The sequence below is a fragment of the Apis laboriosa genome, unplaced genomic scaffold, assembly GCF_014066325.1.
Source record: "Apis laboriosa isolate Shangri-la unplaced genomic scaffold, ASM1406632v1 scaffold64_cov150, whole genome shotgun sequence".
Taxonomy (NCBI): domain Eukaryota; kingdom Metazoa; phylum Arthropoda; class Insecta; order Hymenoptera; family Apidae; genus Apis; species Apis laboriosa.
The window spans coordinates 1,597,783-1,661,575 of record NW_025224011.1 but is presented as its reverse complement, the minus strand read 5'-3'; the positions used below and the strand labels follow the sequence as shown (position 1 = coordinate 1,661,575).

The 63,793-nt window shown below is 33.9% G+C and overlaps 3 protein-coding genes across 5 annotated transcripts; 2 read left to right on the top strand and 1 right to left on the bottom strand.

The window, feature by feature from the left end:
• The first annotated feature begins 10,868 nt into the window (after window positions 1–10,868).
• LOC122718564 lies at window positions 10,869–13,191 on the top strand. Its single transcript, XM_043943692.1, has 2 exons — window positions 10,869–11,796; window positions 12,860–13,191. Exons 1-2 carry the CDS (start codon window positions 10,869–10,871, stop codon window positions 13,189–13,191), a joined length of 1,260 nt encoding a protein of 419 aa, XP_043799627.1.
• A 723-nt stretch (window positions 13,192–13,914) lies between these two features.
• On the top strand, window positions 13,915–16,111 carry LOC122718566. The gene is made up of 5 exons (XM_043943695.1): window positions 13,915–14,042; window positions 14,374–14,672; window positions 14,821–15,037; window positions 15,290–15,618; window positions 15,825–16,111. Exons 1-5 carry the CDS (start codon window positions 13,915–13,917, stop codon window positions 16,109–16,111), a joined length of 1,260 nt encoding a protein of 419 aa, XP_043799630.1.
• A 10,836-nt stretch (window positions 16,112–26,947) lies between these two features.
• On the bottom strand, window positions 26,948–35,045 carry LOC122718611 (dedicator of cytokinesis protein 7). 3 transcript variants are annotated; one of them, XM_043943812.1, is made up of 20 exons: window positions 34,938–35,045; window positions 34,509–34,686; window positions 34,251–34,429; window positions 34,033–34,174; window positions 33,762–33,965; window positions 33,510–33,701; window positions 33,217–33,441; window positions 32,853–33,127; window positions 32,458–32,773; window positions 32,075–32,380; window positions 31,800–32,005; window positions 29,951–31,714; window positions 29,734–29,861; window positions 29,373–29,635; window positions 29,011–29,270; window positions 28,492–28,926; window positions 28,037–28,389; window positions 27,760–27,962; window positions 27,369–27,688; window positions 26,948–27,280 (listed from the first exon to the last, which is right to left on the bottom strand). In XM_043943812.1, exons 2-20 carry the CDS (start codon window positions 34,647–34,649, stop codon window positions 27,226–27,228), a joined length of 5,967 nt encoding a protein of 1,988 aa, XP_043799747.1. In that variant the 5' UTR covers window positions 34,650–34,686; window positions 34,938–35,045; the 3' UTR covers window positions 26,948–27,225. The 3 variants fall into 3 exon arrangements, with proteins under 3 accessions (XP_043799747.1, XP_043799746.1, XP_043799748.1); XM_043943811.1 differs by lacking the exon at window positions 34,938–35,045 and having other exon boundaries at window positions 34,509–34,808; XM_043943813.1 differs by lacking the exons at window positions 34,509–34,686; window positions 34,938–35,045 and having other exon boundaries at window positions 34,033–34,166; window positions 34,251–34,371.
• Window positions 35,046–63,793: the final 28,748 nt, after the last annotated feature.

The window sequence follows — 63,793 nt, the reverse complement described above, 5'->3', positions numbered from 1 at the left end:
TCAGACAGTTTATCGATCCAAGTTGTCATGGTTCATTCATAGAATTCCACGTGGAAATTTCAAGTATTATTATAGTCTATGTATTAATTTACAAAGATGTATTTATAATTATTATACAAGCAAAGAAAACAAAAGGAAAGATTGAAACATTAAAAAAAAAATTTGGAAGTTTAAATTTAAAATTTTATCAATTCAATCAATTGAAGTGCTAATTGTAAGTGCTTTTCAATTAAATCTATCAATTAAATCTATCAATTATTATTAAAGGCAAAGAAAACAAAAAGAAAGATTGAAACATTAAAAAAAAAAAATTTTGAAGTTTAAGTTTAAAGCTTCACCAATTCAATTAAGTTAATTGTAAGTGCTTCTCAATTCAATTCTGTCTCAATCTATCAATTATTATAAAGGCAAAGAAAACAAAAAGAAAGATTGAAACATTAAAAAAAATATTTTGAAATTTAAGTTTAAAGCTTCACCAATTCAATCAAGTTAATTGTAAGTGCTTCTCAATTAAATCTATCAATTATTCTAAAGGCAAAGAAAACAAAAGGAAAGATTGAAACATTAAAAAAAAATTTGGAAGTTTAAACTTAAAACTTCATCAATTCAATCAAGCTTATTGTAAGTGCTTCTCAATTAAATCTATCAATTAAAAATGCTTCTCAATTAAGTCATCGATTTCACATTCACATAAGAAAAACGAATCTTATTCGTTTCGTTACTCACCCCGTTACCACGGAAGGATAAATCTTGTTACGCAGATTTTTTAAAACGTATCGTTTGAATTGCGGGTACCAAGTGTGATTACACATCAGACTGCAATTCTTCAACGATTGTTCCGTACTCTTCACACTTTCTGAATCACTGTTATCACTCGCGTTCTTCTCGATCAGTGTCACAGGCATTTCCTCAGTACCCACGATCACATAATCGTCCATAATTTTTTCCGAAGTATCATTGCTCTTCACAAGTATCTCTTCAGCATTCATAATCACGTATTCGTTCAAATTCTTTCTCGTCCTGTCGCTTGGTCTCGTTCCAACGAAAGGTTTTGACACGTAAAAATCGGGCTCGTCATCTGTCATTATCGACATATTCTTGTTCCTCAGGTATTCTTCTTCGTTTCGTTGTGTATCACTTCTCCCCCCATATTTTTCTGAAATCTTTTCTTTAATTTCAATTGATTTGGAAGAAACTCGCTTCGACGATCTTCTACGACGACGTCTCAGTTTCACGAACGAAGTTAACATATTCATAGAGAATATTTTTATTTTCGAAAAATATATAGGTTTGCTAATACATCATAATATTCTTCTCTGCTTTCTTTTAATGAATTCGTTTGAAAGAAATAGAAAGTAGAAATTCATGATAGTGTCAAAGGAATAAATTATTTCATTTCACTCTTATCGATTCTTTTTTTTTTTTTTTTTATTGTTTATAATCGTTATTCGTGTGAATAGCACGCGCGAAACAGTGGAACTGAGCTCCCGGCACACAAAGTTTTCTCCTAATGGAAGCACTGTAGTCGATCACTAGGAGTAGTAGGGGCACTTATATTTTTTCCCCGTACATTTAATTCTGAATAATTTTAATAATCACGCGAATTTTTGCTTAAATATATATCCATCTTGTCTATGAATTATTCGATGAAAGTTCCTTTTTTGAGAAGTTTATTTTTTCTTTCTTTTTTTTTGTTTTTTTGAAAATTCTACTCAGTTATTATTATTATTTCGATTATAATTATTATACATTATCTCGAATTGAATTTTTATTTGTATTTCGAAATTTGAATAATTTAATCTCGTCAAAGTGATGATTTGCAGATTTTTTTTATTTTTGTATATAAGTGTTTTTTTGAGCTATAAGATCTCATTGAGATCAAATAATTAATAATTTGTTTGTTTATTCATATTATATACTTATATGCTTAAGATTTTTTAGAATTTGTGAGAAAATTAAGAACACGACGACTTATTTTTAAAATTGTTTTTAGTAATTTCAAATCATATCATTAATTTGATTTCTATTCGATTTTGTAATATTTGTTTATTATTTTCTGTTATCTGTTTTCTGCATCGTTAAATTATCTGATTTCGTAGAAATTTTTATTAAACAATGGAGAAATGATAGCGATAAATATAACTTTATGATCTGGGAAATCCTACACGATTCTGCATACATAGTAATACTCGTCAATGATACGATTATTAAATGTGATTCTCGAATTAGACTGATTTTTCCTTCTGATATTTTCCTTTTCCATGTCGTGAAAAAATAGTTTGCTTAATCATTGCTTCTATTAACGTACTTTTCTAGGCGAACTTCCTGTATTTTGCTCTAAATTTAACTATTTATATAATTGATAAACTTTAAAAAATTAATGTATCAATGCACGTTTATTTGATCATTTCATCGATCAATTGTTATTAAGTTTATTAAAAAAAAATTTTAAAACAAAATAATCGAAAAAAAATAACTTCTTATTTTTTTTAAAACGCGAATATTACGTGATGCATCCGCTCGTAATAATTACAAACCAGTTATTTCAAAGTTTCATCTTATTTAAAAGTCTTTTTATATTAATGTGTTTCGAAAACAAATAAGAAAAATAGTAGATTGAATTGTAAAATTTTCATTTGTAATTTTCATTTTCAGTTGCATAATATATATATATGTATAGCATTTTACATTCCTCGAATATCAAATCTAAGATATAATTTGTGGGAAAAATGTTATTATTACAATTGAAACAGAAGAAATAGAATCATATATTATTCCCATTCTTCGTTGCTATTTTTTCACTCTATGTCACATCTTATTTTTCCCATGATACATAATTGAGAGATTAGGCCCTACGTAATTAGACAACAAGCAAATAAACGTGATTTTCCCGAGCAGATATTACAGTTTCGAAATCCTATTTTATTCTTCTCTAACGTTGTTCATTATTAGGGAAAACACGTTGACAAATGGTAAATGTAATTTCACGCGTATTAAATGCGATAATGTGTTGTAATAATCGTGATATCGTTGAAATATTCACGTTAATAATAACGTAACGTACAATTTAAATAAAAATTATCAACGCCGATCATTTGCCTTTGAGGATCATTTTTCATTTGATAGGCAGAAATAAAATTTCCAAAGAAGGAATGGAGGACTATCATCACTTTCAATTATCACCTTTTGTTCCCTTGGGGGAGCGAAAAAAATTCAATCGAACGTTTTTCCATCATCGTTAAATGGATGAAATATTATACAGAATTTTGCAAGGTCACAGATTGAAGGGGTTTTATGGTGGAAAAAAAAAAAATATTTATATCTGTGGATTATATTTTTTACTCAAATTGGAAAAATTAATTAATGAAAAAAAATGTATTGTATAACTTCAAAGATAAAAAAAAAATATATAAAATAAAATATAAAATAAAAAAAAAACTACGTCGTAGTCATAAATTTTTAACTTTGTCATTCATTAAAATTTAATTATTTAATCACTTTTTTTTACAGAATTATTATTCTGTAATAAATAAAATAAATGAAAATATTTGTAAAACTTATAATAGAATTCTCTCGAGTATTTAATCATAATATAATCTAAAAGTAGATACTTGAATGTATGCAATTTCTTCAGAATTTTTATAAAATCTAAAACACATTATCATGTTGTTCGATGGATTAAAAGGATCACAGGATTAAGAAAAAACATTTTTCATTAGTTCTTTATCTCCATAACTGTTTAAAAAATTCTGTGATACTAATTAATTAATATAGATAGCTATTTTAAATTCATAAGTAATACTTACGTAGGAACAACCGATGCATGGAATATCTTTAAAATTGCCTTGATCCAACTATCCTTGTACGCGTCGTGCACCATTTTCGGTTGACAGTTGGTCTGTTTCTTGAAAAATTTCCAGCCGGACATCTTATAGATGAATTTTTCTCACAAATGCACTTCACAACGCGATCAGTTGACATCAAGAAACATCGAACGAATGTGACATCGTTCAAAAAGGCAGAAGCACCGAGCTATGTTCCATTGTGCAAAGGAAATAACGAGGAACTGGTAATAATACCTTAATTGCTGTGTGACACGTGTTCATCAACTGAAGAAAATTGACGGTTTATAAAAATGTCTTACAATATATCATAAAAGTACATGGATTTGTCATAGTGGTTTTTTTTTTTTTTAAGCAGTTGAATAAGCATCTTGGGATACTTTAGATTTTTGTGTATCACTGATTTTTACTTTAGATTGTAGAGAGAAAAATAATTTGAAAAAAAAGTTTCATTTGAAAAGACAAATAATTATATTATGAGTATTATGAAATATATTTTTATTTTTTAATCTTTTGATTATCTTTTGATTTGTGAATTTTTTCCTATAGTAGATTGATTAAAAAAAAAAAAAAATTGGATCGAACAAAATTATCTATATACAGTATTAAGATAAGAAAGTCCACTGTACACTCTTTTGATCTTTCGAACGAAAAATCCTCATCCTTTTCCTTGTTTTCCTGGATTCCATTTTCTTCCTCTCCCTTCATTTTCCTTTTCTCCCGGAGGATTTTTATTACGCACCTCTTATTAGACAAAGTATCCTCCCTTTCATCCACGAATTTTTATCCCGCTATCTTCAAAGGAATGTCGTGAACATTTTCTTTTTGTAGATTCTAATTAACAATGCATTGGCATTTGGAATTTAAATTAAAACTAACGTATTTAACTAATTATCAGAGAAAACGTTTTTGGAGTTAATTACTTCATTTTAATCGGTCTTTCAATGGTGATATTTTAATGAACGCTATTTTGTAATAAATTATTGCATTTTTTTTTCTATATGTATTTTTTCAAAATGTTTTTCTACGAAAATGAATTTTGAAAACGTACAAACGTTTTCATGCATGCGATTTTATTAGATATTTAGTATATTTTATATCAGATAATTTATCAAAGAAAAAATAATTCCAATGACATATTATTTTACTATTTATTATTTTATTATATATAAAATACTATAATATGTATTAATAAAAAAGATTCGAAATAGACAGGTGAATATTTTTATTATCAATCATATTTACATTTTTGGAAAAGTTTCTGGAAAAGTATTACGAGAGTCTTTTTTTCATATTTAAAATTATTGGTTTAATATTCAATTGTATTTTTAATGTTTCGTACTCGTAATGAAAATTTATGAATCTGATTAACCGGTTAATATCGAAAATTTCGTTGTTATCGAATCATGTTTTAATTTAAAATAATATAAATTATCGTATATATGAAAATCAAAATAAAATTAAATGTTTATCTGCATGAAAAATTTCTTTTAATTTAATTTAATTGTATATGAAGTTGCATTAATATCGCATTGACTTATAATTAGAAAAAATTTTTTTTTCGCATACATGCAATTGTTAGAAGCAACTTGTTTAGAACTGTTGAATGTATGAGTTAATCATTTAATTTAATCACCACGAGATTTCGATAACGTCCTTAAATTCTACAGCTGTATAACACGCTAATCAAACGTGAAATTCATTTTGAGGAGTGACTTAAAGTGCACGATACCTGAAATAGTTCCAGTTAATTTCCCCATTTTCAGCTTGGAATCAATGTTTGGATAAATTAACGAATGAACGTTAGAACGATGGAATTTATCGTTTAGATCGAAATAAACCTTTCGTAGAATTAATATTCTATTATGTTTTATGAAAAATTCTTTAAAAAACGAAAACAAGATATTCCCATAAACTCTGAAAGAATAATTTTCTTCTCCAAATTCCTACAATTTTAAAACGATTAAAAAAATAAAAAAAAAAATATCTTACAAACTCTAAACTGAACTACAACTTTCTCAACTTTTACTTTTTCCAATTAATTCCCAACATACTTTTTCCAATTCCTTAATCCCAAGGGAATAAAAGAAAGAAATACATCCGGAAATTCAATAAACGCGCATTAACCCTCTCCATCTCGCGATTCCACTTTTATTTTATCCATAATTTTTAAAACGATTAAAAAAAAAAAATCCTACTCTCAACTTGCAACCCCTCTCCTCGTAACTTCTACTTTTCCCAATTAATTCCTCTCGATCTCATCGCATGAAAAGAAAAGAAAAAAAACAATAGAAAGAACAAGCACGCGTCGATCCTTCTCTCCTCTCCTCTCCTCTCCTCCCTCCCAGCCAAAAAAATCCTCCCAATAATCGAGAATCCGTTACAAACGAGACACGAGACACTCCTCCACTTATCTCAACCCCTTCTTCATGCTTACGTTTCAGAGTTTCCATCCGTCCAGAGAGTCCATCAAGATTTCCATCCTCTCGCCTTTCCAGGTCGCCACGACCAAGATCTCAATCAATCCGCGCGCTCCCGGATTGTCTAGGAAGACGCGCACCCCCGCGGCCATCCGCTCGGGGCACCGCAGGGGATGGGTGAGGGGTGGATTGAGACGCGGCGGGGTGTGGCCGAGCCCTGGATTAACCCCTTCTGACAGCCAATCATATCCAAGACAGCCCCACCACCCCCGCAACTGTCGTCCCCGGCCGCCACCCTCTTCCGACAACCCCTCCCCCCTCCCCCACCGCTAATTGCCCTCGCTTTAATATCACGCGTGGAGGCCGCTGGAGGGACGAAGGGAGGACATGGTTGATAAGGCGGCAGCGGCAGCAGAATGTGCCGAAGAGGGCACTGGAAACTGCGCCCCCGTTTCGCGTGCATTCTGTGACATCTACATCGGGCGCAGGGGAGGGGGGTGGATGCTGTGGAGATGGGAGGGGAGGGGAGAGACGCGTATTCTCGCGGATTCTCGCGGAGATGCGTGATGGACGGGAGATACATCGGCGTGGAGGCTCGATTTTTGGTGTTTCCATCGATCCCATTTTGCTTTATTAATGATCCCCGGCATGATCGAGGAGAGTCGCAGTCGATGCGTTACCGGGAGAGATCGATCATTCTATAGTGCGCTCAGTCCATTTGTGCGTCATTGCTCAATGATGTCGCGCGTTTATTCGTGGGAGAGGGGAGGAAGGAAGGGTTGGAGGGGGGGTTGGTTGCGCGTGGTTCATCGTGGTTTGGAGAGATCGTCCTTGAGAATTGGAGAGAAATTGGGCTGTTTAAATTTTTACAAGTATCCAGTGACTTTTTTATCTTAGGATAGGATGAAATTGAAATTACTCAGGTTATTTAAGGCTGAAGCGACTATTATTAATAACAATTTGTTTATCAATTCAATCCACTTTTCACGATTGAAATCTCAATTTCCTTAAAATTCGAATGTAGAAAACTCGGAGGATCAAGACAAACAAAGAAAAAAAGGGGGGAAAAAATGTTTCCTACCTAAAACACCATAATCAGCTGCACAATCTCAAAGGATGAAATCGCTCGTTCATCCGAGCGTGTTCATTTTTAACTGTTCGCGGAACGGGGGACTAATTAAAGACGGAGGGAAATTTCGTAGGACGAGACACAAAGGGGGAGGGAGGGGGAGGGATCGTCGTCTTCGTCTTCTATATTGGCTCGTAAGGGTGGCTCTTATAAAGCGGAGCAATTATCCGGGTAAAATACTCTCCGAAATTTCCGTGATAAATTTCAGCCTGTAATAAGGGTGAGTCGCAAGTCATTTGGTCGGGCTTGCGGGGAGGGTGGGCATCGGGTGCTTCAATAGAAATTCTTTTCGACCCCCACCCCGTCCTCGTGGATGCTCGAGCGCGCGCGCGCGCGTATCGTCGTTTAATTTAAACATTTGTCGCTGATCCCATTCGATACTACGGCAAGTAGATTCCTCTAAGGGTGGAAAGCTAATGATTACCGGCGTCTGAATGTAGTGAAAAGTTGGGAACGGGGTGTGTGCGTTACTCGACGTCGTTCTTGCCTTCGTGGCAAATGGAAAAGTTAGGTTAGGGAATCGAAATTAAAATGTAGAGTAGTGAAAGTGTGGAATGTAAGTGTGAAAGTGTTTAAGATATAAAGGAGTAATTTTCTTATCCTTTCCGAGGAAAGGGTTGGGAATATCGTTCCAAAGGAATTTCGTATTTTATTTTATGTAGACTTCGCGTTTATTATTCGATGTAATATTGAATAAATATTTTGTCCATCATTTATGGATTAATTTATTTTTTTTCTTTTTTTTTTGGAAAATGTGAAGTATAGAGTGGATGGAATTCATATAAGATTTTCTATTCTCATTTTTTTATTCTGAAGATTTTGATTTATATAATTCATTGGAAATATTATTTATTCGATGGCGAGAAATAAATGAATGAAAGAAGGAAAATAAAGTTTTATAAAATATAAAGTAAGATAATGGGGGATATAATCTTTTAAAAATATGCAATTAATATTTGATTCTATGGCGATCCTCGAGCTTACTCGAATGAGGCTGAATGCAAACTTAGCGTCGTGTATGAAATATACGATGCAATTACGCGGATCTATTGTTCGGTTTCTAAAATACGCAAGACACGGCGAAGTAAATTTTGGATTTATAGCTCAATCTCAACTTCATAATGGCTTCGTATAACTTTTAGACGGGACTAAACACTTCGTCCATTAAAATAGAACTTTATTATTGCATATATATATATAATATAGCTTGAAAAATTATTAAATGGTATAATGGTATTTTTTATTTAAATTATTAACAACAAATGATATCTTTCATAATATATCTTATATGATATCACGATGAAATTCACAATTACATTAAAAAATTTTATTAGAAATCGTGATCCATTACTATTACAGTCTTCGTTATCATGTATGATAATTCGTTAATGTGAACAGAACGATTACTTTTCACCATTAAATCTGTTTATTATGTAACAATTGATGAATCGAGTGACGAGATAAAAACAGGGTGATAAAATAATAATGGGGGAGAGAAAATTCAAGACGACATAAAACCTGGCTTGTAATTAAGCTCTTGCCCTTGAACTTAAGCTCCTTAGAGGTTTTCTGAGGCAGTGAAATTCCCGCATACCCGTCAACGTCTAATGAGGGGATTGCGGATGAAGTTTCAGGCTAGAAAGGGGCAATTAGGCAAACTGTGTTTGCTCTAGCTCTCGAAGAAACCTGCGCACAATGGTAGCTAAGTGATCTTCAATTATTAGCAAATAATACCTTAAAATGCGATATTTCCAACTTCAAATACTATCTTGTTGAGAATGAAAAAAAAGAAAAAATAAAATATATACATATAGACATACGTATACAAAATTTATAAAGTTTATTCAACGTAACAAGAACACGACAAAACGATTGAAAATAAATTATATCTTCCTTTCTTTCCCCTTCATCCCTGATGTCATTATTATACACGAGTATTCTACACACCTATTTTATTATAATTCTCAAAAAAACTGTAGAAACGTCAACGAAACTATCTGAACTCTTGCAGATCGAAGAAATAAAAAGAAAAAAGAAAAAATCCTCCCACTTCCCCTCGAAACGACAAAACAAACGCATCGAAAGCGGAGAAAGAATCATCCCCAGCCCGAGTGAATCCTCGAGCGACTATCTCAATCCGAGCAGAGGCAAGAAAGATCACCACCAACGGGACAAAATTAAACGACCTCATCATCATTAGAACCCGGCCACCTAATTACCGGGAATGTCTTAGACGCGGATGACATCGTCAACGAGCACAGACAATCGGGCGCCGGAGGAGAAGATGCGAGGCACCCTCTCTCTCTCTCTCTCTTCCTCCGTCTTCCACTTCCACTACATCCGCGTGACAAGTAAGGATGAGACGGATCGGTGTGCACGAGGGGATGAAAGCTTATTAATAGGGGTTTCTCGAGGGAGAAAGGGGGAGTGGAAGGCTTAGAGGGAAGAACGAGAGAGTAACGAGGCCTTGAGGGGGCTGGTTGTTGTTTCCGTTTCCGTGCTTGCTCCGTCCCGCAGCAGGTTGGAGAAGCAAAGGGAGAGAGGGGGGAGGAGGGCTGGAGAAAAAAGTAACAGACTCCCCGCAAATAACCCTCCCCCCTCCCCCACGACGCTCGACGCGGGGCGTGGCCAAGGTCTCGTGGTGATGGCAACGCTTGGCCAATCGAGATTCGCCGTCGCGCAACCCCCTCGTTGGCCACCTTCAGCCTTGAGGGTGAAAAAATATTGACCGTGGCGAAGGGGGGTATTCTGCGGTCCATTTGGGGGTTGCGGAGGTGAAACACAACGTCGGACTGCTGATTGCTGGCGAAGAGTGGCGAGCGGGGAAGGATCGAGCGTGCGGGTGAATACTCCCCCCCCCCCTCCTCCTCCTCCTCCTCCTCCTTCTCCCCCTGCCTCCCCCCTCGTCACGTACGGGATCATTAGCCGGATATATCCTTAGTCCTGCTCGCCAACCCTCTCCGATAGCAGTGATCCTCGTGGCTGACATCATTATCCTGGGACGACGTGCAGCGCCAGCGCGGCTCGGCCATCCTTCGGGGTTGGCCCCCTCGTCGTCATCGTTCCAGTTCGGTTTCCTCGTGTTCCTCGTTTCCCCCGTTTTCGTGTTTCGTGTTTCGTGTCGAAACCGTGTCCCATCGGGCGGATATAACCCCTCGTCTTCTTGTTTTCCACGCCGGGTATTTCGTATTTTCCGAGGGGGGATGATCGTCGCGCGGCAACCACGTCCGCCGGCAACGAGTCGGCACTCGTGTGACAGTGTGCTCGAGCCTCTGTGTTTGGTGATGAGGAAATTTTTGGGGAGGAGAGTCGATAAGGAGAGTCTATAAGGGAACGATGAACGATTCGTGCGAGTGAATTGGACTTTTTTGGATTTGGTTCTTCTTGGTGGAACGGACATCCGTGTCGATGTAAGGGAAGAGTTGAGTCTCGTATAAATATCGGAGAGTGGGCCTGTTTTTACTGGTACACGCGATTATGGAGACGAGCGACCCATCGGGCAGGTTGGCCGTCGAGGATCTGTCCGACTGCCGAAGCGAGAGCAGCCACTCGGAGAGCCAGCTGCGAGCGTTTCAAGATTACGAGAGGATGAAGGAGTTGAATTTGTCGGTGGACAAGTCGAAGGATGATTGCCAGATCGAGCCCAAAGACTTTCACCTCGGTCTAGAATCGGGCAGGGCGTCCATCCGTTTCGACGAATTTGAGAACACAGGCAGGAATCACCCGTTGACGTTGAACAAGGGTAAAGATTTCGGTTACGTGGCGGGCGGTTTGAACGAGATGGCGTACACTTTGGACAGAACGGGTGAGAACGACGAGTCGTTGGAGGCCGGCAATCTGTGCAGGACAAAGAATCCGACGGCCAAGGATCTCCTGTTCAATCTTCGCGAGAACAGGCACAAGAGCACGCACGCGAGCTTGACGTCCCTCTCTGACAGGTACGGAGGTAAGGATTTGAATTTCGCCGTTTCGGAGAAGGACATCAAGGATTTCGGCCTGCTGAAGAATTACAGCATCGATCGGATGAAGGAGTTTAATCTGTCGTTGGACAGGATGAGGGACAGTCATTTCGCGTTGGAGAGACTTCGAGGGGGTGGTGGATTGTTGGAGAATCCACCGATGATGGAGCACGGAGAGTTGAAGAATATGCAGATGCAATCAAGGAGCCAAGATCTCGAGGCGATCGCGCTCGAACGCATGAGACGATCGCATCTGTTGGGCGCCGATCTCTCCGCCCAGAATTTGTCCACCCAGATACCGCATCCCCATTCCATCACGCAGATGCAACACTCGCAGCAGCAGCAACAACAACAGGCCAAATCGTTCACCATCGACGCGATTCTCGGGTTGAGGAATAATCCTAGGGAGAAACGGAATCAGCAACAGCAGTACAGGAAGCATCAGGGTACGTGATGGTGGATCGTTTGTTTTCTTGTTGGCAGAATTGCAGAATGGATTTTTAGGTGGAATGTTAGGTGGAATTTGTATTTCTGAAGATCTCGAGATTAGGGATAGATAGGGTTTGGATTTTGGTAATTAAAGTTGTTTCTTTTTTGCGTGGATAATATTGTGGATCGTGAAACTTACAATCGTTTGATTTTTGATTGAGATCGAGACAGGAGTGAGATGATCAAAATGAAAGGGAAGAATCGAATCATTTATTACGGGAGGATCTATCAAACTTCAGATGTATTTCCTTTGGAAACAAATGAAGATAACGTGATAAAATCGTTCTGTCAGTTGTATACATTCATAATTAACAAAATTCTCGTTAACCTCAGCAGTAACTGAGGAATAATTATACATCGATTATTTCGTGACCGAATAGTAGTTTATTGAAACCTTTTCAATTAACTTTATTATCATAATTTCGAGGTATGAGAGATAAGACACCTTCTTTTTCACGTTTCCATAACCTACCCTCAATTTTAAACCTACGTTTTGAATTTCTCTGATGAAATATAAAACGAATATGTTATTTCGAGAAAGAGTATTATCGAAATTTCTAAATAAGTTACAAATTTTTATTAATCGTGAATCCACGCAATTATTAATTCGTTAGTCATAATGAATACCCTTTCCAAATGTTTCTCCTTCAATTTTCCATCTTTTCTCATTTTCACAAATATAATATACGAGTAGCAATCATATTTCTCCACCTTTTCCCCTTGCGCAATTAAATTGATATTACCAAAAATTTCACACGTACAATTAACATACACATTCGTACAAATTCTCCTCCACAACAACGAACAAATCGAACAAACATCCTACAAATTACTCTTCGTGAAAAAAAAAAAAAAGAAAAATTCGCAACATTTATTGACATTCAGTCAATAAATTATTTTGTCTATCGATTCGATAATTCAATTCCTCGTCTTTTTTCCTTTGAAAAAAAAAAAAGAAAAAGAAAAAAGAAAAGAAAGGGAAAAGAAAATCGTGGATTTAAAAAAAATATGGAATCGCAGGTCAGGAAGGTGGCGCGAAGAACGGTGGCTCGAGCTCGTGTTCCGGCGGCGGCGGCAAGTTGAAGAGGGTGCGTACGATCTTCACGGCCGAGCAATTGGAACGGTTGGAGGGAGAATTCGCGCGACAACAGTACATGGTCGGGCCAGAGAGGCTTTACCTGGCGCACGCACTCAGGCTGACCGAGGCTCAGGTGAAGGTCTGGTTCCAGAATCGGCGGATCAAGTGGCGGAAGCACCATCACGAGCAGCAGAGCCAGAGGGTGCACGAGTTCCAGCGTACCCTCAACTCGTCCCTGGAGCACGAGGACAGCAACGAGGCCGACAAATGGTGAAAAGAGTCCGCGTCCCTCGATCGTGAAGCGCGACTTCGCCCACCCCTCGTCTCACCCCCGTTTCTTCCGTTCTCCGATCCCAGAGATGTTCGACCGCTCGCGTTCGAGGAGGAGGGCTTGACCTTGGGCCAAGGACGATACACGCTCGATTCTCGGAGCGCGCTGTGACGATTCTTCTTCTTCCTTCCTCGAAACGACCTCTCTCTTCCCCGCGTTTTCCCCTCCCATCCGTTTCGTGACGAAAAATTGTGACTCTTCGTATCGCCAGATCGAAAGATATTTTTCGAGATTCGACTTGGATTTCGGCCGATTTTTCGCGCGGAATGTGAAGGATAGGAGGATAGGAGGGACGTAGGAGTTGTAGATGTTGATGATCGAGGATAATCTTGACGAGGAAATGTGAGATCCAATTGACGATTGATTCAGAACGTTGATGTAAATCGACGAGAGACGATACGTAGATCGATCGATCTTTGAATGAATTTTTTTTTTTAGATTGTGTATTTCTCCGTCTTGAAACGGACTCGAACGATTTCGATTCCTCTTATCGTTTTGATAATTCTTCGATGTTTGTATTCGATGCTGTTACGCGGTGAGGGGATAGGAGATAAAATTTCTTTTTTAACGAAATTATGTAAATTGTCGTCCGATAAGTGTGTGAAAGTGAAGAGACGATTGTTCGACGATTCGCGGACACTGTGGACGAACGACGAAAATTAAACGATGAAACAAGCAGAAAATCTTAGGTCGAAGTACATTCAACACATGTACTTTGACACAAGGGATCCGCCTGATATGTGTTGGAGGCATCCCCAGAGGAGAAGTCAGTCTTTTCCACTAAGCAGAAGCAGGTAAGTATTCATTTCCTTTTAAAATCTTTTCTTTCTTTCCTTTTCTTTTTTTCTTCTTTTTTTTTTTGTAGAAAAAACTTGAGAATATAATTTTTCTTTTTTTATTTCCGAATTAAATTTCTGAAGATGTTAAAATATACGATCGGTATGTACACGTATAAAAAATGAAAAAAAGAAAAACTGTCCACTAAAAATATTTTACTTTTAAAAATAAAAAGAGAAAAAAGATATTCTTGCAAAAAGAAGAAGTAATCTTAAATAATCTTGATGATAAAGATAATCTTCTGGAAAAATCTCGAGAAATCGGTTTCTCATCGAAATGTATCTTAAGGAGCCCGGAATCACCGACGAACTATTATTCCTCGAGTTCTTACAAGCCGCAAAAGGGTCATATGTGTTCCGGCCCGATGTACTCGAAGTATACCTCGCATCACGGTTCCGACGCTATGTACATGCAGGCTCGTTCCAAATCTCACCGAGACGTGCACCATCCCTCCAACTTGTCGCCCAAGAGGAAGATCCACTACGACGACGAGTTAGGGGACATCGAGAAATTGAAACTCATCGACGAGGAATTGGGGAATATCGTGGAGGGCAATGTGGACGAGAACGTCGAAGAGGAGATAACAGGTTCAGAATATTCACGAAACTTTGATTGATTGGTGATCAAATTATCTCGTTTCGATTTTAAATTATATCGCGGAGAGAGGATCATCTGAGAGAGAGAGAGAAAGAGAGAAAAAGAGAGAAAGAGTTTGGAATTTTTCTATATATATAGCGGAAGAGGATCAAGAGTTCTTGGACAAGGATTACGAGGAGCACGAAGCGGACGATGAAGTGGAGGAGGAGTCCGACCCGACCCCTCACGCTCATAGGCCTCAAAGAGCAAACAAGACCGAATTGTTGAAACAACGATGGAGATCCGAGCAACAGCCGGACCCGCGAAGAATCCGTGGCCAGCAACGTGTCACTTTAGTAGATAATCCTTCTCCCAGGTAAAGATTCTAGGAAAAATTTTTAAATCTATATATGTATTTTCATCCTTTTCCTTCTTCGCACGAATCTTAAAATATCTTATTGGAAAATTTCTCTTTAATCAATCCATTTGTACTTCGAACGAACATTCTTTTTCTTTTTCAAACTCTTTCATCAGAACAGAGAGCATACGGTGTTCACAATTTTTTTTTTAAATTTCAATCTGATTCAATCTAAAGCGATAATTCGAAGGAATTATTCGTGATTCCTAGTAGGTACTATCATAACGTGGCCGAGCACGACATATCCGAGCCCTTATCAGAAGAAGATTTCGTCCGAACGTCGATGAAGACTTCGAAGCGGCAGCCCTCTGACTATTATTGGGTGCCGAGGACCGAGCCCGATCGATACGAAAACGTGACGCCGTTAATGCGGCGTGCCCGCACCAAACCGGATATGGATCGTCTGATAGACCCGGAGATGAGCAAAGCGAGAAGGTGCAATCGGTGCGGTAACTTGTCGAGCAAGAAGAACGAACCGCCTATGAAGAGTACTTGCAGATTTGACGATTCTGCGAATATTCCTATCAAGGGATCGATCGGTGAGATTCTGTATTTTATCGCGTTTCATATATCGTTTTATTTCTCAAAAATTATACGTCATACGCATTGTTTATTTCGAAATCTTCTTCTCTGTGCTTCTTGAAAATAATAATGGAAATTTTGCATTCAATTCGGATAGAAATTAAAATAAACGTATAGTCGAAAATCTGTTGCGAAAAAAATTTTCTTGTTGTCGATTTTCCAGGTGACGAGCCCGAGAATCACGAACAATTATACGGCCGTTGCAAGTATGCCACGAAGGAAGCGAACGCTATGGATATTCCAACTCTGTACGCGATGAAGTCACGCAGATCCCGTGACTCAAAGTCGCCGATATACGACATTCCCGAGCACGGGCAGGACAAGCTTTCCCCCGAATATTGTCGATCCTCGAGATATCCAAGAAAATCGGATGCGTTCATGGAGAAGTCGAAGAGGTCGTTGCACACGTCTCACGGCACCGCCCGTATACCTCCTCGATACGTCGAATAAAATCGTTCCAATCGATGAAAACATTTATACCAAGGAAGAAGAATAATAACCTGAGAAGACTACTTACGGAACCACCACCTGAAAAGAGAACAATCGAGAAAATTATTATTATTAAATCGGACCACATATGAGCGCGAATGAGAAAAATTCCAATTTATTCTCACGAACGATTCTTCGATAACGTTTCAAGATCGAAGATCCTTCCCCTCGTCTCCAACCGATTTCTCGCGACTTATTTTCGTATAAGGAATTCGTCCCTACTCATCACTGTTTAAGAATGTACGTGTCGAACAATGATAGAAACAAATGATAGAATGATGTCTCGCCTCGTTGTTACTCATACTTGAAAGAGAGAGAAAGAGAGAGAGAGAGAGAGAGAGTGTGTACGTGTGTGTGTGTGGCGGATGGAAGAGCGATGAATTGAAAATTAAATAGCTTCTACTCGATCGTTTCCCTCCTACTGGTTGTGTAATATATATTTTTGTAACTGTCCTCGGGTCTAGATGTTACACTTGTACGTTGTTGTCCGAGACTAAAGCTAGTTGCACGATGTACATAACGCATTAGAGCGAATCGATTAGGGTTTAAACGTCTCCTCAAGAGATTAAAAAAACACGTTTGCTTTCACGTATTCGGTGTTGGACGATCTTCTAAATGGTAATCACCGTTCTCCCTCGGCACGAAATCGATTGTATATACGAGACACCACGATTCCGACGACGATTCTGTGTACACATGTACGCGTACATGTTGCGACATAAGAATAAAACCTCGAATCTGTGCACCGAACCCAGTCTACTTTGCCTAATCCTTGCCTGCCGCACTGATTCCCCCGATCTACCGAGTGTTTTTTCTCAAATTTGATTCATGGGATGCGTTATCTTGACGATGGAATTTTTTACAGACTGATGTTTTAAATTGAAATTATGAAATTTATGAAATTTGTATTTAAAATTTAGAGAAGATTGTATAAAAAAAAATCTTTTTTGGATAGTAAAAATTTTGAAAAAGTCGAATCGCATTTTCAAAATAACGAAACATACTTGAATTATTTCTTTCAAATTTTCCAAAGGTTTAAAATAATTAAATTAGATCGACGATACAAAATTATTTCCGATATTTTATTTTATTTATCCAAAGAGAGAATTTTCAAGTCGATTTTTGCTATATACGAATCGTATATTCGTCACAAATTTGTAACTGGTTCAATTTTCAGGTTAAGAAGAAATCCTCGAGGATGGACTTCATTCCATTCGTTCTTCTTCCGTCCACCAATTGGTACTAATTAATTAGCGGCGTGTCTTGCCTCTCTTTCCGGGATTTTATTCGTTGGGCTCCACGAGCGAGGTGGAGCTTTTTGTACGAGGCCACAAAGGCCGCTTCCGCCACCGCTTTTGTTTAAATATTAATAACGCGCGGAAACTCTGTCGCTCTCTGACCGCGCCCGGAAGGCCGCGCTTTGTTCAATTAAACTTAATATCTTTATTATATCGGAGCGTCGAAAGCGGATATTATTTATTGCGGCGGAAGTCGGGAAAACGGGGCCGTGCTTGGATGGGGACGGAATCGAGATTCTGTTGTTTTTCGTACGGATGGAAACTGCTCTGGAGAATTAAATATGCTGCATATTATAGTTTCAGATTAATTAATGGAAAAAGTATACGAATTGTTATATCTATTGAGTTTCCTTGTTCTTTTGCAATTTTTTTTTCTACTATTTATATTAAGCCAATATATAATAAAATATAAATAAATATGGATAATTATCGCGTATCACGAGAAGGGATCTTATCTTATCGTTCTATTGATATTTCGAATGAAAGATATTATATTATAACGATTCGTTTACAGATTCCACGAGTGGTATGAGCAAATCGAACGTCAGCCATCAGGAAATAGTAATCGTCCATCGAGCAACGAAATTCCTCCATGGAAAAATCTGACGCGAATGACGTCGGTAACTAATATTCGCTCGTTACGTGCAGGCCTTTTGTCGACCATGATAAATTAGCCGTCGACCCGTGTCAAAGAGGTACAAAAGAAAAGCAAACCTTCGATGGAGAATCGTACGGACTTCGCTATCAAGCATCGTGGATATCGATCAGGAGGGATGCCGTCTAATCTATTTGTCAAATCGGTCTTCGATCGAACCGATGTTCCATTAATCGATAGTCGCGTTAATAGAGTCACGACTGACGTTGATAAGACTTCGATTCGAACAAGTAATCTTCCCCGAGCATTTAAAATTCGCATTGATGATTGATTGACGAACAAGATTTCATTGAATATTAATTTTAAAAGTCGGAATTTCACAATGATTTTAAAGAGGAAAAGATATTTTCAATGGAGAAATCACTCTCTTCTCTTTTCAATCTCATCAAAATCGATCTATCGATTCCTCCTTCCTTTTCATTCAAACTACTGCTCAAATTAAATCAAAACTATATCCCAAAGATCATTTAAAAGACTAGCTTCAAACTAAAACCGATCTTTCAACCCGTTCAAACTCTAATCCCCGATCCACAATTCCTTATCTACTCCTCAAAGACGTCCAAATCCCCTCCAAAAAAATCCCAATTACCTTCAAATCCTAATAAGCACGACAACAAACACAGTTAGAACACGAGCGGATCCCAAGTCCATTTCATCAAACCTAATCCCATCGTGAACATAAGCGACGATTATGTTCACGAACGGCAAGGAAAAATCACGACGCGACATTCGTCTCGCGAGGAGAGACGCAACTGAGGGAGGGAGACAAAGAGAGAGAGAGAGAGAGAGAGAGAGAGAGAGAGAGAAGAGCACCGAGGTGATAAGCCTCGATATCTCCGAGCTACACCCCCTGCGCGCGAGATGTAAGCTCCGCCTATCCCTGGGTTACACCGGTACTTGCAAGAACCCCCCTGGATCCCCCCACCCCCGGCCAGAGGGGGTAACCCAACCCCCGGTGTGTTCCATCGTCGTTGGCATCCGCGGCATTCCAATTAGCTCGCGAATCAAAAGAGCCCCACTGCCTTTGTGGGGTCTCACCCCCTCCTACCCCCTGGTAAACTGTCTCCTTCCCTCTCTTCCGCCCCCGACGGCTCAACGTCGCCTCTCTTTCCGGCCGCCTCTGTATCGCTCTTCCTCTTTCGATCGTTCCCCTTTCTTCTTCTCCTGTTTCCAGCCCGGTTACCGAAATTTTCCCTGTCTCTGTTTCGTTACGGGGACGCGCGCGGGGGACGAGGGATGGCGCGCGTACGATGCTTCTTTTTCCTATCGGTTTTTATACGATACATACGATTCGATTCCCTCGGGTCTCCCTCCGGTTGGAAAGTTTTCGAGCGCGATTCGAGTGAGCCTCGATCCTCTCGATTCTGGGATACTGGGATACGGAAAGAGAAAAAAGAGAATTTTCGAGAATTGAGCATTTCTGGGATCGGAACCGGTTTTTCCGGAAAGTAAGTTTCGATTCGGGATTGGTGGAGTACGGAATTTTCGAGGATTACGTACGATTCGAAGGAGAATCGATTTTTGAACGATGCGAGTTCCGTTTCGTGATTTGAAATTGAAAGAGAATTGATTTTTGAGAATTTAGAATTGGAAGGGAATTTTTTTTGAGAAATAAGCCCGATTATTTGATTGAAAAAGAATCGATTTTCGAAAATAGGAAAAGAGTAGAGGTTCTTAATTTTTGAAGATAATTTAGAGGTCCCATATAATTTAGAAATAATAATTGTTAAAAAGAAAAAATGTTTAATGCATCTTTTTTTTTTTTCAACTTCAGAAAACAGCCTTAAATATCTCTGTGACAAAGGTCATATTAAACGAAAAATTGTTATAATGATTGAATCGGAACGGTGCTCGAGCGTTACCCCATCGAGCTTGATAAAATTACAAATATTCGCTCAGGATTGGCCGGCGCTCGTGGCCGATTTAAAAATTCCCGTTTAATAACGCGCCGGGCCAAGCTTTGACATAATTCCGCCGTTACATCGATCACCGTTCCACGGTTTTCAATCGTCCTCCGCCTCTCGAGAACGCGCTCGCTCGCGAACGCGGCAATTAGCGAAAAAATGCCGTGTAATAATTCGCCCCCTCTGTGGAGCGTTTAGTTTCGACGTGAAAAGAGCTGGTTCCGTTCGAACGTTCCACATCCTTGCCTCCCTCTTCCACCTCGATTTTAATCTCGAATCCGTGTCCTCTCTCGGTTACCCAATCCTCCCAAAAACGAAAAAAAAAAAGGAAAGAACAGGGTAATTCGGAAAGAGAGAGAGGGAAAGGAAAAGGAGACGAGAGGAGATGAGAAACAGAAACGAAAAAAAAAAAAAAAAAAAAAGAAAGAAAAATATCGCCACGAATTTATGGAAATCGGACGAACAACGTGAACGACCGACGTTCGTTGGTGGGTGTGCGACACACGGTTACACGGAAACACCGGGGCGATTTTAATATCCGCGAATGATAAACAAAGTGATATCTAACGAAGTGGATAGAGGCGCGCCGTAATAAAATTTGCGTTGCCGCTTCGTCGCGACCGGCCGCGGGTAAAACGTCACGAGCGGTTTCCTCCGATTTCAATTAGCCCTCGCGGTCCTCGCCCTGCTTCCTCCCTTCCTCCCTCTCTCCCTCTCTTTCTTTCCCTCTGTATAAGCGCGCTCGCGCGGATGTAGATCGCGTTTTCAGAAGAGGGACGAGATAGCTGGCTGGTCAGAGAGAGGGAGATGGGTCTTTTTTTCTTCTTTTTTTGGTTTGGTTTGGTTTGGTTTGGTTTGGTTCGTTTATTCTTTGATTCGACGTAGGTGGGGGTGGCCGATGTCGTGCGTACGCTTTGATGAGATTTTGTTTGGAAGAAATTTGGCGCGAGTCGTTCTTGTGGATCTTTCGTGAATTTTTGTTTGGGGAATGTTAATACGTGGAAAAGAAATTTTTATATTTAATAACGAATAGTGGATTGGTCGAAGAAGAATTTCGTAGAATATTGTTTAAGACTTAGCTGAATTCGAATTTCTTTTGTTGTTCGTTTATTTTTTTTTTTTTTTTTTTGGTTCTCTATTCAAAAGGGAGACTAGTATGGATATAAAATGAGAAAAGGGAAAAGTGTGTAGATAAGGAGGAACATTAAATATATCATCGTATATACATTAATATATCATCATCGAATAAAATTAATTCAAAGTTATTTTTAACGTTGAAGAAAGATAATTTCAAAAATAAATATCGAAAATTGTGTGATTCAGCCAGTATTAAAAAATAGTATCGGAGTATTAATAATTTTGGTTGGCAAGTTATATTTCTTCAACGATGATTTAGATCAGAAAAACCACAAAGAAACTGGCTATGAGAATGATTTCGTTCGTCCTTTGTATCCGCACACTTACAAAGGGAAATTTCAGAGATACTTAGGCATACCCTTTTTGATATATCGTCCCGCGTAATATCGTGAGGGATACGGATCTCTAATATTTCGTTTATTACGAATTTTTCAAAGAGCAAAGGGAATAATTGCAACGATGCGTAGGAGGCCGTGATCGCGGAATATGTCGGCACGATCAAAGAACATTCCTCCGCGCGAAACATGCCGGAAACTCGCGTTAGATTCGTATCGAACCATCTATCTGAATCTATAATCGGCATAAGCAAACAATCATTCTTCTCTCGTTACGCGTATGCTTCCTTATTTGCGCTCTGTATCTATAACAATTGCTTAACAACAATTAAGAAAATATGTCAATACGATCTTCAACCATCATTTATAATTATTTGATAGATTATACTTACTTAATAAAGAGAGAGAGAGACAGAGAGAGAGAGAGAGAGAAATATTTTAAGTGATCGATCAATTTAATCGATTCTTCTACGTCAAAGATCTTCAATAAATTTTTTATTTCTCTTGTTGATTATTGCACGTTATACAATCCTTACTTTTGAACAGATTTATTATCATTATTCAAAAGGAATAATAAAGATGTCGAGTATAAAGCATAACACATTTGATTATCTCTTTTATAAATTTATCTCTTTTCCAAATATTTCGAAATTTCCCAATTTTGTTTATTCAACAATGAACGGGATTTCGTTAATGAAATTTTAATTAAGGAAAGCCAACCTTCCCTCCCTTCTCGTGTCTCATTTTCACGATAAACGATTTTTCCATAAGAAAACGGACGCTTGTTGACAAACGATACACGGATTAATTGGATCAATTTGCATCGAGTACCGAAAAGTAGCAATTAAGAAAGGCAGAAGAAGTGGAAGAGGCGGCATAAAATCCGCAAAGAGGAAGATTATTGCACGGCAATGTTCAATGGTCGACGAGAGGAGAAGCAAAAGATGGCACACAGTGTCGGACCGAACCAATTAACGTTGTAGATGCGATAACAAGTGGTGCCCCGTTTAATTTATCGTACAACGAAGCGACAAATTGCAATATTCTTCCGAGATTCGTTGTCCACCCAACAGCATGACCGATGCTCCCGTTATTAAGGGGCGAGAAGCATACAAATATTTTCGTTACAATTAGTCGTCGTCGACGTCCAACTGCACCTGCATCTCTGGAACCGGCCACCATACATCATAACTTCGATCACGAGTCCCGCCACCGAGGAGCTTCAATAACGATGCAATCTCATTCAAACGTCGTCTAGCGGTAGCTACGAACCGGCCGAGTACTGTTCTTCGAGGGAACAAGACTTAGGATTGGGATGAAAGTAAGTGGAAAATCATTTCTCGAATTAGAAATATAAATATTCTATATGATAAGGGAAAAAAATTATATCCTTTAATCAAGATCCTTCATAATCAAATTTTTAGGAAATAAATGAATTAATGATTGTAACTTTTAACTATAAATTAACAAATTTTTCTTAGAAGTATTAAGTTTAATAATATAGAAAATTAATATCCCCAAGATTCTATTCACTCTCCAAAATATAAAAATAACTTTATGTTTTAACCACGTATACATATGAGGAGAGAAAGAAACACCCTCAAATTTCGATTCAATTATTCATATCAAAAGTAGGGTTTCGAATATTTTCTCGGTTTATAGCTGTCGCTAATCGCGACCGCGAATATACATGTCGTAAAAAGCATAACCGCTTTGGTGGAGCGGAACGGGGGATGTACGCGGAGGGGTTGCGTACAGCTCGCATTCATAACATCAGACGGGGTAATAAAAGTCACCACCCCCTCCCCCTCTTTCTGCTTTCGACCCCACCTTCGCCTCGAGAAATGGAGGGATCGTGGAGGCACGTAGGTGAATCAAAAAGCGTCGAGGGAGCAACGATGCGGACCCACGGTTATTGTGTTACGTTCCACGTCCACGAATTTTTCTCGCGAACGTGTATCCTTTCTGTGAACACGAGCGCGGATTATGCACGGCTGTGTAATTAACGATGGGATTAGGAGAGTTGCGAGGAGGGTTGGTTACATGGATTGAAGTGGAATAGAGTCGCAAAAATTCTTGGAAGGCTCGTTAGCTTTTTGCAAACGAATATTTCATATTACTAAACGTAGAGGAACGTGTAATTTAATATCCTTTTTTTGAAAATATAACGGGGAATTATCGTATAAATTTATTTATTTTCGAGCTCTTTATAGTTGTTTTAATCTTTGAGAATCCTTTATTTCGCATCTTCACCTATTATTCTCTTCATTTTTTTCTACTTTTCGTGTTATCATAGAATAAAAGATGCTTTTAGGATTAAAAAATTTTATTTAAAAATTTTATTTAAAAATTTTATTTATAAACAGACCAAGGAATTTACGATCCTATTTCTCAAGAAATTAAGTACACTTGCAAAGAAATCCTACGTTCAATTCCATTTCAGAAATATAATAAATCGAAGAACGCAAGATTTTATGCTCCATCGTTTACGTCATACACGGATGCTGAATCGATCAAACTCGATACATCCAACGCGTTAACGAGCGGGGCAAAGCATCAGGAATTTGGCGTGGATTCATTAAACGTTTCTTGCGCGCGGGAGGGTGCGGATCAAAGGTCAGCCGGCATGTTGCCGTGGCCGATTAAAGGGAAGAACGATCGTATCTTCGACAGTCACTTTGTCCCTCGAACGCGATCCCCCTTGCTGTAAACTACTAGTCCACCGTCCCCCCCGTTGTCGTTTCACGGGGGTCAAGTGTTTCCAGCCACTTAAACGCGTCGCGAGGGTGGTGCATGCCGTTGAAAGAATCGCAACTATTTCATTTTGGGGACAGATTAGACGGATTAGCGACCGACGATACGCCGATTAGAACTGCCGGTTATGCTGACTGCATTCCTCACAAGGGTTCTTGGGGAATATTATTTTTACGGAGACATTCGAATAATTTTTATGTATTCGCTTTTGTACCGATATATGACTCGTAATTTCACGAAATGAAAAGTAATTGTTAAGTAATCAATCATTTTTTGTGATATATATTTTTTTTTTTTTGTTTACGAGATAATCGATCGCAATTGCTTTGATTTACAAAAGATTGGTGATTTATAAAAATTTTTATGAATAATTTTTTTGTAACATCTGCTGTTTTCGAGAAAATTTTGTTATCTTTTTTTTTTTTAAAAGAATTTTGTATTTATATTATATGAAAAGAAAAAACAGAATATATTTATTAAAAATTATTACAGGTTGATGGGAAAAATGATACAAGTTTGAATAAAAAAATTGAAAAAAATAAAAAAATTTGAAAAAATAAATTCAAAATAAAACTCTCATAATTTCTATTAAATTTCTACGATATAAAAATTCAATGCTGTTGCGTAAAATTTATAATCTTTTATCTTCAATAGTAGCCAATTTTCGTATGCAATATAACGAAATTGAAATAATAATTTTAAATGGTCGTTTTAGAATGAAAAATATAGGGACTATTTTCAGATGGTTTCAAAATGTTTCATTGTAATACATATATACATCAATACTTGTGTGTGTTAATTAAGTACCCCTTTGAACTTTTGATATCTTTATCTACGCGCAAACCTTTCGTTACAGACAAAGAGATTAAGCCGAAAATCGGATTCGAACGTTTAATTTAGAGTAACAGCGCGCTTTAAATGTATCCGAGCCAAAGAATATGAACCTTCGATAATGAATAGCTTTAATGAAAAAAAAAAAAAAAAAAAAATAGTTGCACGTGTAAACTGTGAACGCTCCGATAATTAACACACGATTCCCATTTCCGAATACGTTCGTTTTATCTATTATTCGTCTTTTTATTTTAATTATTCGTTTATTTTTATCGACTAGCTGTAGTGAATAACGAGTTGCGTTAAACGAACGAATATTTACACGAAATATAACTATAAAATACAATTTCAAATCAATTCATGTATGTTATAATTCAAATTATTTGCTTTAAAAACTTTAAATCATTTGAATATTTTCCCGCATTTTTTAAAATTTTGAATTTCCGTGATAAATCGTCAAAGAAAGAAACTACGTTTAATTTAATTATTTTTATGTATAAAAAAAAGAAAAAATACGTAAAACATTTTTTTTAATCAAATTAATAAATAATCTTTGTTTTATATTTTCTTATTTTGTTCGCTATTTGACTAGTAATTTTCAAATGTATCTAACGATGCGTATGTAAGAAGAAACAGCGCCCTCTTTCTTTGCCGGGCTTTGAAATTGTTGCAGTGGCAGATTTTCGGTGAGTCATATTTTTATTATTTTTACCTTTTAATAAAATAAAAAAAGCTCAAAAATAGCGAAGTATAAAAGGGATATATATTTTGAATATTTTGTGATATACAAAAAGTTTACATCCACGGCAGTTTCGCTAAATTATTTTGTATAAGTATATTGCTATCAGTAGTAGCAATTAATAGTAGATTTTTAACGTATTTTATAAATGTTTGAAGAAGATTCAGAAAGCATTTTTATTATTATAATAAATTTAATTGCATAAAATAATTTATATGGAAATAACATATATCATGTTATCATTTTTCAATAGTATATCTTAACATATATTTATTTATATTATCAATATGCATATTTAAATTGAATATTAATTATAATTTGATGAATCATGCTATAATTGCTATAATTAATAAAATTGCTTGCTTTTTGATTAGAAGCTTATTTTACTTTTAGAAAATTTGATAGTTTGTTAAAATATTTAGTAGGGTAAAAGCAAATATGATTTTAATCATATATTATTATAATTTGCCATTCTTCAAACATTTTTTATACTGAATTAATTATTTTTGACATTCTGAAATATTGAAGAAACTTTTAATAATAGATTTAGTCACATATAAAATATTAATAATAAATAAAATGAATTTCCTTATTAGAATATGAATCATATCGTTATAAATAACTAAATTTATTTATCTATTATAAAAAGACATATTTTTGCAAAAAATCTATTATTACAAGTTTCTACGATCATGTCAAGATAATATTTATCATTTCATGTTTAATTGAAAAATCACAGCTTTCATATTAGTTAAATATATGAATAGACATTTAGTTTCTATATACTAAATAGTAAATTATGCATCATTATGTGAAATAAATTACTTCATAAATTCATATTAAATCTTCTTACAAATTATTAGCTGTAAAAATGTGTCGTACATAGCTGAAAATAATATTTATCTATATTATTATTAAAAAGGCAGTTACATAAAATTATTGTTATAAATTTAATATTGATATTCTTGCCTATCTATGTAATGGTTAAGATTTAATTAAAAGCAGTGTATAAAAAGCTATATAAAATAAAATTTCAATTCCTATATATTTGTTTAAAAAAAAAAGCAATTCCTATACAAATTAGGAATTCTATTTTATTATTATCAAAAAATTGATTGTATGAAATGAGTTGTTTTTATTTTTCTCTAATTAGTAAATTAGTAATCGATTCTAATATAATAACCTAATTTTATTTTACATATAAATGTAGTATTAAATTGTTTTATGCTTTTAAAATACCTAAGGCAGAGACATTACATAAATTAGCTCAAAATGCTTTATCATTATAAAAAGTGAATGGATATGAATATAATATGCATCTATTTCAATATTGTAAAGAGCACACATTGCTGATATTTTATGAACACTAAATACTTGCATTAGTGATCTTTGGTAATTGTTCATTAGCAGAATTCAATCATTTTACCAACGTGGAGATGTTGATGGCATATTTTGTTGATTTGCTAATGAAGGTCCACTATATTATAAAAATACAAAACAAAAAAATAAACATGTAAGAAAAAAAAGTAGAATAAATTATTTTATTTTAATCAAATTTCCCATACCTCCATGCAATAAGAGGAGAAAGCCTTTCTGTTAATCTTTGGTAATTTCTTTCTAATTCTCGTTGATAATCTCTTTGATCTGGTCCAATCAAATTTTTATTTCTTCTCAAAGCATCCAAGCATTTCTTTGAAAAATCTTTGAAGCATAGTCGTAATTTATGCTGCAGTCTAGTAGGTTGTGCATTTTGTTCTCTTAATCCAGAAAGAAATACAACTGCAACTTCTGCAGGTCCTTGATTAACTGTTGTTCCAATGCAACCTTGAAGAACCATTTGCAACATCTTTGCATCTGGTGGTTCTTGAGCTGTTGCTGCAGCAACCTGATTCAATATATTCAAGTATATATAAAAAATGTACAATAATAAGATTTAATTAGTTTTTTTATACACACCTCTGCAGTTTTCTTTTGTATATCTTCAATTGCAACTTCAATTGGACTTAAAACTATTTGTTTTCTAGCGACTACGCGAATTCTTGTTTTTAAATAAGGAAAATGTGTAGCAACTGTTAGAATAGTTTTACGTTTGCACTGTTCTCTTAATTCTCCATGAGCTTTACCCCCAGGTGTAAACGGTGTTGCATATACAAATCGTTCTAAACATAAATTAAAATTATTATAATAAGAAATTAAAATGAAATTGTATATTGTTATTTAAAATAGCACTCACTGATATTAAAATTTCTATGAAAAATAGTTGGCCTATGTCTTAATTCATGTGGTTCAAAATATGGTTCCACATATGTAATTTGAACATAAGCTTTATCTGGTTCTAACTTGCTAGGATCTACAGGATTCGAATCTTTTATTATTACAATGTTCTCGCTACCAAATCGTTCAGCATAAAAATTTTCAAGCCTCGAAAATATCTCTGGTAATTTTGTTAAAGTAGGTTCTTTATAAACAAATTCTTCACCGGCAAGATCACCAAAACGTCCACCATAAAATCCTACTCTGAAATATGTTCCAAATACTCGCTTTCCTGCTAATTGTTCTACTCGTGTATATGCTTCATGAAGTTTCCTATAATCAGAGAAATTATAAATTAAATTAAATTAAAAATTAAATTAAATTAAAATAATTTGTTTTAACAATAAATTCTTCAAAAAATGAAAAATTCCATACCCATGAATATTAGCTAATTTCTTATAATCATGTGCAGCTTCTGCTATTGGAAGCAGCACTCTATATACATCAGGAATTGCTTCATACATTCCAGCTGCATGAAAAGAATTAGCAGCATGTTCTAATAAACCAGCTAGACCACTTTCTGAAAAATCTGGTCCTAAACATAAACCTTCCTCTCTTCTTGCTAATACATCATCACCCACTGCACTTTCTTCTAAAGCATTTGGAGTAACAGGTGCTAAAGCGACAGCTCCTACTGGTCGCCCTCCACCTCCTGGTTCCAAAAGATGTAAATATTCTGCTACTAAAGCAGCACTGTGCACCAAACACATAGCTGCTTCCGTATGATTCTTTCTTTCCATATGTTGTTGAGCCATATTTGCCAGCCAAGTGAGTCTAAGGTCTGGTGAACCTTGATAACCCTTTGCAATTCTATAAAATTTTTTGTTTTAATTCATTAATTCTTCACATCATAATTTACATCTTATTGATATATTTTAATTTTAATACAATTACCTATACATGAGATCTAAAAGCATTTCTGGATCTTCTTGAAATTCTTTCATTTTAACAGTATCAGATAATATCATGTGCAGATTGAATAAAAGATCTTTCACTTGTTCTGGAAAACTTGTATCTGCAAGTTCTGTATCCCTCTCAGCATAAACCAATACTGTTTTCAATGCTCTTCTAAGTGCTCCTTCACTTGGAGCTCTTCCTCTCCCAACAAGAGCTGACAAAGATGTTGTAACTTGCATTTTTACTCTAGCAAAATTCTGGAAAAATATTAAATTAATTAATATATATTATAATAAATAAATTAATGTATGTAAATAATGTATTATTAATAATGTATTATTAAAATAATGAATAATTACATTTCCAATTTCGAAATTTTGTCTCATCAATAAATAAAGACTTGCAGCAGCATGACTGCGAACAGCACTTAAGGGTGAACTGCATCTAGTGAGTAATGTTAAACACAAATCACCACATCTTTCGCTTTCCTCGTCAAATAGAGCACTATGATACTTAAACACCAAAGCTCGTTGAGTATTAAACATATGTTGCAATACAGATGTACTCTGATTTCTTGCTAATGCTCTCAAGAGCACTTTTAATACAGCTCCTACAACTGCACCTATAATATATTACAATTTTATGAATACAAAAGAATTTTATATATATAATGCTATAGAATTTCGTATAGAATTTCTATATAGATAAAAAATTGTATACCTCCTCCTCCATCAGCTTGAACAACTGTTTCTAAAGTATCCAAAACTACCAAAGAGGCTTCTGCTGCTAAGGCACCTTCTATATGAGCATCTTGTTCCACAGCTCTTCCTTCAGATTGTTCACAGGATCTTAAAAAAATCCCAAAGTAATTATATCTTTTATATTAAATTTTGTTAATATCGTTTAAAAATTTCTACAAATCTAAAATTTTTCATACCTGTAAGGCATCTGATCTTTACGCCATCTAAGTTTGTCCCCACTCATTCTTTCCTTTCTTCTCATCATCATCTCGCTTCTAGCGCTTCCTTGACCAAGAATCACGTCTTCCAATCTAGATCGAATATCACTCGTAGCTGCTGCTTGTGGCGGCAATCTTTTCAAGGCTTTTTTCCCTTTATATTCAAAAGCTGCAGTAGCAATATTCAAAACTTGAAGAAGGCATAATATTCTTCTGGAACTTAACTCTGAGCACCATTGTGCTAATGCTGATTGTTCCAATCCCTTAAGTACCCATAAAACACACATCAAAAGATGTCTTGTAGCCTCTGAACTTAAAGAAACTCTGCATTGAGTGCCTGCTGTGTCTGCAGAAACTCCTCCAGCTATAGCTAATGCCACAGATTGTGTAATAGATCCAGATTCGTCAGGATAGACGCTCTTATCTTTTGAATCCCAATGATAAAGTTGAGGTAGAGCATCCATTATAATGTTCAGAAGTGGTAGATATAATGCAGCGACTCTGGCTTTCGCAGCAGGATCAGAATATCGCGAATCTACATCGTGACATGCCATGAGATGTCGTATAGTTCCAATAGCCTTATTTTGAAGCATAGGATTCGGTATCTCTAAAGTGTTAGATAAATCTGATAGAACAATTCCCACCAAGAAGTGTTGCTGTCGAAATTCCTGACTAAGTTCAGAAAATCTAGCTCGATCTCCAGGCACTAGAGTAGATATTAAACTACCAGAGCTTCCGGTCGATGGACTAGGCGAAGCTGGCGCTGATCCTGACGTGTATCCAGTTCCAAATGGTAGATTTAATGCTACATAGTGTTCGTGAGAGCATGTAGTTCGCACAAGATCCAATTTTAATGCGTAAAGTGCAGCTGAATCAGGAATGTGCATAGAGGCATCCGAAAGAGAGCAACAGGCAGCACGAATTAGGGATAAAACGAATCCTCTATCCATTATCGATAATAGATCAGAAAGAAAGTTGCCTAAACTCGATATTAGATTGTTGGGTACTCTAGTCTCTTTTCCGCAACGTGAAATCACTTCTGAGGTCAGTGCTGCAGTAAGTGTAGCTACATCGTCACAGAATTGAGGAGAAAATCTAGACTTTCTTGGAGCATCCAACATACCCATTTCCGATAGTGTCACAACCATAGAACGAACAATTAATTCCAAGAAAAACCATGAATAAGTAACAGCTAATTCTCGTGCTTGTCCTGTGGATACGACCCAGTGTAATGCTAGTTCTTCGTGTAAAAGTCTTCTAGTAGGTTGGCTATTTATAGAAGGTGATTCTTGACGCATGGATGCTGTTCGATCTAATCCTCGTGAGTGTACTTCCATTTCTAGATCTTCTAAAGGTAGATCAGGATTGCTTTGAGCTCGAATAATGCCAGGTGCATGAGTCATTCTTGGTAAAGAGCATTGATAAGCAACGTAGGTAGCCAGAAGTGCATGTCTTCCATGAGCATCTAATTGACCATCGGGTAGATTGGTAATATTTCGGACCAACAAACCTATCGCCTCGAATACCGTAGCTGCTACATTCAGTGGTTGAGATGGTAACGTCGGAGGTCGTACTAATAAAGATATTAATTGATCCAGCAATTGAGGTAGCGATCGTACGAGGGCAGAATGGGATGCTCTTGCCAATTCCAACAGAGCTGATTTTAATTCAGATTCCATTCCCGCTTCACCAATACGCGGAGGCACTTGGCCGGTTTCCAGGAAACCGCAGAGTGATAAGAATCTATAATTTTTAGTTTCACATTTGTTTACTTTTATATTTGCAATTTATTCTATGAATATTGTAAGACATTTTGGAATTATATTACCTATCAATATATTTGTCTTGAGGATGAACACTAGAAACAGGTTCTAAAATTACAGTAAAAACACCTCTATGAGCATCTACCCATCTTGTACCTGGTAGAAGAACATCAGGTGCAATATATGAATAATTTGCTGGTGGTGGATCCAGCATAGCAGGCAAACTAAATTCGCCTGATTGTAAATGTCCATCTCTCAAAAGTGGTAACCACTAAATGCAAGAAACATTAAAAATAATTTTTCTTCCAACATTACATATTTTATATGTTATAATTCTTACCGTATACGCCACAGCAGTCTCGACATTTGGTTGTTCCGCTTTTTTCTGACAACTAATGTGATAAAACGTAAATAGCAAATGATGTTTTGCACTCAAATCAGCAGGAAGTCGAATTTTCACTTCATCGTAAAAATTTGGATTCTTATTGTGATAAGATACAGAAGTAAAGCATTCGTGAGTCATTTCTGGGCACGATGATCTTCCGAAAATGGCTGTAAGTGCATCAGCCTCTTGTTCACCGCCCATCAATTGAATTCTTACGGCAATATTTCGCGCTGAACCAGTTCTAGAGCTAAAATTTGCTTCCTATGATACAAGACATAAGGTTTTGTTAATTTATTTTAAACTGAAAATAAAAAATAAATAGTTAAACGATTATTTGCCTTTGGATAAATGTATAGAAGATTTCGATATGTTAAATCGGGTGAAATAACTTCACTTGGAAATTCGAGTATCTCTTTAACTGGTCGACTTTTCTCATCTGGATATGGAATTAATCTTCTGAGATCAGGATCCAAGCATCTAGGCAGTTCTTCAGGTCTAGGACTAAGATCTAATTTCAATATTCCTGGTAGACATTTCAATCGTTTTAAATTAGAACCAGGTCTTCGTAATTCGACTAAAAGTTTGTATAAATCTTCGTCTCTCAGACGTTCACTCTCTTGTTTAAAGAAACTTGAAACAGTCAATGTGATAGGCCTACAAAATTAAATATGTAATTTAATGTTTATTTAAAAATAATAGATATATTTGAAATAAAATAAATTATAAAAATTACCTAAATGTATCAAGACAATTAGCAAAATCGTCTGGTGACCAACTACGCCTTTTATCCGAACTTCTTCTTTCTAAAGATCCTCTTCTTGCTGGAGGTTCTACCTTTTTACGCCATTGTTCCAATCCACCTGATTTTCTATCTAAAGATCCAGCACTTCCTGTGCTATCTGTATCTCCACCACCTCCTATTACACCAGAAAGATGAATAGCAGTCCATGCAAGTGGCATTCTATATCGACCCAAACGCTCACATGCAGCTGCAGCAGCTGCTCTTACCTATTTTGAATTCAATTTTTTAATATTATATTCAATACCTATATATAAAGTACAATAATAGTTTAACAAGTTATAATTTGTGTGATTACTTTTTCTTTATTTTTATCTTCACGTAAATATGGTTCAGCACATTCTGAGATATCACCTTGCAATACTTTCTCAAGTCTAACAACTAAAAATAAATCTGGACTAGGTTTACTGATACTCATAACACAGCTTCTGGCCAAAGTACTGGCATCACTATATGCAATATGACTACCAAGCATCCTTTTTAAACCTTCGGAATTCATATCTACATAAAAGTTTTCAGATACCTAAAAATTTAAAATTTATTTGAAAAAAGATATATATATACGCCATATATGTATATATCTTCAAATACCTTCTTTTTTTCTTTAGCATCATATAAAGCTAAACTTGCAAAAATAGGTTCAACTTCCAATTCCAATTTCAATTGGAGACATTTGACAAGAATTTTATGGGAAAAAGGTTCCGTAGGTTCGGGCGCTATACCGATCTCTTGCCATTCATCGTCAGGAGAAGTTGGAGGTGTATAAAGTGGAAATAATGCTTCCTAAAATAAATATCAATGAATCAGAATTACTAATATTTGATTTTGTTCATGCATACTCACTTGACGATCTTCTGATCGTTTTTGTTCATTCATTTGATCTATAGTTTCTGGACAGACTCTGTCCAATAAACTTGGAAGAAGAGGATCATGTTGTGAATGTCTTAAATCCAAACTTGCCCAAGATCCTCTTGGTGTATCTCCACAATTAGATAAATCTTCCTCTTCATTTGGAGATCCTGAACCATTTGTATCCTCTTGATCCACCTATTTTATATTTGTTTTAAATATATTTTTTAATTATTTCACATATATTTTATTCTTAATCAAGCACCTCAAAATCTTGTCTTGGAGTATCTTGAAGTAGCCTATCTCTTGCTATAGGAGAAACTCTACGTTTATATTTTCTATGTACAACTATCCAATCTGAGGTAAAACTTTCAATACATCTTCTGACATATGGTGATACTGTATTTCTAAAAAAATTTATAAGTTTTAAATTATTAGAATAGTGATATTGAATTAATTAATTGTAAAATAAAAAAATCTTACAAAGACTCATGAGGCACAACTGGCTCTTCTGTTCTGATTTTTCTTGTTACAATTTTTAATTCAACATCTCCAGGTGGAAAATCTAATATCGATTTGAGAGGATCACGATCGAGAACTGATTGATGTTGAGCCAAGAATTCTTCATAATCCAATGGTTCTAATACCTCGCAAAGTGACATCTTTAAAGATATTTATATTAATTAGATTGATATATAAATTATACTTTATAGATTAAAAATTAGAATATTAAATATATACCGTAGAAGAAAAGCCTGAAAATGAACTGCCACTTTTTGATAAATCACGAGAATATGAGGTAGAGGTAGCAATCTGACGTCTAACGTCAGCTGCATGCTGTTTACTCAATTTTTGAGTAAAAGCCCGTTGTACAGATGACATTATAAATGTCGGGGTAAAATACTCCTTTGATGAAATCCTGGACATTTCATTTATAAGTTTAAAATTGGAAAATCAAATAAAATAAATGATATAACTGATAATTATAATAGATAAATGATATGATATTATTAATATTTTTAAATGCTTAATAAAAAATATATTCTTATATTTCATTTATTTATCTATTTATTTTATTATTAGCTAAAATCACTCGTAAAATTACAATACTTAAAAAAAAAAATAGTGTAATTACTACCACTATAGAGGAAAACAAAATACTACACTCACGTGACTTTGTATTTACTAAAAGTCCATTATAAAAATTATGAACGCGTATAATTCAATATTCTAATATTTTGACAGTTCTCGTCACAAAACTTTATTGCATCAGGGATGTGCCTTTATCAAGCCAAAATTCCCATTAATACCATAAAAGTACACTATAGAGTGGAAACTGCTATAAAAAATTGATTTTGACCGCCCTTATATTTAGCGCTATCCTACGACCAAGAATGTGAATTAGATCACTTCTAATTTGTTTATAATTATTATAAGGGCACGTTAAATAGAAATATTTTAAAAAGTAATTAAATGCAATTTAATTAGATTCTTATTGAGAGCTTATATGCAGTCTCGTACTAAGATTATATTGATTATATTGAAAATTAATTTTTATAACTTAAAATTTCTGTTTCCTTTCAAATTTTTATAAAATATCAATAAAAAATTCATAAAACTTTAAAGAAATCAAATGATAAGCTTGCAAAACTTTAGATTCTAATCCTAGGTATTTTTTTTTTCTTATGTTGCCAGATGCAGTACTAGTAACTCTCATTTAGTTTTTTCCTAATATTCCCACATACTGGATGATCCAGTGAAAAATGAAATTTTTGAACTAATATTAACTAATATTTCTTACATATTAAATGATATATAAAAAAAATCATTTCGTTATCTATATCGGATCTTATTTTTGACTCATAACTGTAGAGAATTTTTTCCATTATTTGTTTTAATATTTATTAATTTTGAAATAGTTAAAGAAATTTTGGAAAAAATTCAATTCAATTTCATTTTTAGTCTCTCGAAAATCTTTAACATATTTTCTCAACAAATTTCTTAACTTTAAGAAAAAAAAATTAATATGAATATTCTATTGAAATTTCTTTTCAAATATTATAAACTTTCCTGCATATTAAAATTTGTCTATAAAAAGCAATATTAATATATATATATATACTCAATACAAAAATTCGAGAAACATAACAAAATTAAATCCATCTTCGATAAATAAATTTATCTCAAGAATCTTTCGTTCAATCAATTGTTCTTCCAATTATTTCAATCATTCTTGATTAATAATTTCATGAACAAATTCCAAAACATGAAAATATCTAATTCTTCCATCCATAATTCAATTAAATTTAATATTTCACGAAGAGTTCCCGTGTTCACGACAATTTCTATCAGTATCGCGCGCAAAGATGCGATGGGACTAATTGCGATATCGATTTTTCGTAAAGAGGAGGAACGCGGAGGAAGCGCTCAACTCGCAGGTGTTAAACGCCGTGGAGGCGGAAGACAAAGATAAAAGGGGGTTGGTACACGCGATAGGAGTCGTCTTTATTAAAATGCGGTTCATCCGCACAATAATCGCAACACGATCCAACCTCGATCCCGCTCGAAAGGAGGCGGAAACAAGGAGCTCTCGCGACGCGAATGCGCTTTAATTGTATGAATAGATCGAGGCTGTTCGTTGTCTGAGTTTCTCTCCTCCGCCCATTGTCCCTCCACGACTGTACTTTTTATTTCGTTTCTACGCCCGACACCGTTTCATCCTCCCTCGCGTGATTCTCGTGAACATGATGCGGTGTGCACGATTTTTCATGATTTTTATTCGCGACTCGTGGCTGGTGCTCGAACCGTCTCTCGTTAAAAACTAAGATTCCTCGATGAATGGTTGTTGAATCTTTTTAGAACTCGAGTTTTTGTTCGACTACAAGTTGAAAGCTAGGGCACTCGTGTAGGATTGAAGTAGGTAATATTATTAGCGAAATTTTTATAAATTACGAGTCACGAATTATCGGTGTTAATTAATTCTCTTGTGAAAGGGTAACGAGTTTGATAATGAAAAGGTTTGAAAGCAAAAAATTTTGCAAAAATATAAGTGAATTTTTTTGTTCTCTCTTTGTTTGTGAAAAATTGTTTGTACATTTTGAAATTTTCGTGATTTGTCGAGGAGTGTTATTTTATAAATGCAATAACGATGGTCGTGGAAATGTTTTTGTTTATTATTATTCTTCTCTATACAGTTTTATAAATATCATATATGTTAAATTTATAATAATAGTATTATAATAATGATATTGTAGCAGTAATGATAAACAACAAATTTTATAATTTATTGATTTTCTTCGAACATTATTACACAAATGTTGCATTACGAATATACAATAATACTATTATTATCGTAATGAGAGCCGGATAATTAATATATCATACGAATATACTCGTTTTGGTAATTGGGAAGAAATCGATACAATAGGAGATGAGTTGAATTTCAAAATGGCTTTGAAAGAATATATATAATTCTTCGCCAACAATAATTATTTCCATCATGAAATTACAAGTATTTACGATTATTATTTTTTTTGTATAGAAATATTTTATCGATTTATTCTTTGCAAAGATATTCAAATCATATCAAATTCAGCATTATTAAAATTTCTTCCGTTCGTTTACGAGTGAATATATACTTTTTTTAGAGGCTTAACGAGTTGTTTCTTATATAAAGGAAAGCAGGAGAATATTATTTATACGCAAATTTTACGAATTTTTTCTTTCTCTTCCGTGATAATTCTTTGAAAACAAGTTATGCCAAAGGGCATTAAAAAAAAAAACGCGGAAGAGAATACGATCGAAGAATAGAAGGAACTTCTGTTTGACCTGTATTGTCAACTCCGAGCTTCCTGCATGAAAGTTTATACTTCCTCGTATCGCTGATAGAGCATCACAAAGAAGATCGATTAAAAGATGAGTTGTCTGCAATATAATAAATAGGAAAATATTAAAATTTCGAATAAATAGGTTGGAAATAATATTTAAAACATTCATAATAGAATAATGGGGATAACTTAAAATATATCTCTTATTTAATTAAAAATAAATGAAGAAATATTCGAGATTTTTCTCAACAATTATTTTTTAATATATAAAATCAAAGATATATTAATATTCGTATCTTTATAAGTTTTTTCTCAACAACTATGAGAAATCTCTTTTAACGATGCAAATATTTTAATATGTTATAAAACTTTTTTTTTTTTAAAGTATCGTAATCAGTACCGTTAAAATAAAATTATATAGAAATTCTTTCCATCATCAGAATTGATCAACCGATTTAATTATAATACTCGTCAATATTAATCAAATTCCATTAAATGATTAAATTATAATTCGATAGTCGATCAAAATCGTGATATGAATTGGCGGAAAATTGAAAAGTGGGGAGAGAAAATATCGGAAAGCAAAATTCTATTTATTTCGCCGTCAAATGCTGGTCGAATTCACTTTGAACATTTCCGACATCTCTGTTTCACGATGAGAAATGATGAGAAACTACGGAATGCACGTGAGACGATGAGAAGAATGTGAAAAGTTTCCATTGTTCTTTCCATATTCGATACGTATCTTTTCGGATATTTAAGATTTCGCGAATAAATTGTGGAAAAATTATCAGTGGAGAATGAAAATGGCGAAAAGAGGGAAAAAGAGCATAATCGGCGAGGTCTGTTCCGGCGACATGCTAGTTTTTCAACTTCGCGATGACACGGCCACCTGCTACATTTTAGAGATGGCAGTTTGCTAGACGGTTACAAGACTACCATTCGAAGAAATTCAGCTGTCAACCTTTGTACGGACAGACAGAGACCGTGAACGTGGCAAAAAGTTGTTAATTGATGATATAAATGCTCGAAATAGTCGAGAATTGAGAGATCAAATGGAAAACAGACACGTATCACATTTTTAGAGGGAAGCAATCTGATAAAGAATTATATTTCTTTCAACAGAACTTGGAAAAAATAAAATTGATACTTTAATTTATCTAAATCTATCCTATTTTGATAATTATAGATAATGCATATAGTTTACGATATGATACAAAGATATAAGAGAAAATGGATTATTATTACAATGTTTAAGAATTCTTTTTTTGTTTTTTTGAGAAGAAATTTGGAAAATGAAAGAAAAAAATTTGGAAAATATAGGAACATATAAGATATTTGACAGTATATTAAATTGCTATGTCTTCACGAGAGATATTTACGAAGATATAAATTCTGATCACGTAACTCTAAAGATTACATTTTTCACTCTCGATGAAATATTCGCAAGAAGCGAAAGATTTAAGGTAGGATCAATAATTTCTTTATCAAGATTCTTTTTCTGAAAATGACATTTTTACATTTTTAAAACATTAAATATTTAAGTGCATACTACTTGTTTCAAAAATTTCTAATTAATTCAAAATATTAAAAATTAATTAATTATAATCATTTAAAATAATTAAATTTAATTCAGAAATATTTAAATTGCACTCTTCAAACAAAAAATTCGCGATCAAATTCATAAATCTGTTAATTATTTCATACAGATAACAAAAAACAATATAAATATTGCAATATGTTCATTAACAACTAATATTTTATAATTATAAAAATTACATATGGGATCGTAAATAAATAATCATATTATGATTTAGAGATAACTAAATGAATATTATAAATTGCAAATTTAATTAACTATTAATATAATTCCAATAAATTAGAAAGCTATTAAACTATCGCGACCTTTGTGGAGTAATAGTGGGGAAATAGAATATATATAAGAGAGCGGTCGCGTTGCGGAGCGCTTTTGTTATTCTGCCTTCGGAGTAGTCGGATCGTAACGCAGAAGGTTTTAGAGGGTCGTTTCAAAATATTAGCAAGATATAGGAATTTAATGCAGTTCACAATAACTATATTAAATTAAATTAAATATTTTTCGAAATTTGTTTGTGAAATTTATACATTTTATAAAATTTAATATTTATATTTATATTACATTTTATAAAATTTAAATTTTATATTTAATTTTAAAAAAAGAATCGAAATAATTTAACTGAAAATTAATGTAGTGAATTTATTTCTATTTTGTAATATAAATATTAATACATTTTTTTTTTTAGAAGATTTAAAAGAAATAAATTTCAAAAATAAAAGGAATTTTTTAATACAGAGAAAACTTTTTAATAAAGAAATTGTTCTTTATTAGAAAGTTTATAACATATATATATTTTTTATTCATATATCATAGAATTCATTCTAGATTCCACGATAGTTTTTTATGGATAGTTTCTATGGTCAATATATACGATTTTTATATAGAAGATGATTTTATTTTTATTTTAGAATAGATATTAATACAGATATACATATTATTTGTTAGATTTCAAATTTTATTTTTTAGATTTAAAAATTTTTTAGATTTTTGTTAGATTTCAAAATTTATTTTTTAGACTATATTTGTTAGATTTCAAATATTTTCAGATTTTTAATTTTTTTTTATTATATATATATTTAAATGTGATAAATATTAAATTCATCAACGGATAAAGATAAAATATAATTTTCTGTGAATATAAATTGCAATAAACAAATGTATATTTTAGGTTTAATTTAAGCTTACAAAATGAAATTATGCTTATATGAAAAGCATTTACTATTCGTTCTAAATTTTACATAAATTTTATCTTCTACATTTTCGTGATTCATACAAATAAATATTAATGTTGAAATAGATCAATAATTTTATATATAACTAATACATTAATTATATATAACTAATACATAATTACATTATTTGTACGAAGTTAGATTATGTAACTTCAATTGTAAAATCACCGAATATTGTAAACCAATATTCATTTATTCCATTTCATATTCGATACGGCTTTTTGCATTTTTCACGTTTTATTTTTATCCAAAAATGCTGCGTATATATCCATTAAAAAATATTCATCAAACATTTTGCAATATTGAGCCAACATCGATGAATATTCATCAAATATTGAATTTTGTAAATGTCATTTCATCGAATTCGAACACTAACATAGATAGATTCGAGGGGTTTATCAAATTCAATTCAGTTTTAGAGCTTGATAAATATTTCAATATTAGTTACAGAAAGGCCGATATCGAGATGGTATCGAATCGAAGGATACCGGCTTTAATCTCGTGGCAAAACTCCAGAGGTTTTTCCGTGACGAAACTTCGATGCCGTTAAGGGATTTTTCTCAGGACAGTGCTCAAACTGTGTTGTGTAGGATTTCTCGCAACGTATCCTCCTTGGAAAAGGAAATAAGGTAGAAAGGGTTGATGATGGTTCGTAGCAGAATGAAAAGTATCGGTCGATCCTCTCTGTCTCTCGCATTTTCCGCGCTCCGCTTCTTTCATTTTCTTTTTTTTTTTTCTTTTTTTTTTTTTTTCCTCCTCATCTCACGCGTCGTTTTCTTCCTTTTTTCTTTCTTTTCTTTTTTTTTTCTCACTCTGCAAACGAGATAGTTTCTCGTATATGATGGAGAAGCAGCACGAAACCTTCGTTTTTTTTTTCGCTTATTTTATTAACGCTTAGTTAATCCCCTTCATTTATTCATTCTTTTTTCTTTATTTCTCCTTATGTATATAGTCTCTCTCTTTTTTTATCTGTTCGTTATCACTGTTCCTTTCCGCTCTGTGTCAAGTACTTTTTTCTCGTCCTCTTTTCCGCTTCTTTTTATTGTTTTTCTTTCTGCTCTTCGTCTTCGCTTTTGTTTTCAGATTCACGTGAAAGCGTTTCGACAAAATTTAAAATTAAAATCTTTCGAAATATATATATATAAAGTTTGGACGAGAAAGGAAAAAATTTAAGGATGATTGTAGAGATTAAAACAAAAAAAGGTTGATATACACAAATATTTAAAACTTATTTATTAAATTATAAGTGATTTAATAAATAAGTTCTAATGAAAATATTTTTAATGCCTAGAATCTCATTTCTTTAATCTTGTTAAACATATATCTCTATTTTATAATAAATTTTGCATTTTTTATTATTATTTTTTTTTCACTTACATGGTATTTCATATAGAGAGTTAATTGTATATTTTCTAGAAGTGGATCGTTACAAAAGATATTCTTATAGTATGGCCCAACTTTTATCGATATCAATACGTATAAAAGGTAAGGTGCTTGTGATATACGATTCTTCTCTCGTTTAAAGCCGATTTCACAATCGAATCATATCTTTTTTCGAACGAGCTTATTATGTTCGTGAGCAGCTGAAAACCATTTTGAATCTAAAAATTTTATTGTTGTCTATCGATGGACGAAGTGCGTTTTTCCATTTATTATTTGTTTCTGTTTGTCGAATAGAATTTTCAATTTATTCGATTTCGACACAACTTTTTATTCTATGTATTTTTTATTCTATGAAATGTTATTACATAAATGAAATGCGAACATTTGCTTTAATTATTTAAATTATTAAAAATGTTCAAAGAATGGGAAGAAAAAGACAAATTAATGAAAAAATTGATGAGAATATTTTAGTAGTTTTTTTTTTATTTTTGTGTATGTTCAGCATTTATTTTCTAGGATATATCAGGTTTTCAATAATAATTAAAAATTATTGAAGCGTAAAGAGTAAAAAATACTGACGAGTATTAGAATAATAAACAAAATAAAATATTTTGCAAAGTATTTTCTCTGTTCTATAAAAATTTTTTTAATTTTTTGAAAAGAAGAAGAAAGAAGAATTATATATAAATATTTTTACAAAAAAAAGTAATTAAAAAATTGAAAAAACGCGTTTAAGAAAATAGAAAAGCGCGAGATATAAGGAATTAAATTTTTTAAACTCAGTCATTTCGCTAGTCAAACATCCCTTTGCACGTTCAACGACACGTGATAGTAGGTATGGAAACGAATGTCGCGAATAGAGGAACGCCGTCAAAGCCAAACGATGTTAATAAGTTTGCAAAATAAACGACAAGGTTTGAGTCCTGTGTCAGGTGAAATTGCGTTGGTGTGTATTCGCCTTTAGTTGCACGAAGGGAAGTGCAACGAGCGAATAAAAAAAAGTAAAGAGAAAGAGAAAGAGAGAGAGAGAGAGAGAGAACTGTGTAAAGGCGACAAGTCGAGATCGTAAAAAGCAAAGCTGACACAACCAAAAAAGAAGAAGAAACGCGTGATCGTCGATAAATTTCGCGCCACCAAGTATTTTGCTCGTACATTTTTCATATTCTTGTCTCGTGAATCAATAGATAATTGCGACACATTGAACAATTAATAATTCACTTATCGAATTATTGTTAGTTAAAAAAATATTTCAAGCTTCAAAGACAAAGTATAGTGTCATTCACTCGTTAAGAATTTGTTTCCATGATCTTTTATTAATGGTTAACCAATTATTGATCAATTAATTCAATCAATGCAAGATCTCAATGAGTGATCGAATGTCAATCAAATATTCAGCCAAATGTTAGTTAATGGTCAATGGTCAATAAATGGTCAGCCAATGGTGAATGATTAGTCAATGATTAATCAATGGCCAATCGAGAATCAATGGATAGTCAAAAGCTCATTCGATGATAAGCCAATAGTCAGTCAATAATCACTAAATAATTAACCATTGATCACACTCGAAACTCAGTCAATGGGGTTAGGTTAGATTGTCGTCAATCTTCAATCGATGGTTAGCGATCAATCAATCCAAGTCAAACAGTGATTGAATTTCAACCTGTTCTACAAATACAAATACACGTTGTTTTAATTAAATATTGACAAATTTTTTTTTTATGTTTCATACGATATTGTATCGATTTTTAAAATGTTAAAATTTCATATTACTCGTATCTCTATAAAAATTACAAATAAAGATGGATAGATAGATAGCATTTGTCATTCCAAACGTTAAAAGATAGATAACAATACGGTCTGTAACGAGAGATATAGAAAAAGAAATATATATATATAGGGAATAAAAATATAAATATCAAATTTTTCAAATGAAAAAAATTACCCCTTCAATCCTTTTTCATTTAACCACGCGAAAAGTATCGTGCAAGAGCTGTCTCTATAAGAAAAAAAAAATCGAAATTTCGCGAATAAATCGGCGAAAATCTGCGAGGGTATAGGTTAAACTCGATTATCCCGACACCCGTTGTGCAAGCCGGTTCGTTAATACATCGACTTCCTCCTCGAGGATTAGATTCGCTACGTTAGGCTGCATCCTCAAGGTCTTTGCACCTGTAGGCACAAGCCGCAAAGGTCTTCTCCACGCAGAGCCATGCTGTAACTACACCACTTCTGGATGAATCGCGAATCGTGCACCGACTGCTTTTGGGAATTTAATCATCCGGTTCGAGTAACCGCTCCGTCGCTCTCGCTAACCCCCTCGAGAATCTGGAGTTTCTGCACTTCGAGGGCTCTGTTACCTTCGTCTTCGTCGTCTTCGTTCGAGGAAAAAAGACGGTTTAATGTGCTTAGGATTCCACGCGATAATCGGCGCTCGATGGATTAGAGAGCGCAACATTGACGTGATAATTAGGGAAATTAGCGGGGATCGTGATTAGGATTTTAAGGGTGAGATTATTTTAGAGGCGTTTCGTGTTTCGTGGAAGAGAAGCTAGCTAGGTACGAAGATTAAGGAATATTGGTGTTAATGAGATTAGATGGTAAATTTATGGGGCTGTTAATTAAGGATGATAGAACGGAACAGAAGTGTTATGAATTTTTGAAATGTTTTTGAAGCGCAATGTGATAATCAAAATGTATTTTGATTATCGAATTTGCATATATGTGATTGTTTTTTATTATTTTATTTTATATATTATATTATATAAAGTTCGTTGAAAAGTTATTTATTATCGTGCAACAAGATACACATAGTAAGGGATATTTTAAATAACGTGTGAACATGTACTTGTTTTGTATGTACATGTTTCTTGCATATTTATTATGTACATAAGTAGATAATGATTTGCAATGAAATTTTTGTTGGAATTCGTTAAAAAATAATTCTATGATTATTCTTTTAATCTTAAAATAATTTACATTTAAATAGATGTAGTATAAATTTTGTATAAATATTATTTCGTATTTACCTGACATATTAATTAATATTAATATCTACATTAGCAGAAATTTCAATTATCGTGAAGTATTAAAAAAATGTATATATTTACATTACAGATGTTCGTGTACCTTTCATTCAAAATCATGCAAATGGGACGAAATTATCCTGGTTAATGTAACCGTGAATTGGATGATGGAACTGTGGGGTGAGTACCATTATTTATTAAGTCTGGTTAAGTAGATCTAATATCGAAGAAACGTGATATTCGTGATAATCAATGTTTGGTTTATTCGTTAATTAAAATTGATTATGAAACAGTGCTAATTATTCACGATAATTGCTCTTATACCGTCTGAAAGGAAATCAAATGAAATGAAATGAAACTCGATATTGATAATACTTACTAAAGTTAATTTATAAAGATGAAGTAAAATAATTCATAATTAAAAAAAAAAAAGAGTTTTATTTCAATATTTTATTCAAAATTATTTATCCAAAAGAATCCTTTATCATTTTGAATCAAATATAAACGAATATTTTTTATATTATTTTTATTTAGAATTTAGTAGAATTTAATAGTTTAATTTTATTAACCAGGATTACAAAATTTTGTTTTCAATCTCAGCTCAAAGTTTCAATCAAAAGAATTATTTTAAACCTTTTCCACGTTTAAAATTTTTAATTAGCTAACTTTGCTAGAATATAAACCACTTTCAGTTAATCCATAATATTATCTTGAACTATTATAACAATCTTCAATATGCGCCTCAACTTTGATCGCTATAGTTATTCAAGCTTCGGCCATTTACACCCTCTAGATAATTTTGAAACAACTATTCGTACTAATATTCGCAATAACATATAGATTCTTCTTTTAAAGTAAAAAAGAAAAAAAGAAAAATTGGAAAAATTTTCACATTTAATATCTATTATAAATTCCCCAAAAACTGTTTAAATTTCAAACACCATGTTTTTTTATTTATCACGAAAACACGATCGTGAAACACGTAAACCCGCAGATATCTGGGAACAAATTCATGAATTCGCAAGGGCACCCGATGCAATGTGGCAGCGATAGGTGACTGCAGATTTTCGGCTGGATTTCTTAAACTCTCGACTGCGTTACGGTGGTAAAATATAGCGGGATCGCGCGCTCTTTTTCACGAGGGTAGCTCGAGGATCACGTCCAGCGGCGTTAAGGCAGACACACGTCGCGATGTCAGGTGTATTTATCATCTCTTGAAAATCTCTAGCTAGTTGGTCCTCGTATATACGACGATCGTGACATTCCGTCTGCAATAAAGCCGAAGGAAGCCTCTCTCTGTTCTACGTGGACAAATGAACCCTATCTTTAACCCTTTTTGATACCAATCGGGTGAAAAGTGTTAGGATTATGCGAGATCTTTATTGAGTGAACTTGTTTGTAGGAGGAAGATAGAAGAAGTGAGTAAACGATAAATGTAATTCGATGTTGAAAACAATGAGACAATTAACTATATTGTAGATAAAAAATTTTTAGAATAGATAATCTAGATCAATTTCTATTAATATTACAAAAGAACAATTAATATAATCATATATTCTTGATCAAAGCAAATTCGATGATGTTATTACATATTTTTAACTTTTATTTTTAAATTTTAAAATAGTATAAAAAAAAATCATAAATCATCAATTGTAGATATTATTACTTAGAAATTTATTTAAAGATACTAATTAATATTTATGTTCATACGATGCGAATTATCTCTATCATTTAATTATTACACTACAATATTATAAAATACAATTAAGATAATGTTACCAATATTACAAATTACGAGTCTCAACAACTCGCATTTAATCCTCCATCCATCCGGCTTTTCACCAAACGAAAGACACCATTAGCAAGCATGTTTCGAGCTCGCGCTTCGGTTCGTGTCGCATGTTTACCCCGTCTTATTAATTTACAAGCCGTACTCTGTAGAGAGAGAAAAGGGGTCGGTGGACGGAAGTGGATGCTGAATAAATATGCAGCGAAACGAGGATGAAATTCGGGTGGGATCGTTGGTGCTAGAGAACCGTTACAGGAGAGCACGGTGTAAGACCGTATTTAATTTATTTCGACTGCCAAGAAGCCAGACATTAAGCTTCCGCTATTCTCCTTCTCTTCCCTCCTCCCTCCACCACCCCTATTTGCATTGCATTCGTCAGCGGCGCCATCGCGTTTCGCCTCGAAGAACCCTTCGCGTTTCGTCTTCCCGAACCCTTTTAGTTTGGCGAACTACTCCCTTTCCCTTTCGAATTACACGCGTTAAGAATCACAATTAACCCGTTCCACGAATTACACGCGTTAAGAATTAAAATTAACCACCTCTTATCCACTTCACAACAAAAACTCTCTCGCCAACGTTGGGAACGTTGAAATTATTTCTGGAATAATTATATACATTGGCATCGAAATTTCTGTTTCCGTTTGGCTATAGTTTTTCGATGCAGGGGTAAAGATTTCGTTGATTAAATTTTGATAATGTATTGGGTATTGGGTTTTACGCGGGGATCGATATTTCGTATTTGGTCCTAGGATATTATGTTGATCGAGTAATTAGAGATCTTCGAGATGATAAATACACCTGATATCGCGATGCGTGTTGGATTAGTGGCATTAGGGGACGTGATAATGATACTAATACTTGATACTGCTGATTGAACAGATAACGAGATCTGTTTTGTGTTTCTAAATTATAGATAGGATAATTTGACTGGTGAAATATTAATAGAATAAAAGTATTAATAATTGGTTAACTCGGTCAATTCTATTCGAATTTCTTAATTCTGAATTTTAAATTTAAAATGTTTTCTGTGTGTATTTTTTTATTTATTTATATTTGTCTATTTTATTATATATTTTTCAGTTGAGATATTTTTCATTGCGAACATACCAAAGGTAAGTAAAAGTAAAAGGTAAGTTCAAAGCTCGATTATTGAACTATTTAAATTTTTATTTATCAATCACGTAGTTAGAGAAATCTTTTTCATTTCTTTCCATGTCTTTCTTTTATTTTTAATTTCCGGCGAAAGGATTCTGGTTGCTTCTTTTCAATTAGATAGACACGAATTGTATTGCATTCTTCGTTCACTTCGATATTATTCAATTTCCACACAAAATTGTATCACTTTATATCATATTATTTTAAAAATTAATGATTAGAAGATCAGAAATCGTTCATTGACGAGAGAGAAATGTAATTGGAATAAGCGAAAGAAAATTTTAGTTGAACATTCTCGTGCAAACTTGTGTCATTCGTATTACACGAGTTCCTTCCTCGTCATCAAATCTGATTCACGTATCGGAACGCAATTTTTCGAACTTCGCTCTCCATCTTATCGCGCACTCGCTTCTCGTGTGAAAAGTTAAAAGTAGCTCAAAAAGAGTTGGAACGTTACTAAATTCAATCCATCCTAACTTTACATTCATTGAAACAAACTTTACTCTCTGTCTGTATTCTATCCCTTCTTCTTCTGAGTTCTCTTAAAATTTATGAATATCAATTTTTCTTTATTCTTTCGTAATAAATCTAAACTAAATTATTCTCTCATAAATATTTAAATTTATATAAATTAAATATTTAAATATTTTGCAAAGGAAATGTACGTTGTAGAGAATACATACAGTCGTAATTATAATATATGGAACAATTATGAAGTATCTAATAATTATTACACTTATCAGAAAATTAATAAAAATTTATGAAAAAGTCAGGTTAAAGATTATTTCGATATAAAAAATTTTTGATTACAATTTATTAACGAATCAGCATAAATGCGCACATTCATAAGAATATCCGCAAATAGATCTTCCGTACGTAGAATTCTTCGTCTGTTCAGACTCGAGAACGATCGTCAGATAGATTTTATCGTTACCAGAAAAAACATTCTCTACCCTTTTATGTTTAATCTTGGCGACGCGCCATAAAAGATTCATATTTTCACAACGAATCATCCCTGGTGTTCATATTCCTCCCCCTATTTCCATCGTATTAAAGCTCGGTACCCGCGATTCTTCACCTTCGCCTTGCGGAAACTTGGAAAAAACGGTCACGTCCATGTTGAGAATAATGTAAGATTAACGGTGAAAGAACGTGAGACAAAACGAGGAGGGGGGGGATTGGAGAACGAGCGAGTGGAAAATTCCTCCTGGAGTTAAAGCAACAGAGCGTGCCCCGAACGCCAAGATTTCTTAATTACGTCTAAAACTGAATTTTCATCCTGCTTCTGTCGGTATCCGATATTGTCTTTCCTCGAATAACGCGCTTTCGGATAAAATAAGAGAGCAGGTATGAAAAATAGAATGGAAAAGAAAAGAAAAAGATTTCGGATCGAAGTCGTTTATTTATTAGATTGTTGTGACTATAAATGAATGAAAAGTGAAAATTCATTTGGAATAATTAAATGTACGTTAAATAATACGCTTGTTGCTATTTTCAGTTTAAAACTCGAAGGTAAGTGAATAAAATTTTATCATTTTTAATATAAAAGATCGATCTCATCGAGTGCTCTTCTCTTATAAATTCAAGAGAATGCGTAAAAATTGTTGGTGGAAATAATTATAGTAAAAACGTTGTAAAGTTTTTATAGTTATAGTGTTTGTTTTAGATTCTAGAATTTTTCCTTGTGTCTTCTATTTTAATACGAAACATATCTGTTTTAAATTATATCCTCTTATCGATATCAGAGTAATAGATTTCGGTAATTTATTCGAGATTAACGTTTCGATGAATCGAGTCAAATTGTAATAACTTTAATACCTTTCTCCCTCTATCTCTGTTAATGAATCTCGTGGAGATATTTGATCATCAACCATTCACGATTTCAATTTTCTTTATTTTCTGATTTATGAATCGATTATATTATTCATAGGTTATATTATATATCGAATAACGATTAAAAGATTGTTTTCTTTTAATTTTTTTGAGAATTGGAAAAGATGTTAAAATTTTCTAAAATGATTATTATATCGATATTAATTTCTCGTAATTTTTCATCGAGGAGATCGTTCTCATATTCCACACTTTCTTTTTCTCTCTTTTTCTCTTAGAATTCTAGTCACGAGAAGTCGTATTTATTCCCAAATAATAAATGAAACGTTTGTTAAAATAAGAGGGAAAGAGTCAACATAAACAAGTTTATAAATTATAATTCCAAAGTGTCTAGCAGTCGCGTGTTGCAAATATTTTCACCTTGTGAAAAAATTTTCAACATATGAAAAAACCCGGGAACTAACTTTATCCACTAAACTTTCATTCGCTGTCGGCCAGATGAACACACTGTTCATTTCTACCATTCCTTACCATCGCTTGTATTCATAGTGCCTGTGGAGGCACTTGCAACTTTTGCATGCAAAAAACTTGCAGGCAATAGACTAGGTTAAGCAGAACCAGCGAACGAATTACTTCGCCAACCTCTTTGTACATTTAACCATGACTGTTCGAACAAAGAGCATATTTTTCTACGTTTATTATTATTCTACTTGCAAATATAAATGTAAAAAAAGAAAAGAAAAAGAAAAAAAAACGAAGAGGATTCGTCTGAAATTTTTTCTTTCAAATTTCAATTTTCTTTAAACAATATTCGAAACGAATAAAGAAACTTGTCATTTTAATTTTTATAATAAAATCAAACGTTATTCCTGTTATATACAAATTTGATTTTTCTATTTCGCTCGTTATTATTTGATTCTTCGTGCTGAATTCGCGTTTCAACAACTCCAAACAAAAGAGAGAGAGAAAGAGAGAGAAATTCATAAAAATTATCAAAGACAAAGTTCATCGATACACTAAAATCATATTCAAAATTCCATGGATAAACACTTTGACTGCGCAAAACGGATTTATCTCGAGAAGAACAGCACGAATCTCCGTGCAATTTATTAATAAAGAGACGGTCGGGGCAATTTAATTATCGCGAAACGAGTTATTCGCGATGCTCCACGGACTTTCGAGTTTTATAATAATTAGAAGAGCAACGACCATCGAGAGAGAGAGAGAGAAAGAGAAAGAGAGAGGTTTGGACGATATTTATTATGAATTAACCCGATATCTCGTGTCGATGGGTCTCGAACCCTGTTCGTTGCTCGTTTTCAACGAGACACCAACACCGTAAACTCATCCCGCGGTTATTGCAAAAGGAAGATTGAGAGAGGAGCAAGGTAGGAGGCGAAACTTTCGTGAAACTTCTTAACGAGACGTAACAAGGTCCATTCTTTACCACGTGCCACGGGTGGTTGTGGTTGGAAAATGGGCGCAGCTATAATTCGGACTACGGAGCAAAGATGGCTCGTGGGAGGGGGAGGGGGAGAAAATCGGTGGGATAACTTCGACGATAAATAAGGGAAAAATATTACGTGCGAGCGAGCCTGCTGTTTCGTCTTCTTTTGTGCGTCGTATCGGAACGATGCACCGTAATTCCACCCCCGCGTCGAATCTCGTTTCGCAAATCTTCTCCAACTTCCATTCGCCCGTGTTCCTGTTCCATGTTTTGCTTCTATAATTTACCACGCTTTTCTTAATTACACGCTCTTCTTGCTTCGTTTCCCGTTACACCGTGAAATTGCCACGTCACGTTGAGAGAATAAAATTTTGCATTTCGAGATGTCTTTTAAGATGATTTAAGATTTTGGCGTGGGTGACGCAATGGAGTGTAATTGAGGTGAAGATCACTTTTGTGTTCATGCACGAGGTATTCGATTAACTTTTTTCTTTATTCGTTTCAACGATTTGGTAATCAAATTTTAACTTTTTTGGACTGTGTATGTGTACAAATTGATAGTAGTATAAATTTCAATTGAATTTGAAATTTTTTTTGTTGAGAAGATAGATAATAATATTCCTTTACTTGAATTATAAGGGATAGTTGGATATTGGTATAAGTAGGATTGATAGAGAAATCAAAGATGTTGAATATTATTATTATTAGTTTCTAGGTTCATTATTTTGTTTGAAACATTTAATGATCATTTAAATATAATAATTTTAAATTATTGAGAAATTGAGAAAATAAAATTTTGTTATAAATGTGTTAATATTATTTTAATCTATAAAAGCTTATAGTAATTATATAATACAATACTTTTAAATTTACTCTTTTGTTTTTATATTATTATCGCTATAGTCATACTTTTTGTTGATAACTTTTAAGGTAGATATAACATTGTATTTCTTTCATAAAGATCAGAAAGTTTCTTCATTTTAAAGCTAATAAAACTTATAAAGAGCCGCCGTAGTGTCTTTCACAATTATCGTCTTTTTTTTACTCCTATCGATTCAATCTTATCAACGAGGAAGATTATTCTTTAAAAATATCTACTTCTTTCTTTAATTGTATTAAAACTTTCACTACATCGACTTTAATAACAACAATAGCATTACACCAATATCCGAGTAACTCGAGTTACAGTTGTTATATAAAAATTTTAAAACCTTCTATTGTTTAAAGAGAATGTTTTTAATTTTTTCAATTTCTCGTTTTAAATATTCAAAAGATTATATAGATATTTCAATCAAAAAAAAAAAAAAAAGAAAAAAAAATTGGTCATATCGCATTCAATTTCACGAACAAAGAGAAATTTAAATTTTTCTTAATCAAGTTAACAAATTTTTTTCGTCCAATTAATATCAATTTTTTTTATCACAACATTGAAATAAAACATTTATCATTGTGTTAAAACGAGCTCAAATCCCTTTAAAAAAATTAATATTTCTCAAACAAGGGAATTTTAAATCTTTTCAAAAAATGAAAATATATAGATATTGTTACAACTTCAATAAATTGTACCAACAGTTATTACGATTAAAATCGCTCATCCTCCTGTTATTAAAAAAAAGAAAATCGTATTTTTCAAAATCTCTCGTTTCATATCTTCAATAATTCAAGTTAAGATTGAAATAATCACTTTGAAGAAGAAATGATCATAAAAAAAAATAAGAAGTAAAAAGATAGAAATAAGAAAGAGAGTAAATTTCACGCATTGTTCTCGACATAAGTTGAAAACGGAAGTAGGATGGGGGGCACATGCGTGATATTAGGCGGCATTAAAAGTTGTCGGGCGTCGTTCTTGCCTGGATTAAATTTAATTACGCGGGTGCCGGGCATACGTCATTTCAAAAGTTCTTCAAATAACTTTCCCTAAGTTCTTCATTAACGTTTCTGTTGGCCGTCGACTTGGCCGCACGGAAACACGCTCGAACGAATTTAATTATTTCAAATTCTCCGGTGCGTCACGTGACGTGACGCTCAAAGATGTTGAGATGGATGTCGTGCAAAGATGGGCTCAGATTCTGCGCGATCCTTCCGCGTCGTGGATGGGAGAAAATATGCGAAAAGGCAATTTTAGAAATGGAGGAAATATTCGACGATTTCGAAAAAATTTCACAAAGATATTTTTAACGGGGAGAGAATATCAAGGGAATGGAATGGAGTAAGAACAGCGAGGTACTTTCATTTGAATCTCTTTTTTTTTTACATTTGAAAATATTTTTATCAATTAATCGATCTAAATACTTTACACATTAGAGAATTTCTCTCAAGAGATGTTGTTCAAAAAATTTAGATTTAGAAAAATGTTGGATTTAAAAAATTGCATTTCTTCACAATGCAGAAATAACGCGAGCATTTTTGATAATAAATATATTAACAATAAGCTTGCAATTTTTACACATTGAATTTAAAATAAAATTTAGGCTATCGTAAATTTTTTTTATATCCAAAAATTGAATTAAAATTCGAGGAGGGATATTCGATACGTTTTAAATTGAATTTCAAGAAATACGTCAAATCTCCATTTTATTCGAGATATAATCTAAATAGCAAGATCGGTATATCGATGCAAAAGAGGAATGGTTCAGAGTTAAATTCACTGATAAAGTTTCGATATACATAATAGCATCGATTTCAAATCAATTTGAAACGATACAAAATTAATTCGAATCATTAATGGAAAAACTCGTATCCTGGATTGGAAAAAATTCTTCGTCGCCATTTTATCCGTGACGGTTTTAATCCGTTCTTCAACGAGCGGCCATCGCTTTCGATGTGGCCGGAAGCCTCTAGCACGATGCGGACACTCGCTTTGGGGAAACTTTTTCCTCAGTTAACGATGCCATTATCACCTGCCAATTTACTGGATTCAAGTGGTGACTGGCTCACTCCTTTCTTCCACGTTTTTTGTTTTTTTTCCTCTTCTTCGTTCGAACGAAACCACAGCCAAACTGTCGCAATAAAATGGCTCGTAAACCGAACTGCATATCCGTCGCAGGCCATCAAACTTTCGAGAGATCGAAAACGTGCACGCGTGTAGGCTTCGCATGCAGATGAATTGATATATCTATCGATCCAGATACCTATTTGTTTAACTGGGATAAAGGTGTTCAGTTTGTTTCTCATATTCTTTGCGAACGGAATCATAGAATGTTCAAATGGTCGCATGTGATATTCGATCTTTGTTCTTTGTTTCTTCACAATATCAAAATACAAATTATTTTTAACAGTATGATTATTTGAACAATAAAATTTCATAACGTAATACGAGATTTTTGAGGGCTTTTAGGATTAGCTTTTAGGATTTTTTATTATCGTTGATATTTAAATATTTGATATTGAAAGATGAAAGTATTTTAAGGATAGATCAAAGATGAATATTTTTTTTAGTAAAGATAATTTAACTTAGGTTAATCAATAATTTAAATTTTAATTTAAATTTTAATTTAATTTAAATTTTAAATTAGGTTAGTCGAGTAAGTAACATAAGTTGTAAAGATAAATTGAGTACCTACTTATGTTACAAATATTATATCCTTGAAATCTGATACTTATAATTAATATCTTGGAAAGTATCAGAATTAGTAATAGTTCGAGTAGATTTTTCTTTTCTAATGATTAGATTAATCGTAGATAAGTAACGTAAAGTTGCGAATAAAATTAAATTGTCCTACTTACGTTACCAATATTTCTCGTGTATTTTTCATACGTTTGAAATGTTTCTTCTTTAGTTAATACAGTTTTAGTAATCTTGATCGAATTAAAGAATATATAACAAAAAGTAGAAAATTAGGACATGTTAATTTTTTAAATAAAAAATTAATTTCACTAAAGCTAAGAAGTTAATTAGAATTAATTATAAAATTTCAAATTCATAAAATCTAAAATTTGAATATTCTATGAAATTTTTCGATATATTTTTAAAATTTGTACGATAGAAAGTCAATGATTAATGAGACGTATTTATGATCTTCATTTTTCTTTTCAATATTTTGTTATTCAATGCAACACTAAATTTTACAAGCTCTTTGTTGCTTTCTCATTATCATTAAGCACACGATGCTTCGAAAGACAGACGGTAATTACGAGTAGGGGTGAAGGAAAATTATTTTCCCTCGTGTCACGTCTTCATTGATTGTATTTGCTCCCCTAAAGGGGACATGTTGATAGGAGTACGTGTAATTTTATTTCCAATTTCACGATTTCGTCGAATTGCAGCTGATCGTATTTCTAGAGAAATGGCCACGAGTAAATTGGGGGGGTGACTGGAAATTTCGTATCCATGCTTTTTGATGTGCCGGTAATTATACTCATTAAAATCGTTAAAAGTGTCGAATAATCTTGCTAGATCAGATTTTTTCACAGAAAGAAAATATCTTGAATTAATATTTTTAATGGATAAAGAGAGAATATACAAATAACAAATAAAGTCTTGATTATGAAAGATTCTAGAATTTCATTTTAAAAGGATATTACAGAAAGGCAATCAATTTTTAATTAGTAAAAAAATTTAAAAGATCAGAATGAAGGTAAAATTCAACAATTTTCTCAATCTCAAAAATTAAAAAAATATATAAGAATCAAAATCGATATATTTGTATCGAAATTAAGAAAGAAAATTCGATAATAAAAATGACTGTACCTCGTTTGAAAGAAATTACAATACAAATTATACAAAATGTTCACTGATATAAAGATTCAAACATTCGAAATCGATATATCTCTTATACAAATAATTCTTCCATTATAATTTCCTTCCGAATTCGCGATTCAATTGTTACCAACTCGAAACCGTTCAAATATCTCCCACACCCTTTCAATTCGTATCTCCAAATCTTGGAAATCTCGGTCTCGATTGCAATATCACGCCACTCGATCCGTCATTTCCAAACTAGCCGTTTCCTCTGCCCGATCGGAGGTCGTTTTTCCAGGAAGAGCTCGATACGAAATAAGCGGCACTCGACCGTCCAAATCGATCGATCCACGACGCCCTCTATCGAGCACCGATAGATAGACCCGGTTATGAAGTTATAAATAACGTCACGCGGTGTAAAATACTTTCAGACGGGTTGGCCATCGATGTGTCCACCCATTGGCTCGTAAATATTTCGTTCCATACAGTGTGTATACAGCGACTGTACACGTATGTGTAGTATCGTATTCGAGTAGAGTCGCCATCTCTTTCATCGATGTCGATCAATCGGGGGTGACTTCGGGTTGAACGCGAATATTGGTCGACCCATAAACCGCGCACAAAGTCTGGATAAACTGTGTCCGTTCTTCCATCGCGATGCATTCTGAGCTTAAGACCGGAAACCAGTGCCGATTCACATGGCTTCGCGTAAATCAGTTTTCATGACGACGGTCAGTATTAATATTATCGTTACATCGAGAGCTTCGCGATGGTAATTTATTATGTTTCTTTCAGATTCTTGGGGATGAAATATTTTACGGAGGAAGGTAATAGGGGATGAATTTGGTTTTTGAAATTATTTGAATTTTAACGGTTTTTAAAATTGAATTCTTCTCTGTCCCTGTAAGAAGATTATAAATTATATGATTTATATTTTTGAGATTCTTGGGAATAAGATGATCATGGATGATCATGAATTTTACGGGTAATGTTTGATGGAAGATAGATAAATAAAGGAATCGATGCATTTGTAGTGCTAATCTTTGAATTTATCCGAGTGATTGTTTTGGAATTGAAATTTAGAGTAAAATATTTTCAATTTTAGGTAAAGTGAAGGAATTTATGAAATGTAATAGGATTCTTTCGAAAAATGTTAGGATTTGAAAGATGTTAGGAATTTTAAGAACGAGGATTCTGAATTTTACGGGTGAAAGACGGAGGATTAGATGAGCGAGACGAATGGATGAACGGATTGAAAGTCAGATATTGATTTTGAATATCTTGGAATTGGAAAATATTTTAAAGAATATTAAGATTTGAGAAATATTAGAATTATATTGGTATTTGATCGATTGTATATATGTATACACATCGAAGGAATATTAAAATTTGAAGACTTGGAGAATTTGAAAAATTCTAAAATTTTCTTCAAAATCAAGAAAATTTTGAGATCGATCGATATTGGAATTCGAGTCAAATTTCTATCAATTGTTTATCCAATCCAACACTTTTGCAATCCACTTTTTTTTCGATCATTACAAAATTCACTGATTAAATAATCAACTGCAAATATCGCAATACCAATATCCATCAATAATTCACGATTTTGTAGCTTCATTCGCGACTATCGCTCCCTCGATTATCGCAAATAATCGAAGATTTATGTCATCCCTTCATTTGCAATTATCCTCTGGGATTTATAATCTATCGAGCCCACCCCTATCGTCCACCTACTTTATCTCTTTCTTCCTCTATACTTCCCCCTATACTTTATCCTCCTCCAGTTTTCCCAATGTAATTCGTTCTCTGTGCTAATGTAATTCGTGCTTCGTTCCCTTCTACCATATCTGGATAGATACTTTCGACGAAGTTACCATACTTTATTAACTTGGACGATCTCTTGTGACAGTTATATACGATTATTGTTATTACTGATGGTCACCGTATCGCGATACAGAAATTGTTACTTCTACTAAGGGCACGAGTGACTCCGTCTGCTAAAAGTCTTCCTAATTTTATTTTCCACGGCTAACCCTCACGAAGTGGTCCTTGGAATTAGATCAGTCAGAGATCGTGATGTAAGTAATATCACGAAATTTATTTATTTAACCGAGGAAAGTTTCGATTCTTATTCGATTCTTCTGGACGAGTCGCAAGGGTTTCTTTAATTATTTAATTTTTAGACGTGGTTTTTATTCTCTGATTGAATGAAATTTTCACGCAATAGAATTGTTTGTAACTTGATTTTGAAAACTCTTAAAGATTAGTTCCATTAGATAAAAATTTTAAGAATTACAAGGTATAATTGTTAAACGATTCAATATTAAAAGATTAAAAGAAGCAATGATTACTGAATCATTCATTCATATCTGCAAATGCAATGTCCAAAATTTCGAACAACAGAGACAGTATAACACGAATATTACACTATCTTTAATAATTTAAAAGCTCGAAAAAAAAAATCTGAAAGAAGGAATATTTGTAGAATTTTTGCACAATTGGAGAATCATTCACTTGCATGAATCCAGTCCCCAGGAATTGAAATTCCCTTTTATTCTATTGTTTCTACCCCTTCCATCGAAGTGTCCCGCGACGGAAATGCCATCGACGGGTCGAAAATTTAAGCTTGGTTTCCCCGGTTGCACCGGCGTTTATCGTAATAACATAAAGTGTCCGCTATCAGCATCGCGCGTGAGGGGGTGAGTTTAATCCCGCCACCCCATTCCACTCCATCGGTCCGTTATGCCCTCCACCCTCATAACTTACGTCACAGGTCGTCGACCTAACGGAAACTAACATGAAACTTTGACTTTTCTATGAGATGTTTTGTTTGATCGAAGTACACATAAACAAAAGCAAATCTGTTTTTTTTTTTATCAGATTCTTTTAACACTTAGGAAATGAAATAGAGTCTAAATCTTTGAATTATTAATTTTGTCGATACATTCGTAATTAAGATTATTGGGATTAATTAGATTGTTAAAAAAAATCTTTTTTTTTTTTGAAAGATATAGAAAATTCTTAATCTATTGATCTCTTCATTATTTATTTTTCATGTTCATTTGCATGTATCAATCATAATACAATTATATTACTTCCCTTCATTCTAAGGGAATTTTTATGATAAGTCAAATGGGCAATTTTATTGACATTATCAATATATGTATCAATATAATATAATAGAATGATATTTTTATTTATTAGATATTTTCATATTATTCAAAATATATTCAAATTTGTTTAATTGCCTAAAAATAATATAATAACAATAATAATATCGATGAAATAAGTTGATCCTCGAAATGGACTTATAAATCTTGGATCTTTGAAAACTCGTTCGAAGTGTTTCTTCCCTTAAGTTTAGTATTTTTTTTAGATATTATAGAACGAGAAGAAGGATGTGGATTGTGCCATTTTCGGAAATCACGAGATTTCGTTTACAATCCCCTGTGACAGGTTAAGAACGACGATAGCTAGGTTTACAGGATGTGTGCGTGCGTGTGTGTGTGTTTTTTTGTTCCCTTTGTAAAAAGGAAAGCGTGCGGGGTAATGGAACGGAGAGGCGGAATGGAATACGGTTTCGAAAGGGGATTGGTGCTATGGGGTTGTAGAAATGCGCGGGCCGAGCCGTTTCTACGGAGCACGAAATGGATGAAACAGAAGAATGGACCGGAAGTGCATGTTATTTTCACGTGGAATAGTTTAATGTATGATCCTTGCGAACTGGTAACGCGTGATATAACGCGAAAAAGATCTTCTGATATTTTCGTTGAAATATTTTGAAGGATATAATTTTAAAATTTCCCGCGAATACGAGGAAAAATGGTGATTAATATAGATATTAAATATTAATCACTTTTGTTTTTAAATCAAACTCATTGAGTTTAAAAAATCTTTTCTTTTTTTTTGTTTTTGAATATTTATAAATTAAATTGAAATTGTATACATACATTTATATCTCCAATTAGCTTAATGGTTCAAAAATTCTTATTCCAAGGCATTTAAGATAAAGAAGAGAAAATATTGTTTAATAGAAAACCTTGTTTCATTGGATTTAGTTTATGTTTTTAAAAGTTAGGAAAGTTTTAAAAAACAGGATCTACTCATTCGTAATTCTATATTAAAATAGGTTAATGTTTACTTTTCATTAATATTTCTTAATATATAAAATATTATACATTTTTTTTTCATTTAATTTTCTAATAAAAATAGACCTAAATTCTAATCAAATTCTAAATTAATTAAATTCGTTAAAGACGAATAAAATTCTTTTAAGATCAACCACGTGCTTTTTTATTAGTAATTAAAACAATCTTTTACGCTTCGCAGAACGACCCAGTTCTACGCTGTTAGATAATCTCGATAATCTACGGCACTATATTTTTATAGAATTTTTTTCTGTACGCTAACCGTTTGAGAACATCGTTTGTTAACTTTGAAGAGTCTTAAAACTGGTCCAAGTTGAGCGCAATGTAGCAGAATACATTGCAAGATTGAAGGGGTGGGAAGGAGGGAAATTTCTTACGAAAGAACTAAAATTCCATGGTTCGAACAAGTTTTGAATTCGAGCGGGGCGTAAAGTGATAGGTTTCGTCGAAGTTTCACTTGTAAAGTGGATCTCATTTTCCTCAATAGTGGTTCGATCTTTTAGACAAGCAAGATATATATATCTTTGTAACTTGCTCGAGATCATTGGATCCTTTATGATTATCTTTCTGCGCTAGAAGTTGATTAATTGTTAAACGCGAAAACTTTTAAGAGCTGTTACTGCATGATTCGAATTAAAGGCTCGTTGTTAATTCAGGAAACTTGGATCTCATCTGTAATTCTTGCATCCATTTTCTCTGATATGTATCTCGTAACAATCGTTGTTAATTCAAGTTAACGTTTATACATAAAAATATAATTTATATTTTTATATTTTAATTTTCGAAAAATTTAAACGAAGAGTTTAATAATTACAATCGCATTTTATTATTTTATCATCAATTTGTACTTATACATTCCATATAAAGTAAATAACTACGTGAAGAAAGATATGCGCTGTGTATATGTCTTTATATGATATGTCAATATCTTCTTTCAAATCTCAATTCAATTGTCCAGGAGGATACGATCCTTGTGTATGATCCAAGGAAACATTCATAATACATAAATATCGAATCTTTTTCGTGAATTCGTTAAATTTACATTTTATAAATTCAATATACAAACATTTGATAAATCAATTGTTCTTTATAAACGACAACCGAACGAATAATAAAATTTATATAAAAATAATATATGAATGTAATAAAAAGAAAAAAAAATAGATACATTAATCATAGAATAATTAAACACACGTTTTCGATTTCTTTACATCTTTTCTTCTCTTAAATTTAAAAAAAAAAAAATCATCTCTTCGTTGACTTATCGTGTCGCAGAATCGCAATTCCGTAGTCAGCAGTCAAAGTCGAACTGGCAATCTCTCCCATTCGGGAGACTTGGATGAAATTAAATAAGAGGGAGAAATGTGACTTTACGAGAAAGAAACGAACGATAAGATTTCTCTGAAAGAAAAATATCTTCCCTCTACCAAAATGCATGAATACGTTCCCGAGGTATTAGAGACAGTTTTCGAAGCGGAATGATTGCGTTGCGAGGGTGTTTTTTTTTTCTCTTTTTTTGAAAGAAAGAAAGCCACGAAAGGATCACGAGAATGATCTCGAGATGACGCGTTTGAAAGTAAATTGCAAGGACGATAGCGCAGGACGATGCCAAGAAATGGAAAAGAAAAAAAACAAGAGTTTGACAGAGGAGGATAGGACGAGGTGGCTCGAGACAAATGGAGAACGATGATGGAAATCTTCTGGAGAACAACCGTCGAGGGAATCGTTTGCCAAGTTTGATTAGAACTCGACGAATTTTGCCTCCATACCACACATGAATATTCGAAACCTTTGTTTCGCGTGTTTACCAAGCGTGGCTCGATTTTATTACGTTCGAATCGTGATGGATTCTGTTCGAAACAGTAGTAGTTTGGAGATTGAATAATTGGGCTGCATGGATGAAGTTTTATTCGAGTAGTATATATCGTATGTTTTTATGCTTCGTTTTGTATGAATGATATCGAATAATTGTAGATTTAATTTTAGCTAATATTATTTTGGATATGGAAATTTAAGTTTCGTGGTTATTCATTTCAATTATTTTTCCACTGGAGTACATATCCGTACTGTAAAAATTTCTAGTTTCTATCTCCGTGAAGTCAAACTGATATTTACAAAAATATAATAAAAATATAATAGTCAGTCGAGAGCCAATGTTTCAGAATTTCATCGTACACTTCAATTTCGATTCTCAATTCCCCTTAATTTCTCGTTTTCAACAATTATCGAACAAAGGAGAGAGAGAGAGAGAGAGAGAGAGAGAAAAGATTTTTTTAAAGAAATCCTCTCTCTTTTTTTAAAGAAATCCAATCTCTTTTCCTCCCATTTTCACGAATAACACGATTGCTATATTGATCGTATTACGACACATAAATTCATTCAATCGATGGTCGATAACGATACGTGTCAACAGGGGAGACAATAGAATCGCGATATCGCGAGATCTCGAAGCGATTACAAGCACGAGTTGGAAAGATTAATACATGGCGAATGCGTTCAATCGAATAGACGTGGGTGGGCATACGGTTAACCGGTTATTCGCGATGGATACCTTCGAGCATTGTTTCTCAGGGTATCCCCGGGTCATTGTGATTCCGTTGGACGCGGGTCACAAACGGCTTAACCAACCGGGTGGGGGATACATTTCGTATGCAAATGGGAAATGTGTTCTCGAATAAGCTTACGTCTATGTAGCTGTTACGGATCAGCTCTTACCACCGTAAATCGTTTTCCCGGGGACATTGGTCGGCCGCGAGAGTCTTTCCCCACCGTGTTCCCGCAATCAACTTTTCCTAACTCGATTAATCTTTCACCGAGCTGGGATTACGGAGGGGGGGGGGGGGGGGGGGGGGGGAGGGGCGCTCGAATGAATAATTTAAAACAAAGATCGTTTTGTGTGTGCCTCGGTATCGAGTTCGTCGCGTGTCGTGGACGATTGCCATTTCGAAGAAGGGATGAGATATGGAAGGAATTTGTTCTTTAAATTTGTCGAAATTTTGATCGTTTCTGTTTGGAGATTGTCATTTCGCGATGAAACACGATCTTAGATCTTAGAGGGAATTTGATAGAGGGGGTTTGGTTGTTGGTTTGGGTATAGGTTTATTGATTTATTTGTAAGCTTTTTGGAATTTTGATAATTTTTGTATCAACTTTGGGATGAATTTATGAGATAGAATATGAAAAAGGAAGTTTACTTATTTACGTTTTCTAGATTTTGCATGGATTTATTATAATTTTGATTCTTTGAGAAATTTAATACTTACGATGACAAGATGTTTGATTAGAGTGAATTTTGTTTGAATTAGAATTTCTTATATCCTATCATAATCAAAATCATCGTGTAAATTTTTAATAAATGGATGAATATGACAGTTTTCGTATAAACGTTCATATTCTAATAAACCACCTTCTCTTTAAAATTATTTCTCGATACTTTAAACCTCGAACTCTAAACTATTTCACTTGTATCCAATGATCCAAGAAAGGGGATAAACTGCATAAATCGTAGAAACGTTTCTCCATTTTAAATCGAATAACCAGTTTCGAGTTTTGCTTATACAATTTTTATCCCCCCTCCCCCATTAAGCACGCTCCTCGTTCGATCGAGTTTTAAATTATTAATAACTCGTGTTTGTGCCACGTAACAGGTAAGGAAGAGAGATATGAAATATTCAAAACCATATTCTTTCGGGAACAGGGTGAAGGAGGGGGTTGTCAGAGGGGTGTAATAAATAACGTCATGAGTAAGTACGTCCACCAGGAAATATGCAAATATTATATACGTTCATTATACAGGCGAAGTGCACGCGCGTTAAAAAACTTTTTCCCTTCGTGGTTTTTTACACTTGGCATTTTATGTCAAATTATGGAATTTTAATTAGATCGTTAATTGCCCGATGAAATTATTTTTGTAA

Coding starts and splice junctions, on each gene's coding strand:
- LOC122718566 (XM_043943695.1), top strand. CDS start 13,915: ATGAAACAAGCAGAAAATCTTAGGTCGAAGTACATTCAACACATGTAC. Junction 14,673..14,820: donor CGTCGAAGAGGAGATAACAG/GTTCAGAATATT, acceptor CTATATATATAG/CGGAAGAGGATCAAGAGTTC. Junction 15,038..15,289: donor GTAGATAATCCTTCTCCCAG/GTAAAGATTCTA, acceptor CGTGATTCCTAG/TAGGTACTATCATAACGTGG.
- LOC122718611 (XM_043943811.1), bottom strand. CDS start 34,694: ATGTCCAGGATTTCATCAAAGGAGTATTTTACCCCGACATTTATAATG. Junction 32,774..32,852: donor AATTGTCTTGATACATTTAG/GTAATTTTTATA, acceptor TTAATTTTGTAG/GCCTATCACATTGACTGTTT. Junction 28,390..28,491: donor AAATTAGCTAATATTCATGG/GTATGGAATTTT, acceptor CTCTGATTATAG/GAAACTTCATGAAGCATATA.
- LOC122718564 (XM_043943692.1), top strand. CDS start 10,869: ATGGAGACGAGCGACCCATCGGGCAGGTTGGCCGTCGAGGATCTGTCC. Junction 11,797..12,859: donor GCAGTACAGGAAGCATCAGG/GTACGTGATGGT, acceptor ATGGAATCGCAG/GTCAGGAAGGTGGCGCGAAG.